The 71,566-nt window shown below is 50.1% G+C and overlaps 1 protein-coding gene across 2 annotated transcripts; it reads right to left on the bottom strand.

The window, feature by feature from the left end:
- Positions 1 to 27,793: 27,793 nt before the first annotated feature.
- SALL3 (spalt like transcription factor 3) lies at positions 27,794 to 44,819 on the bottom strand (the record flags this gene model as incomplete). 2 transcript variants are annotated; one of them, XM_082668063.1, is made up of 4 exons in its annotated part: positions 27,794 to 28,225; positions 29,332 to 29,672; positions 29,889 to 32,810; positions 44,738 to 44,819. In XM_082668063.1, 4 exons carry the CDS (start codon positions 44,817 to 44,819, stop codon positions 27,794 to 27,796), a joined length of 3,777 nt encoding a protein of 1,258 aa, XP_082524189.1. The 2 variants fall into 2 exon arrangements, with proteins under 2 accessions (XP_082524189.1, XP_082524188.1); XM_082668062.1 differs by having other exon boundaries at positions 29,332 to 32,810.
- Between the last annotated feature and the right edge of the window lie 26,747 nt (positions 44,820 to 71,566).

Below are 71,566 nucleotides of genomic sequence, written 5' to 3'. Positions count from 1 at the left end.
CATTCGAGAACCTCTCCTCTCTCCTCTTTATAGAAAGTTGCTAGAACATTCCATTACTTAGAGTTCACTAATGCTCCTCACTCTGAAAGGAGGGAAGCAGAGCTCCCTCCCTAAAAAAAAAGTCTCAAAATAAAAGATCCTTATTAAAGAATATTAATACTCATGAATTAAGAAAAGCAAAAGGAGAAATTGCCTGGAATAAATTCAGATCACCCTTTGATTCTGTCCACTGAGACGTGTAAATGACAGCGCCATGAAACAGAGGTGGCATGGACCGGAATAGAGGCTCTGACCCCCATCCAGGTGAGCTTTGCCCCATCGGCCGCCAGCCTCCTACAGATGCTCACCTGGTCTCAGTCAAAACCTGGATAATTGTGGAGTATGGATTGGCACCCAGATGATCTTTCAGCGTAATACAGAAACATAATATCGTGTGTTAACAGCACTTTCCTTCCCAAGAGAAAATAAATGATGGTGTGAAAAGATCTAGATGCACAAAATAAAACTACAGGCACTGGGAAGGTAGGTTTAATAGCTTTTGTTGCAAGAGACCACATTGTTTTGAAATGACTGCCCATATAATTAAAATGCAAGGCATGCACATTATAATGTGTGTTGGCAAGTACCAACTCAAATACCTGTGGCCAGAACAACTACCATCATTTAATATATTTATGGTTGATGGACATAGATGCAGTTTCCTTTTCAATATCTGAGCTCCAGTATTTCGTCCTTAAAGGGTAGAAGGATATTCGAAAAACCTATCAGACCACCGCACTCTGATTTTATTTTGTTTATTCCCTGGCCAGCCCTGCGGGAGCCACACAGGCATGCTTTCAGTCTCTCTGGGACAGTCACCTCATCATGGAAACCTATGAACAATGACCTTCACGGTGATCGCAGAACCTCAGGGGTCCCTGTGCCACGAAGATTCCACAGAAACTATCAGCACCGGTACAGCCAGGCAGTGGCCCACGTTCCCAAACCTAGAGTCAGCCAGCAAGATACAAAAGTCCAGGGCCAGCACGATACCTTGCTGTCTTTTTTTTTTTTTTTACATCCTTATTGGAGTATAATTGCTTTACAACGGTGTGCTGGTTTCTGCTGTATAACAAAGTGAATCAGCTGTATGTATACGTATAACCCCATATCCCCTCCCTCTAGCGTCACCCTCCCACCCTCCCTATCCCACCCCTCTAGGTGGTCACAAAGCACCGAGCTGATCTCCCTGTGCTATGCGGCTGCTGCTGTCTGTCTGCATAGATGGAATATATGTACATCGAGAAAGACTGGGAGGAGATACACGAAAATGTTAGCAAAACGCGTCAGCAGTAGTGGGGTTTGCGGTGGATTTCACATTTCAAATATATTTACTTATATTTGCCACATTTTCTACAATGAACCGGAATAACAGAGAAATTGGAAGGAAAAAGACTTTTAAAAGAGAAATTTCTTTGCAGAGAAATTTTTCTTCTAAATTTCATTGTTAAGAATAAAATGGGGGCTTCCATGGTGGCACAGTGGTTGAGAGTCCGCCTGCCGATGCAGGGGACGCCAGTTCGTGCCCCGGTCCAGGAAGATCCGACAGGCCGCAGAGCGGCTGGGCCTGTGAGCCATGGCCACTGAGCCTGCGAGTCCGGAGCCTGTGCTCCGCAACGGGAGAGTCCACAGCATTGCGAGGCCCACGTACCGCAAAAAAAAAAAAAAAAAAGAATAAAATGGAAAATGCAGGAACCCTTGGAGGAGATGTACTTACTGTAAAGAGACCACAGAGCGAGGAGGAACAGGTGGGGGAAGGGGCCGCAGGGCGGGCACAGGCCCTCACCCACCAAGTGTTTCGGGACAGAGCGGAGATACAGGTTCACAGAAAACGGTGTTTGCCTGAGACAAAAATGTGGGCCTTTGTCAAACCTGTGGCCAAGATGGAATTTGGACCATGTGGAAACACGGATTTGTCCTCTATCCACTCATTCTGCTTCACGTGGTTCCCTGCACAGAATTAAATGTGTGACAGTTAATAATCAAGTAACGATGAGACCAGGGTCTGGTAACCTTGCTCAGGTTGACCTGATGAAAATACGAGTGTTGGCCTCGTGCTAGGATGTCAGTGACCACCGTTCAGGAATATAAAAAGTGCGCGTGTCAGCATCCTGGCGACTCAGGCGTCTGCAGATTCACAGGGGAATCTGGGATCAGTAAAGTGAGGATTACTTCCATGTCCTTAAGTCCTTAGAGCCTTCCGTGTTAGTAGCAGAGGAACTCACCCTCTTACGCATCTCATTTTGTGGCTCCTTAAAATAAGTTTTTAATAACTAAGTAAGCGGAGGTGTGAAGTGAGGGGGGCGGTGATCAACGGTCACTGAAATGACAAGCGTTTGCCCCAGACCCTGGGGCCTGGCAAGGGCTGGCCACATCGACGTATCTGCACATGCTCCTCGCGTTTGTTCCCAGACCAGTACTGTCAGAAGAGGGGCACTCGGGGACACCCCGTCTCTCCCACAGCCCACCCGGGACCCCGCTCCCCGACGTGGAGGTCAGCGTCAGGACCAGAGAAACTCCTGGCCATGTAGCTCATCTTTCTCAATTATTCTAAGTCCCGGTTTTCTTCTTCAGGGGTCTTTACTAGCAGGTGATGGACCTGCGGGATCAGAAAGAAAGAACACGAGAGAGAGTCAAGAGGTATGATTTTGATAGAAAAGTTGGATTATATCAAAGTAAAAACTTCTGTGTTACAAAGGACACTATCAAGAAAGAACAGCCCTCTCCCCGTGGTGTTTTTTATTTTTTTTTGCGGTACGTGGGCCTCTCACCGTTGTGGCCTCTCCCGTTGCGGAGCACAGGCTCCGGACGCGCAGGCTCAGCGGCCATGGCTCACGGGCCCAGCCGCTCCGCGGCATGTGGGATCTTCCCGGACCGGGGCACGAACCCGTGTCCCCTGCATCGGCAGGCGGACTCTCCACCACTGCGCCACCAGGGAAGCCCTCCCCGTGGTGTTTTGAGGGCGTTTCCTTGTGTAGCTTTTCCAGTGATCGTTCTGGGTATCACTTCATACGCAGGTGACCATCGCAGCCCACGTAGCCTTTCGCCGGCTCAGTCGAAGAGTAGACCCCTTGCCGCTGTCCCTAACATCCGCCGGGGCAGCCGTGGGGACTCCAGCTCCCGTGGTCGCCGCTGGCACGTGGAAGTGTCCATAAGAGTCTGGCGCCTCGCGGGCGCTGCAGGTGGGTGGGCTCCAGGCCCTGACCCTGTAAGGGTTTCTGGCTGGGAAGGAGGGGGGCCTTGCCCCCCACCGCACATGCTCTGAGGCCACCCTGGGGTGCTGTGACAGCCTCGAGACAGTGGGCATCCGGGTCCCCACTCGCCCTTTGCTGACATGGTTGGGGGGCTGGAGTACGTTGTCCTGCCAGGTGCCCCTTCCTGGTACTCGTCTGGAGGGAGCAGCTCCTTTGGGCACTTTTAGTCTCTGCCCGTTGGTGCTTCTGGGTGGCGGACAATTTAGCCCTGAGTCTGGGGAAACCCAAGGCAGCCAGCAGCTCGCTGCCCCTCCAGGCTGAGGCCCCGGCCCCTCTGCCCTCTTCCCCCTTTCAGTCTCCCCTGTTTGCTTTACGTGTAACGTCCATGGTTTTTGTTGTCCTTAGCAAGAGGGAACAGGAAAAGCACGTCTACTCCTCCTCCCAGAAACACAAGTGCAATTATGTGGTCTAATGTCCTCTCACCTGTAGCTTGACATTTTTGTCTCTTTCATCTTCTGATTCATGCAAATTCTTGATTTTGACCAATTTTTTTAGTCATTTTTATGTTCTGTTTTGAAAAATCTCTCAGCCCATAACGGTATTTTATCTTATGTAATTTTCTAGAAGCTTTATTCTTTTACTTTTCACGTTTAGGTCTATAATTCACCCGGAGTTCTTTTGTTTGGTTTGGTTTGGTTTGGTGTGGGGTTGCAGGGGTCAGTTTCATAGGGGTGTACCCATGACCCCCCGGTCTTTACTAAAAAGGACATCCTTCCTGCTGTTCCGCACTGCCACTCTGTCATACAGTGATCGTCCATCTACAATTACCTGGACATGTCTGGACTTTCTGTTCTGCTGTCTGAGACCACACCGTGTGGTCAGCCAAGCTTTGTAACATGTCTTGAAATCCAGTAACAAGTCTCCAAACTTTGTTCTTCTTCAAGGTCATCTTGGCTGTTCTTGGCCCTTTACTCTTGCGTCTCAATTTTATTTTTTTATTTTTTTAAACTGATTGATTGATTGATTGATTTTTGGCTGCTTTGGGTCTTCGTTGCTGCGCGAGGGCTTTCTCTAGTTGCAGTGAGCAGGGGCTACTCTTTGTTGTGGTGCGCAGGCTTCTCATTGCGGTGGCTTCTCTTGTTGCAGAGCACGGGCTCTAGGCACATGGTCTTCAGTAGTTGTGGCACGCGGGCTTCAGTAGTTGTGACGCACGGGTTTAGTTGCTCCGCGGCATGTGGGATCTTCCGGGACCAGGGCTCGAACCCAGGTCCCCTGCATTGGCAGGCATATTCTTAAATATTGCGCCACCAGGGAAGTCCCTCTCTCGTCTCCATTTTAGAATCTGTTCACCAACTTCTATAAAATAGTGCTGGATTTTGATTGGGTTTGTCCTGAATCTACAGATCGATTTTGAGAGAAATGGGCATCTTTGCCGTCCACTAACATGGAACATCCCTCCATTTACTGAGATCTTTCACTTTGGAATTCAAGATTTTTTGGATTTGAGAAAAGTAACACATGCACTACCTACACCTCCAGTGGCATCTAGGGAGGTAAGAGTCCTACAGCCAGTCAGTCATACACGTCTGCAGTGAGACATGAACATGCACAACCAGAGAATATGCAGAGCCACATACACATGTGTACAACCACACACACACACACACACACACCCCTCCTGTAAATGACTTCACTTTAGTTCGGGTCAGGGTCACCATCCATTAAATAATAGAACCACTCCTGGTTTTCAGAGCATTTCAGATTTCCCGACCTGCATTGGGAGGGGCCTGCACTTTGCACCTACGGGGACATGTCTCCGTAACTGTCACTCCGTCACAGCAGACTCCCTTCCTCTGGCGGTCTGTGAGCGTGTCAGTGTGATTCACTTGTCCACACCCTTCCAGGCAGGCTGGGACACAGACCCAGGTTTCACGGCATTTCCCACTGAACGATGATCATTTTACACAAAAAAAGAAAGCAGCATAATTTGCAGATAACCCCCAATGGGAAACTCGGCGACTTAATTAAAAGCAGCTCTTGAGACCTTAAGTATTTTATTTTTCATAGAGACAACTCTGGAACCCAACAGCCCGTACCAAGGGAGAGGCAGGCAGCCGGCTAATCCTTAGCAGGACTTTTCTGGGAACACACGAAAGTTGGGCCGGATAATTTGGCTTTTCCACCAATAACCCCAGGAGCTGTTAAGGGAGAAATCCGTGGAAACACTGACCCTATAGACTGAGCTTCCTGTCCAGATCCCCCCTCACTGACGTCTCATTGTGCTTCCCTGGCTTCATCCCGGTACCTGTGCTTCCCACATCGTTCGTTTGTTTCTGTCCTTGGCCACAGAGAGAATATTCCTAAGCTAATGGTTCTTTATATCTTTTGTAATTTTAAGCTTGTTCAAGCTTCTTGTTAGTAAACTACTGAATGATATTTAGGTTTAGATTAAATCCAAACTCATATTCAAGGACCACATCCTAAAGATAATTTTTGGAGACATCAGGACATGAGATTTTTCTAGATTCTCTGAGTGTTTTGGCGTCCGTATCTACTTCCCGGCTTAATGGTGTGTCTTAGCCTGGAATCCCCGTCAGAGCCTGGGCCAGCAGCTTCCTTATGCAGAGCGTCTTGATGATTTAGATCCAAACTGTTACTACCCGCTGTTCTCGACTCCAGAATCCATCTTTAGGTGGCTCTGGGTCTCAGGTTTTCAAAGAACGGTCCACCTTTGCCAGATTGCCTGGAACCATACTTAAGATGATGGTTCCACACACAGACCCCCCAGGTACCAACTGGGGATCTTTGGGGGGACAGGTCAGAACAACTGAGTATAGCTGAATTGTCCTCGCAGGCGGGCAGTTCTAGAATCTCTTTACAGGAGGGCAGTTATGTAGCTGGAGGAGAAGGCAGGGGCCTGTCAACGGCGCTCTTGGCAAGCGCTCCTGTTACTCAGATCCTGTAGATCTGGGGTGGCCCAAGCCCCGGGCGCACTCCTGCTGCAAGCTCTGGCTCAAGAGATGACAAAGGCAGCCCTCCAGGCCTCCTTAGGGAGCCTTGGTGAGGGGAGGGCCCCAGACCCAGGACTCTGACGCCTTTTCCCAGGGCTGTGTCTGAGCCTGATGTGAATCAGGGCTGCCGGTGCCAGACAGGGGCGGGATGGCATGCTAAGCTTGAGTCCAGTTGTGAAGGTGGAGCCCAAGCTGGTGAGGGGACAGCAGACCTCCTACCGTGAGGAACCGCCATGCTCATCCCTGGTGGGGGGGGAGCCCATGTGTGTTACTCTGACTGCACAGTGACACCATCTGGGGACACTCCACGGGTTGGACACTTCTCTCTCTGAAGTTATTTTCCTCCCTCCGTTTACAAAGATCTTCATATGCTGCAGGGAGTTTGTGGAAAATGGAAATGCCATCCAGGGCGTCAGGTACGTCTGTGTTTAAGAACTTTCCGGTGGGCGCAGCAGGAAGTGGCATCGTGCTCCTGGGAAGTGACCACACCTCGCGCTGCTGGGGTGAGTGGACCACTGGTGCCTTGGTTTCCTGTAACGTCTCTCGACGACCCTTTCATTCAGAGTCAGACAAGGTGGCAGCACTCGTGTCGACCTTTGTTTTTGAATATAGAGCGGCTTTCTTTGGACGACGTGGGTAAATCAGTCTTTTGATGGTCAACAGGTACTTAAAGATCCCAAGGTTGTGGTATTTGCCGTTATAACAACGTCTTTGTCACAGTCAGGGAAGTGTCTGTTTATAGAGCGGGTTAAATTGTGAGAAAAGATAATGGCTGCCGTGCAGACACAGGGCACAGCTCTGCCCCAGGGCGCTTCCTTTGCAAGTGGTTCACGGTCTGTGTCTGGAACTAGTGCGATTTTATGTCATGCGCTCTGCTTACGGAGTTTTGCAAGGTGGTATCTTCTACTCTTATGAATAATGTATGTATCAATGTGTATATTTAAAACGTCACGATGCACACATACAGATGGTTTAAAATAGTCCTATAGAGTCACGTGGTTATGGGTGTTTGTTGTAATTTCCATCTGTAGTTTTATTAGATACGCTTGCAGGTCATAAGAAGTGAGTGGACTAATATATCATGTCCATGTTTTCTAAAAACAGGAATGAGTTTACGTAAGAAGAAAGATTTTTTGATGTAAATATATATTTAAAGCACCATTAAGAACAGCAGCCGGAGGATAATATGGCTTTTAGAAAATCAATCCCATTCAGCTGGTTCCGGAAGACTCTGAAAACATTCCCAGGAGACCGGATCAGAGGCCGCTCTTTTTGAAATTTTAATGTACTTGTCATCCAGTAGAGACGTTGCAGGTAGCGTCCTCCAACGCAAGGTCAGTTGTAGAAATTAACCACAGGTGACCTGGAAGCAGCTGATGGTTTTTAACCAGAGGTTTCGAGCAACCAGCTTGGATGGTTTTCTAGCTGAACGGGCTGGTTCATGGGCCCCGTGTGGACACACATGTGGGTGCTATCCCCTATGACAGAATTCTGTGAAAGCCACTCAGGCTCTGGAAACGGGATGCAGAGCACGTCCCAGCTCTGTTTATATCTTGCTGCTGTCTGGCGTCCCGAGGCCCACCTACTGCCTCCTGTTTCCTGTTCATGCAGGAAAGGGTTTGTGACCTGAGGTTATGCAACGCCTCCGCCAACAAGTATCCATAGACTTCCGCGTATGCATCGTTCCCGTATTTCTGATCCATAGTCTTCCGCGTGTGTATCGTGGCCGCATTTCTGAGAGAGATTCAACACCTTTTGTCACGACCCATAACGTCGGACATGACTCAGTTCCGTCCATTCTTTTAATTGGTTTATTTTTAGTTTTATTTATTTATTTTTTTGTTTTGCGGTACGCGGGCCTCTCACTGTTGTGGCCTCTCCCGTTGCGGAGCACAGGCTCCAGACGCGCAGGCTCAGCGGCCATGGCTCACGGGCCCAGCCGCTCCGTGGTATGTGGGATCTTCCCGGACCGGGGCATGAACCCGTGTCCCCTCCATCGGCAGGCGGACTCTCAACCACTGCGCCACCAGGGAAGCCCCTTAATTGGTTTATTTTTAGATAAAGGTTTATTTTAGAACAGTTTTAGATTTATAGAAAAATTGCAAAGATAGTACAAGCAATCCCCATACATCCCACATCCAGTTTCCTTTATTAGTAACACTCTGTATTGGTTTGACACACGTGTTGCAATTAATGAGCCAATACTGATACCATTGATATGAACTGAAGTGCATGCTTTATATTTTAGTTTTCCTCTGAGGTCCTTTTCCTGCTCGGGACCCCACATTACACTTAGTCATCAGGCAGGTTAGAGCCTTTTCCTTTGTTCCAGGATTCAGAGTACCAGCATCTTAAGATCATGTCTATGTCTCAAGCATCTACTGACGGGGGCTCGATTAGAGAAGGCAGACTAGACCATGAGGCAGCAAAAGAGGCAAATGCCAGGATTCACAGTGCATTACTGTTTGTGTTTATTTCATCATCCCTCAGACGGTGAGCTCAGGGAGTCAGAGACTTCTCAGGGTCCCCAGGATGCCCAGCAAGGGACCGTCTGGCTTCATTCTTTCATTATGCTCATTAGAGACAGGTGTCTCCCACTCAGTTTCTTTATAACAGAGAATCCTCCTCTGTTCCCGTCGTACAAAAGGATGATGTGCAAATCTGTGTACTGGGGCCCAAGTTCAAATCCTGCTTCTCCCTGGCCTCCCCATGCCCGGCCTCCTTGCTGAGGACGCAGGTGTGACTGGTGTGGGCACACGCTAGGGAGCTCTGAGGGCTGGGGCTGCACTGCCTTTCCCGTGCGCCCAGCATGCTGGGGTTCACAGAGCCTCGTTCAGAAGTTGGCTTAAAATCAGAAAGTTTAATCATAGAAACTTGTGTTTAACAGCAAAACCATATAATTATTATTACAATTATTAGTTATTTAATAATTAATAACCACTTAGTTACCTATATACAATGGAATATTACTCAGCCATAAAAAGGAATGAAATTGGGTCATCTGTAGAGACGTGGATGGATCTAGAGACTGTCATACAGAGTGAAGTAAGTCAGAAAGAGAAAAACAAATACCGTATGTTAACGCATACATGTGGAACCTAGAAAAATGGTACGGATGAACCGGTTTGCAGGGCAGAAATAGAGACACAGATGCAGAGAACAAACGTACAGACACCAAGGGGGGAAAGTGGTGGTGGGGGTGATGGTGGGATGAATTGGGAGATTGGGATTGACATGTAGACACTGATGTGTATAAAGCTGATGACTAATAAGGGCCTGCTGTATAAAAATAAAATAAAATAAAATTCAAAAAATAATTGATAACCACTCAGTGATTTCATTTGGTGGGACTGTGCTAGGTGGGTGATTAGGAGTAAGCACGGGTTGAAGGCACCCTTGAAGCAAGCGTGGCACCTTTGCCTTTGCCTTCAGGGCAGCTCCTGAGGCTGGGCTGAGGCTCCCTCTGGGCAGCGGGAGGCGGGGCTGGAGCAGCCGGACCGGACGCCTCCCTGGGCCCAAGCTCTGGCAGTGCTGAGGGGCCGCAAGCCTGTGGGCACTCTGGATGCAGCAACAAGTCCAGCTGGTTTCTCCTATGATTTATTCAGTCAGCATAACTCCCAAAGAAATGCATCTTTGGGCAGAAATGTTTCTTAATAATAGGAATGAGCGCAACAGGGAGAAACATTTTCTACACAGTCACACTGTTGGAAATGCTTCCCTGCTTCAACCAGCTATCGAATTTCATTTCTGTTTCTTACAACCAAGTGGATTCAGCATAAAAAGTCATCCATTTGAAAGGAATTTTCCCTCAATGTCATTCTGGGAAGGTGAATTAGGCAATGACAATTGTGAGAAATACTCTTAATGTCGTCATTGTATCAGTTTTAGCCAATCTCGCCACAAGATTGAGGTGACTGCATTGCTTTTGTTTTGTTTTATTTTCTACGTTATGTTTCATGACAGAAAATCAAAAGGAGAAAGTGGGTCTGAAGACCGTATTTGGTTCACCTACTAGGGAAGAGGCGTCATACATCTGGGCGTTTCTTCAGATTTTTAGGCATAAGGCCAACACCTCTCTCTCTAATAAGAGTCAGAATCTGGATACCTATAAACCATCTGACAGTGTTGGAAATGCTGTGCAAACACCCATTTTTAGCAGGGGCTCGCGTCTCTCCCTGAGATGAAGCCATCCACGGACCAGGCTGAGTTAGTGCTGGGAGACAGTTCTCGGTGGATTTCTCCTGTTTCCACCCATCCTGTGGGTGGAGTGCTGGGTGCCCTGTGCTCTAGACCAGCTTTTCAAGAATGTCTGCAGCCTGGGCGTGAAGGGCGTCCACCCCGGGGAAGGGGCAGGCCGGCTCCCTGCCCGTCCTAAGAGACTCGGGTGCCCTAGCTCAGGGTACCTCTCCTGTGTGTGCAGGTGTCGCCTGTGGGGACGGGGCTTGGAGACCTGGGGCCAAAGGCTGGGCCTCTGGCCATTGGTGCAAATGATGAGCTGTTCTCCATCTCTGACCGGGGAGCACGTGTCTCCTACTGGCGCCCTGAACCCCGGAGCCTGTCCCGGGCAGCGTGCGAGCTTGTGGGCATGTGGACGCCTCGATGCGTCAGAGCTCGTGACAGGACCTACCAAGTTCTAGGCACAAACGTCATGCATTTAAACTACAAAACACCCCGATGCTGTTTACAATGTGTACAACCTCAGTGGTCTTCCCCCTTCATCCAGATGGGAAACCCGGTTCAGCAAGGTCGGCGACGGCCCAAAGGCCACAGCAGGTGGCCTCCCTCACCCTCTCCGTCCTGTGACGAGCTCCCAGGAGACACAGAGGGAATGTGAAATGAAGGGGGGACACGAAGGACGCAGCTCAGGGTGGACGGAGGTGAGGGCGTCCAGCTCAGGCTGAGGGGACATTACTGAGTGGCCACAGGACAGTGGGGATGAGAAGGGGTTGTGTGCGGGCTGGGTGGGTCCCCGGGCAGTTCCCTCTGGCCTGGCTCCGCCTGGGAACTCACACAACACGCGTTCCTGTGACCTCCTGACCAGGGCAGGTGGCTCTGCTGCTTCCAGGGGTCCTTGTCACCAGACAGACCCTGCTGACTCAGGGGCCCCGCGCTCTGGTTTCTGGGGAGTCGCGTGCTCTGGGGACGCCCCGGTGCTGAGGGTCGCCCCCCTTCCAGCCTGGAAGCCCAGCCCTTCCAAGCCCACTTGGGTTGGGCAGATTTCTCTGCTGTTGGTGACCACAAGATAAGCATGGAAATCAAAGCAGAGAACCAAGGTCGAGGTGAATGCTTTGATGTTAACGTGGCTGCTGCCAGGACAGATGTTGGGATGAGCGGTGCCAGGACACACCCCCCTCCCCCATGCGGGTGACCCGCAGAGGTGGCCTCAGACCACAGGTCACACCGTGAGGCCCGGGCAGCTCCCAGACTCCGGCCCAGAGAGCTGGGAGCACGGTCGCAGGGCTTCCATGGATGTGAGACTCGTGCAGTGGGAAGTGGAGCCACCCGAGCCACGGACACACCAGTGACTGGGCCATGGTGCCCTGCAACAGGGTGCCCTTGACACACACGTCTACACAGCAGGCAGGGACAGGGACAGGCCAGCCACCAGAGCCTGCAGGAGACAAAGGATCCCCCTGGGAGCCTGGCCCTGCAACGCCTCACTGCTGTGTGAGAGAATGAGTTTCTGTCATTTTTAGCCAGTTTTGTGGTCCTTTGTTTTCCAGCCCTAGGATCCCATCTGGGGTGGTGGGACTGCAGCCTGGCCTACAGACCGGGGCCTGCGAACGAAGCACAAATGAGGTGATGAGAGGAGAAGAGGAACTGGCAGCCCTGGGGCAGATCTGACCCATTGCAAGTGTCTGGAGTATTTGGCTGGTGAACTTGGGGGATGGGCGTCCACATTAGGACATGGCGGTTGTCGCCAGAGCCGTGGTGTGGAGTGCAGGGTTTCCTAAACTCGGTTCTGTGGTCCACACCGGCGAATCACACAGACTACACTCCTCTCCAGGAGAGGCACGAGGCTCCTTAGCTCATTCAAGGCTCTGACAAGTCCTGCAGCGCAGAAACGCAGCTGAACTTCCCCAAGTGTTCCCCTAAATAATTCCCAGGCCCACGCCCTTGCCTGTGCTTCCTTCTCTTCTTGATCAACACATTCTTTCTAGATGTGAATTACCCGGGGGAGCAATCAGAGCAAGAACTTAAGCTGGAGGGTGTTTCACCTGGAGACTGTGACTATGGGTCAAAACAAACTAAAAACTAAATGGTCCAACACTGAAATTCAAAGTTGGCCAAGGATTGCTTTGGGAAATACCACTCTGTTGATTTTGCCCTCGAATTTAAGGAATATCTAATACAAAGTCATCTAGGCTCTGACCGTGGACCGCAGCAACCCAGCTACGGTTTAGACTGAAATCCGGGTGTAAGGAGGAGTCGGTACCAAGACAAAGCTCTTTTCAAAGCAGGCTTGGCACTGAAAGTGGTACCAGCAACCACTCGGAAGGCACAGATCTTTCACCCTGAAACCAACAGATGAGGAGATGTAGTCGTTTCTCGAATGACCAAAGATCTGATGGTTCGGAACAATTCGAAAAGTAGAAACTGGGGAACTATGATGTACCCTCTGACACAGCATGCTTGGTTCGGAGGGGGATCCAAACCACATCAGTGACATTCCCTTTCTAAAGAGACCTCTGAGCAAAAGACCCCTGAAATGGTACCTGTCACTCACATCCACCCCAGGAGGGAGCTCTCTGGATAACGCAGGGTTTGGCAAACGCTGTCCTGGTGCTTCTTTGAATCTTTACTTCCAATGTAAAGACCCTTCTGTGTGGCTACCTAGGAAATGCACTCCTTTTTGTCTGAACTCTTTTTCCTCGGTGCAGTTTCATATTCCTGCAGCGGGTCCCACAGGCTGGGAAGATTCATCTTTGCTGTTGGGACCACATCAGTTTACTTCAGAATTTAAAACAAACTTTACCTGTGTGAAGAGGATTTTGCTTCTGTTATTTCTGTAGTCCAGAACATGTCTAAATGCTTCAATGATGCAAACATAATATATTTTTCTCAACAAAACTCACAATATGTTTTTCTCCACAACTGATTGTGCCCATTTTGCTGAAGATATTGGATTGCTTTTTAGGCTACTTTTCCACCATTGGGTTAGATTTACGGCACCAAAGGAAAGAGAGCTTTGGGTGGAAAATTCCACTTGTATAGCAGTGAGCACACACATTCTTTCTAATTCACAAAAAGTTAATGCTTCTCTTAGATTGTCAGGAAAATAGAAAGTATGTATTTTCCAAGACAATTGTTTGGTTCGGGGCCAAGCTTTGTATAGTTAAGGTCATTAATCAATTTTATATCTCCTTCTGAGTTTTTTTCATAATTCTTTGGTCACCAGATTATGCTACCTTCCTTCTTTCATGTCTAGAAAAGCGTAATTTCAGAAGTCAGAGGAGTCATTTATCAGGATGGAATCCTTGCCTATTAGTACCAAATACAGTCTTCCCAGGATCTGCTTTGGGTAAAGCTATAAAGTTAAGATTCTGATGGTTTTTATCTACTGAAAGTTTAAACATTTTTGCAGGACAGAACTACTATAAGTAAAAATCCTCTCTTTTATTTTAGCTTTCTTAAAATCTGTGATTTATTTCCGAATCTTGTACCAGCTCTGGTTGGACAGTTATATCTTGCCTTTCCATTTCTTTGGTATAGCTAGACCCACTCTTCTTAATTTCCTGTATGAATTACAAATAATCTTCCAAAAACTTCAAGAAAAGACCCTAGTTTTCATTCTTAAGTGTATCTTGCCTTAAAAATTGTTGCATTTCATCATTTTGTTACCAGGTAGCTAATGACCTTTCCCATGTATATTCATAATCCAAAACCAATGTCATTAAAATCCTCCACCATTATGCCAGTAACGCGTGCATTCAGTGACTGCTTCCCAAAATTGAAAACCTCATTACATTTATTTCAATATATTTAAATTCAGATAGGAATTACTCATTTTAATATCTAATAAAGTTCCTGTCTCAGGAAATGCAAAAGATTTAAGTAATATAAAAAAATTCTAGTATAAAGGGATACGTATCACCATCTAGAAATGTTGAAATAATAATATACAAGGATGTAGCATATGGAAAACTAGTAACAATGAAAAAAGCTACTTTGTGAATATTAGAGCAAAAGACTGCACTCAAGAGTTGGCAATAGCTCTAGCTAATGCTTATGTGGTACTCACCATATGCCAAGCACTGGTCTAAGCTCTTTACAAAGACGTGTATGAACTCGCATAACTTTATAATGAGCCTATGAAACAGGTGCTATTTTTATGCCCATTTTACAGTTGAGGAAACAGGCATAAAGGTATGTAACTTGCCTGCAATTACATAGAGAGTAAATGATGGAGCCTGAATGTGAAACTTGACGGGCTTCAGATTTTATAGCCTTAGACTTTAATCCTTATTAAGTGAACAATGATGAAAGAAAGAAAGGAAGGAAGGGAGGGAGGAAAGGAACAGAGAAAAAGGAAAAGATGTATCCATACGGCAATGATTTTTGAATGTTTTGATCGTGACCACTTCCCGTGGCGAGCCTGTCTACACACATATATGGGTATAAATTGGGACTCGCCATTTCAACTTGCTGTGCCACGCAGTCTAACGCTTTCTATTATTTTCTTTCATTAAAAAAAAATGCTGGTTTAGAGCCACTAAATTGATTTCATGACCCACAAATGGGTGAAGACTCACACTTGGAAGACTACAGCACTCAGGCCGAAGCTCTTAAACCGCTTTTAACACAATGGTAACGGAATGCACACGCAGTTTCAGTTTGCAAAGGAGGGACGTCTGTATAAAGCGCTTCTCCTGAAGATGACAGGTAAAAATGTCAGAATCCACTATTCTAGCATTCGAGTCAGTATGAAATGACAGAATGCATTAAACTTAAATTCTGAAAGATTCATGAGAACAAAATGCCTATGTTATATTTTTTACCTGGGCAACAAATAAACAAACAAACCAGCACAACTTAGAATTTATAATTATTTCTCAAATTATGGTCACTACAATAACTGTGAGCAACTTAGTTTTTGATGTATCTGTATTACATCTGAGACACTTCTGGGCAACAGAGATAACATATTTCACAGATAACTTTTTCTTTTTTCAAAAGACAAAATAATCTCAGATGATCTGCTTAGGAAGAAAATGATGTTTAAGGACGTTTAGCATTTTCCTCACATTCAACTACATGTTACATAATAGAAGCACATAAATGCAAAGTAAAACACAATCTCTCAACCGATGAATGGGGGTAATTTCCCAGGGCATCAAATTAACAACATTGAGGCAAACTGTATTTAAGCCAATTGACAGCGGTATCAGATGAAACAGTTGATAACTGTAATAAAAATAAAGGTTACTTGTGCAGTTCAAAGTGTATGAAAGGCTCACCCCTTACAGCAAGACTTTGGGATTCAAATATATAAATGTGACTCTTTTTAGGTCCATAACCGTTTTCAGGGATGAATGTAATTCAAATTTGACACTAAGACTTAAGCCCAAGAATCAAATTCAAGGTTTTAACCACTGGGTTATAAACATTTTTAACCAACAATTTCAGAATTATGGTGCATTTACCTCAAAATTTAATTTTAGGCTTATGTGAAAATGTCCCAGGACCCCACAGTATATTTTTAAAAATTCAGTGGGAAGGTGCCTAGAATTCACTTCTTTTTGACAGCTGAGCCCAGTGATGGTTACAAAGTACTTGCATTTGGACTCAATAAAGCAAGTGCTCTGAACACATCAACTGCAATAAAAATAATACATAGGTTATAATGGAAGCAAGAGACAATGTAACCTTAATAAATGGACACACACCATCTACTTTGGCTGTTTATTTATTCCAGGACTAAAACAGCTACAAAATTTCTGAGTTTCTAATTTAGAAAATCTAAATAGGGAGAGAACAGTTTGGACAAGCTTGGCTAACAGTTTTCAAAAACTCATTAGTCCTGTAAAATTTCCATTTATCCTCTCACATTTGCAAGATTTCCAGCACATTTACCAATAATACCCTTTTCTTTTCAAGTTATCCTCACCTCCATCCGCAGTTCCCATATCATTAAGCTGAACACAGAGACATGACGGCAGAAAAGCCATTCAGCATTGCCTGTCAATAATCACTGCTGAGACACAGGGAAGGGGAGATGCAGAAAATATTAAAGTTCTTTGGCAGATTTGCTTTCCTCCTGGTTCACCCAAACTTCGTCAAAGTTCTGAGGATTTTCTGCACGTATAACGCTGACTTCAGTGCACCAACACGTATGTATTGGGCTAGGACTACGTGCAGGACTTTGAGCTCGGCCATGAAGGTGACAGCCAGAATCGGGAATGTGCCTCTCGTGAATGTGAGATTACGTCTGCGGTTACCATCACCCACAGAACCACCCGCTACACACAGGGCGAGTGCCTTCATGTCTGCTCACAGTGTGGCTCTGGCACTCAGCAGGTGCCAGGGTGGGTGACTGGCTGCGGGCCATGAGGAGGCCTCTGACGTGGACGCCACACATGCCGACACAGATGAGCGTGCGAGCGTGAATGCGATACCTGGAGCAGCAGCAGCCATCTTGTGGTCATGAGGGAGCAGCACGAGGACAAACCAACGCATTAGTGCCTCTGGGAGCACCAATGGGCGAGCAAATCATCCCCTGCAACTGCCCAGTTCTGGCCTTTGGGTTCTATGAGAAGAGTAAACCTCTACTGAAGCTGTTAGATGGGGTGTCTGTTATTTGTGGCCAAATGCAAACTTAACTGATAGAAAGTTCTCAGGAAAAAGAAGACCACATGGACTCTGGGTGCCCAGGTGGTGCTGAACTTCCGCCTTTAAGCAGCATTCAAAACTTCTTTTTCCTCTGTCGTTGCTGAGCGCGGTCTCAGGACCAGCAGCAGCCGCCTCCCCTGGGATGCTGGCAGAAATGCAGCATCCCAGGCCCCACCCCAGACACATCAAGTCAGGATCTGCATTTTAACAAGATTCCCCAGGTGGGCTGGGTGTTATCCTTTTGCAAAGCCTGGGGCCGTTTTGAATCCTGGGCTTTACCCTCGGTGGTTCCGATTCACTCGGTCAGGAGAGAGGCTGGCTGGGTTTGGAAACCTCCATGGTGACTCTGATGAGCGGCTAGGGCTGAGAGCCCTGCTCTGGTGCCTACATCAGCGGTTTCACGAGGTGTGGTCCCTGGACCTGCAGCACCTACATCACCTGGGAACCCATTAGAAACGCAACATCTCCACGCTCATACCAGACCTGGTGAATCAGAGCCTCCGGGGTGGGCGCGGGGATCTGCGGAGTAACCAGCTCCCAGGTGATTCCGACGCGCACCCCAGCTCCAGGGCCACTGCTGAGCTTGACAGAACACTCACTGAAAAGAGGGGGAGGTGTGAAAGGTTGAGGGTGAAATAACACGGCGCGGGGGGCGGGCATCAGCGTGGTCTGAGCAGGGGGTGTCTCTTGCCTAAATGCCGCTTCTGGAGGGCAGGAAGTGAATTTCATTCATCTTCTACTCCTTCCAACAGTACGGGAAACAGCCATCGTCCATCCGTCCATCAACTGTCCCTCCGTCCAGCATCCATCTGCCATCATCTATCCATCTACCATCCATCCATCCATCCACCTACCTACCTATTACCTACCTCTCATCTCCTGAATGCAGTCAGGACTGTTACAGGCTTGAACAGATGTTGGTTGTATTTACCACCCTTATGTGTCCCAGGCACAGACTTTTCTTGCTCGAGTCCCGCCCTCTACGCTGTGCGTACGTGTATTATAATTTGCCCTTATTTTGTAGGTTAATCCTGTTCAGTGACCAGAGCTAACTAGTGTGGCTCATTAGTGAGCAGACGCCAGATCAGGAAGAGGGAAGAGGAAGCACTGTCGGTTCCCACTTCGTAAAGGACACCCCGGGGAAGCCCCCTGCCCTGTGGGATGGGGATGGGCAGAGCAGACCGTGGACCTTCGGGAATCTCAGTGTGCAGGCGGCACAGCCGCCCCGCCGAGGTCTCACCGTGTCCAAGGCTCATTCCACGATCTCAGCCTGGACACGGCCAGGCCTGCGGGGCCCCCGGGACCCCCCAGCCCGCAGAGGCCTCACCGAGCCCACGCCGTCCCCGCACGCTCACCGGTGGGCTTTGTGGCAGGATCTCCGTAGGCCAGGAGACGGGAAACTGCCCAAGAGATGGGCTGAGGTCACCCCTGCGGAGACAGAGGCCCCTGCCCGAGACGGCGGGGCTCCCAGGCGGCCAGGGAGCACCCTCCTACCCGCGGGACGCCACTGGGCAGCAGCCCTGGGAGGCGGCGGCGCCGGCCCGGCACCTGCGGGAGGACACCCTGCGGGCGAGGTGGAGCCTGCGGCTCCTGGGCCGCCGCTGGGGCCGCCCGACCTTGGGCCCCGAGTCGCTTCCGGGCAGCTGGTGAGTGTGCGGCTTCCTGCGCGTTCAGGGCCGCCCTGCCCACCACCCTCGGCTGTCCCGAGTTCTAACGCGCCGTGCGCACCCGGGGACGGGCGCTGAGGGCGCCCCGAATGCCCACACAAGGCAAGTCTGTGCGACCCCGCAGCTGGGGACGCTCGGGCTGCCTGGGCTCTTCCCTCAGGGACGGGCCCGGCCCGTCCACAGGGGCCGACGCCCGACGACGACACAGCGCTTTGGGGGCAGAACCCGGGGCGCGGGGGATTCTTGGAGGAGCCGTGAGGCTGGTCTCCCCCGGCCAGGACCGTGGCACGGGAGTGCGGGGCAGAGCGGAGCCGCCGGAAGCCAGGAGGGCACCCGCGCTCCAGCTCCATCCCTGCAGGGTCAGGTACCCGGGGGCATCCTTGCGTCCAAGGGCCAGAGGACTTGTGTTGCATCCCATTTTATTGTTAATTTTGGAAAGTGTTGTACTTTATATGTTTAGAAAGGTTGCAGTGTTTCAAGATTGGTTTCACTTTTCTAAAGGAAACAGACTCTACCTTAAAGATCCCGGGCTACAGTAAGCGCACGGACGGAAAGTAACCCCCAGCAGCTCCTAGAGAAGCAGCAGGTGGGGACGTGATGTCACTGCTGGGGAAAAAGAAGGTTCCTACACGTCTGTGTAACAGGGCCTCGTCTGGAAGCAAGAGGAGGCTGTATTCACACCCAACGCCCTGCTAACGTAATTCCCACGCACCCAGAGAAAAGCTCCTATCTCTTTAATTACAAAAGCAGGGTAAATACAAATCATACCGAATATGCGATTTCTTTAATTTTTATTTTTTTGCGGTACGCGGGCCTCTCACTGTTGCGGCCTCTCCCGTTGTGGAGCACAGGCTCCGGACGCGCAGGCTCAGCGGCCATGGCTCACGGGCCCAGCCGCTCCGCGGCATGTGGGATCTTCCCGGACCGGGGCACGAACCCGTGTCCCCTGCATCGGCAGGCGGACTCAACCACTGCGCCACCAGGGAAGCCCCGAATACGCAATTTTAAAGTGCATGTGAGACACAATATTTTCCAACATAACAACCAAGCTGCCCTTGCAAACATACGCCGACTGTTTTCTCTGCCCACGAAGTTTAGAGAAACTCGCGTTCCCTCACCTCAGGGAGTGTGCAGCAATAAAATAATTAAGCTCAGCTTTATTTTCTGCTCAAAAAGCTCAACTTGTTATTCTGGACAAACAGGTATTTGCTAAGCTGAATTAAGTGCATGTCCTTAGAAAGTTGATTCTTAAAGGGCTGCTTTTTCAGGCACATACAGATTATCAATAAAGTAGAAATTTCTACAAAATAGTGAAGATCAAAACAACTTAAATTAGTTCTTATCACTGACTGAGATGAACATCGGGGTTTAAGAATATTTTAAAAAGTGAGCTTTATCAAGGGCCAGGCAATGCCATTTTTCTTCAAGATCCTGTACTTACGTTCTCTTTGTAGTTCATTCACTAAGGCTTGATTTGGGGTATAGCGGTACTTTTTTTCCTGCGATTACAAGTACTATTTTAATGCACGTATAATTTTAAATAGCCTACACTTATTCCCTGCATGCACCCAAAGCGAATCAAGTCGGATACCATCAACCACACAAGAAAGGCAAAATGAACTACTGGGTCACGGTTCACTGTCGTCTTCAGGATCGTATCAGTCCTGGGGGAGCAAGAGGCTGGGTCTCCAGGCAGCAGACGCATGGGCCCTGCGGCGCACGGGCCTCTGTCTATCTCTCACCCCCTCCCTGCAGAGACGTGCAGACGCATTTCTCAGCTGGCTCCACGGGGCTCACCAGGTAAGTCCTCAGCACCACAGAGGATGCTTTGTTTGAGCCAAAGTGAAGCCCGCAGACAAGGGAGGGTGTCAGGACGCTAACTCATCTCCGAGTTTCCCTTTTCAGGACTTGGGAGGAAACTTTGAATTTGTCTTCAGTTAATAACCAAGTCCAGCCACGATTTTCATGTCTTCGAAGACAGAGTCTATATTTCTAAAACTGAGTAACTCAGCCCAGTGGAAGAGAAAGATGACCGGGCTCAGAGCTTAGCCTCAGGGACCAGCCTTGAAAATAACCGAGTTATGATTTTTATTTTCATTTTTATTTAGTTTTTGGCCGCACCGCGTGGCTTGTGGGATCTCAGTTCCCCGACCAGGGATTGAACCCGGGCCACGGCAGTGAAAGTGCTGAATCCTAACCATTGGACCACCAGGGAACTCCCCCGAATTATGATTTTTAATTTATAACTTGCTCTCCTACTGTTTCCCAGCAAAACAGTTGACAAAAGTGGCACAATCAAGGTTAAAACATAAATTGAAAAAACAGGAACAAGAAGCCAGGAGATAAACTCTGGATAAGGGACGGCAATGCAAAGGGAGAAACGTGAAGGAAGGGTCTTTCAGCGGACGAGGAGGGGGTTCATTGTAACAAATGCGTTGGGAGACTCACTACCTTAAACAATACGCCAGGATTTGTTCAAGTCCTATAAAATGTCCTGAGGTTATGAAAAATGTGCAGTTGTCCTCAGGAAAAGCTAATCATTTACCAATATTTATCGATCAACTTCATTTTCCTAAATTGCCTATAGCTCTTAATTGAAAATCTATGAGGTCAATGCAGCTATAAAACTCTCGGAGATGTTGGTGAGTGTTATATTCTTTATGTCTCTGTTAGTGTTTTTTTCCACTGCTGGTACAGTTTCAAGACTGGCTTCTTTTATAAGTTGGTGGTCTTTTCTCCATATGTAGTAAATAAAGAGCTATAGTCATTTTGGGGTGCAATTATCCACTGGCTGGGTGACTTATTCAGCCCAAGTGTCTGCAGACGATGGCACGTAAGAGAATTGTTCACCTTTAGAAGAGAATGCCTTCACAGCACCTACCTCTTTTCAATTACCTACAATTTTTTAAAGTCCCAAATAGGAAACATCTGGGTTCCAGAACTCTTTTCTCGGTGACCCCAAAGCCCTACCCGTACCGCCTCTGCATTTAGGGGCAGCACCTAAAGCTCTGTTACTAAACATCAGAAACAGAGCAGAACAAACAGCCCCAAACAAGAAACCAAATAAAGGATGGAAATGCCGAAAGACAAAACCTAAAGGAGGTGTTCATGCTTCTTGCTCTCAAGCACAGTCATTACCCCAAGAACTGCTCCTAGACCAGTCGATTTCCTAGGGGGGAAAAACCCAAACAACTCTAGGCTTATTAGTCAAGGAAAACGAATTCAAAAATCTAACTTATCTCTCAATTATTTGAATGCACGGGGAAGTTTCTATATGCTTTTCCTACTGCGTATCCCTAAAACTTTCACCATCCGAAGGGTGGAAAATAGTTTTTCTAAGCCTGCCTGTTTTTCCTCGGCGGTGGTGTTTGTGGGCAGGTGTGACATATTTCTTCCTCTGGGTAAGTTTAGGTCATAACGAGAGCTTTTCCTAAGCTGTCCTTGACACCGTAAATAGAAAAAGTAAAATGAAACAGAAATGCTTTATAACATGTATATAATCAAGAGATACGCCAGTTATAAAAGAAACGTGACAACTTTGGTCATTTAAATATTTGTGTCTCTACTTGTAAAAAGTTATGAAAATTCAGGTGTCCTGGAGGTTAAGCCAGAAAGAAAATTAAATGGAATCAGAGAGCACTGAAAGTACCAGATGGAACGTGAAGGAACTCACACTTCTGCAACTCTCCTAATTTATAGATAATACTGTGATTTAAAAATACGCACAACAGACCAGCTTAGAAAGTGTTTGGGGGAATTTGCAAAATTCCCGTGTTCACGAATAAGCACATTTGGGACTACGGTGGTCAGACGTTTATTTCCACGTTTGAATCAGATACAGTGAGTGATTCACATGGATACGCACAGATCCCTTTACTTCAGGGCGGGCTTACGAATCATGTTTTCCATTTAGTGGCGTAGAGAACCTTTGATAGAACAGAACACGAATGTACTCTTACATCGATGACACCCCTTTCCTCTCTTTCCTGCCTCGCCAACTTTCTGGTCATCTCCCACTGGCTTGGGTGCGGCGCTCAGTGCAACCCTGAAGTCAGCCATAAGGGGGTGAGGTCGAGGCCCCCAAGTACAATCTCTAAGGCTTCCAAAGAAGTCAGACCACAGACCGCCGATGCGGTTATAAATCAGGGCAGCACACCCGATGTTAATAGTTAGGTTCTCAATCTTTCGCTAAAAGAACGAGAGATAACACCTGCTTTTAACTGCATCCTCTTTTGAATATATTGATGTATAGATAGACGTATATTAATTACCTCAATGAGGCGCTGCATGTGAGGTGTACAGTGCACAGGACAAAAACCAAACCATTAAAAAAAGTCTCTTTTCTGATAGAAAGTGCAGTCAGCATAATGTTCACAGAGATTGACTTTATTTTACCTTAAATATAGTTGCATTTTAAAAAGCTTCAATAAATTTAATGATAAAAAAAATCAAAGATACCAACACATTTTTCATGGTCCAAATATGATTCCACATATCTTCTTTAGCAAAGTCATTTGTAATAGATTTTTCAATATTTATATTCTTAGGTAATCATTTGTATTTTCTCTCTGTACAAATACCGTCAATTAGTCTGTCTAGTGAATTTTGGGGGGGGGGAAGAAAGATGTACATTAGTAGTAGTTCTTTCAAAAAAAAAAAAAAACACCGGCTCTTAGAAGAGGAAATTTTAAGGATCAAATTCTCCCCCGTTGTTACAGATCAGGAAGCAGAGTGAGGAGGGAAGGCTGCAGCTTTCACAGGGCACAGCCAGGCAAGGGGGCAGCCTGGCCCTGTCCCCACCTGTCCCCTGCCCGAGCCTCACTGCGGAGCAGCCAACCTGGGCCACTCGGGGCGATGCCCACACGCTCACGCCTGGTGACTTGGCACAAAACTGTGGACAGGAGAACGGCAGGACAATGTTTCTATGGCGATTTCATTTTAAAGTTTTCCCTTCGTAAAAAATGCTGAAACCATACGCAGTATTTCCCGCTTAAGTGCAAAAGAAAAGGGGGACTTAATTTTTCTCCTAGTTTTGTATTGAATATCTTGTAGATGAGTTCTTCCTGTAGCTAAAATCGGCCAAGAGACCTGCTGCTGACAGGAACGTTTCGCAGCCTCTGTTTTTCAAAGAAGCACTGCGTCCCTAAAAAACTTCTTGAAGGAATGAACGAGTGCCTCAGTGCCGGTAATTAGCAAATGAGCACAGGATTTTAAACACAAAGACTGAACTCCGAGGCCCACAGGTTGGCAGGCATGCTCGCAAGGTGACAGGCAGGACACAGAATTACACGTATGTGACATTATTATCCACTGCAAGCATGCACCAGAGGAAAGAAATGAGGGGTTTGGACTTGCGCGGTTTAGACAGACGGCCAAAATAAATACAGTGAGTTGAAGGCGGTTGGGCTGGAAACGTCCGTGCAGCCCGGTAATAAAGAAACACCCCTGATGTTTGCTGCAGCTCCTTAAAGCCGAAGCAGGAGCTGGGCGCTGTCTGCCAAGCACAGAGGAAAGGCAGGCAGGGAACCCAGGCTGCCTTCAAGCTTCCACGGGGACAAAATTAAACAGTGAGCGTTTAAAAACAATTGCTTCTTAGCCCTTAAGCGATACTTTTTAATTAGTCTGAAATGTTAACGGTTCCTGTAATGAACTCAGAATAGATACATATTTAAACAAATAATTTTTAGGGATTGTTGGCATTTATGATTCTTTGATATATGGTCTGAGCAGCCAGAATTGATGTCAGAAAGAAGTAAATACCCAGGCTCGTGAAGCCCGAACACCTCTGCTTTTATGTTGGAAACGTTTTTGAAATAAGAAGTAAATCTCTTTTGTTTTCCCTTGCATCTTAACTTAATTACTTTAAATGATTGTAGAAATCTTCGCTATTTCCTTACCATATGTAAAAAAAAGTCACTTTACTATCTGAGGTTTGTATCTCATGATTTCTCTCTAGCTCGGCAATCAACAGGATTTAATTCCTAAGGCTTATGATTATACGATACCTGCCGGGAGGCTGGGCAGTTAGTTTAGTGGTTAGTACCTTATCGCGCCTTCAAAATCACCCAGCATTTCCCAGGTGACGTTTACTGTGGCTTCCAGGTATCAGTAGCTATTTTTTAAAAAGAAGAAATGGATTGTATATCTTGTAATCCAGGAGCTATTAAATGATTTAAAGTTTTAAGTCTTCTCAAATGTTATCGGCGAGGTAAAGCTTCTTTTCAAGTGAAGGGCGTCCTCCATCCGGAACTCGCAGGCGCAGGGTGCCGACAGCGGCCACACTGTGCTCCCTGCACCTCCCTCCCAAATTGTCACTAGAGGCACAGCGATTTAGTTTTCAAGGGACCTGAAGAGCCGTTATTTTCCCTCAATGCCGACAAGGGGATGGTAATTCAGAGTGTAGTCGTTTTTGGACACTGCCAGTAGTCTCGAATAATTAAGCATTTTCTACTACATCTTCTTCCATCAAAGACGTAAATTAAAAAAAAAAATCCACAGTTAGGAGGCTGCACTTTTATTTTAGAAAAAGGTGAAACATGAAAATTTCGAGACCAATCAAGACACGCTTAGATATGGCTTAATAGATCTAAGCTCTCAGAACCCAGTGACTTTCCTTGGAGAAACACCACGAATATACGTCCACCATCAATGACCGTAACCTCAAATTCCACTTTCTCCATTAGAATAATCAAGGAACGCCATTCAGAAATCATATTACATCCTGCATTTTATTCAATTCCGTATGACAAAAATAGGAACCTAGACTAAGACATCCATTTCAATCAGTAGATGTGTCAAGCCACAGATTTCATCATAAAAAATATTGGATCTGGGTAACAATTCTCCACTGGTTCAGGGAGGCCCCTGGCCCTACACGGTGTTGCAATAGAAAAATAGTGTCTCTTCACCATGCGGAGAGGGACAGCCTCGCCCTGAGCACAGGGTGGGGACAGTCTCACTGTCCCGTCATGGGCCATCTTATTTACAGCACTTTACATTCCTCTTTTCTTACGTTATATACACACCCTTTTGCGAGGAGAGAACACTACATGGTACCAAATACTAACCAAAAAGGAAAAAAAAAAAAAAATCACAGCAAAAAGGACACATAAATAATAAGAACATTCACTGCTGAAACACAGCGACACCAAGCACCTGTTTTCTCTTCCCGACGCTGGGACCCCCCGACCCATCCCGTGAGAGGAGAGGGTACCCCGGGCACACGCCATCCCACCCGCGTGGGAAACAGAGCTGGAGAGTTCAGGGTTCGTTTCCGACAGAGATCACGGCTAGGTCTGCTTATCTGTGAGTCTTTGAAACTCTGTTCAGTGACACGATGTGACTTGTTGCTGTGGCTGTGTTGGAAAGATGGTCCTATGTCTCGGTTTCAACTGAGAAGGCTCGACTGCTTCCTCGGGGACTCAGCCCCTCGCACTGTCACCCGGCCACCCACGACGACCTAGGACAGCACTGCCAGAGGAAGTTCCCGGTCTCAGACTCCAGCATGCTTGCAACGCACAAAATGAGGTAGAGCACACAACACTCCCGTGTGGGCCTGGCTCAGCCCCGCCGCCTGGCACCTGCCCAGGGCCCTTTCCTGACACGGGGCAATGGCAGAATCACCAGCACGAGACTGTGCTTTGATCAGATGACAGTGTGCTTTGTTTTCATCTGAGAAGATAATAAATAAATCAGGAACTCAGAAAAACGTCCCAGTTATGACTGATTATACTGCCTGACACCCGACACCTCTCTGCAGTTTATTGAGCACAAAAGCAGGCCGCGCAGGCAGTCAAACTCTCGTTCGGGGGGCGTGCGAGAAAGAGAGCAGAGGCTACAGTAGCGTCATACCTATGCAGTGCTCTCTTGCTTACTTCCTGGCTTGTACTGGTGTCACGGTCCTAAGATGAATTCATCAAAGTTTTCTTAGGGTGGTCAAGTTTTTAAACGGGCTTCGTAGAAAAGTTAAATCATTTAATTTAAGAAACAGCAGGCCCTAGTTTATTGAGGAACTGACAAGTCTTGGAGGCTTTTCCGGTTAAGGAGCACAGATTTCTCATACCGTCTGACCTAAGACTGTAACAGCTTTTTTTTTTTTTTTTTCTCTTCATTTTCCTTCAATCAAAGTACTATTTATAAAATACTTTACATCTTTTAAAATTTTCCAATTATAGACAAACCTCCCTAATACAAAATACTAAAAGTGCAAGAGTATAAATTAAGAGTTTTCAACCACATTATACAAACATTACCTTTTTATTGTACAGGTTTGATAATGCGAGATATGTACTCACAACTGCTATAACGTTGTGAATAATTCACGGTGGTGTCTGTCTGTAACTTGTTCCCAACTGCTGGGCTACACACCACACTAGAGAACACTATATCCACATAGCAGCTACAAACATTTAAATTAAAAAAAAAAAAAAAAAAAAAGGCTTGTTACTGACAGGTGCTTGCACACGAAAAGCATGCTCTTTCCTAACAGAACTTCACAATTTTGCCTGCATGGAAATAACCCACTTATTTATAGTAAAACAAATCTTGCTTTAAAAAACAAAAATCACACAGCCAGATGTATTCTGCAGTACAGAAGCTTCCGTTAAAGTTGGGCTGTATTGTCTGTTACCCGCATCATCTTAACATCATAAATACCACAGACGAAGGTACTGCCATGCTACACGGCGCCGGGAGCACTAGACCACGTCTTCGAGATAAGAGTTCTAAGGACAGAGTTCAAGTTTCTAACTAATTCGAACAAAACCACTGAACGAGTTTCCTGGAATAGGGCGGGGAGCCCCCTCTGGGCACTGCTGGGCTTTGGAGGGACGGAATGGATGTGCTCTGAGCCCCTCCTGTTCCCAAGGTGGCTCTCCGAGGACGTCTCTTTTCGACTTAAATCTATGTCAAAGGTTGCCGAGTTCTCGAGGACGGTCAAGCTCACGGCGAAAGGCGCACCGGGCAGCGGGTGAGGCCACCTCGGGCAGCCACCCGGTGACGTCTTTCCTGCTCTGGGTGAATGGGGAAGGGGACCCACAGGGCAGGGACGTGGCTAGTTAATCCCGATCTCCTTGTTATCCTCAATGAACCGCGTGAACGGCCGGCCGGCTCCCGCGTCCGACTTGGCTTTGTCCAGCCCTGCGATGGGCGGGCTGCTGCCAGGCCGCGCCTTGTCCAGCCCGGCAGCCAGGGAGCCCAGGGAGGGGAGCGCGCTTCCCCCGAGACTTACTGGGAGCTGGGGGAGGCCTCCGTTCTGGATGACGGAGATCTCATTGTTCTTCATGGCCAGCCCGTTGGTGATGGCTGCGGCGTACTGGTTCCAAAAGCTGGGGTCCACGTTCATGGCCCGTGCAGCCAGATCCTTCTGGAACATCTCGGAGAACTTCAGGGCGTCACCACCCAGCAGGGCCATGGGGTTCTCCACCGACAGGCGGCGGCCGCGCCTGGCAGGGGCGTTGTTCCACATGTGGGTGCCCATGTGCACCTGCGGGGGACACGAGACACACCTGGGCGTGAGTGCACCCAGCCCTGGGGTCACAGAGACGCCCGGGGACCTGGGGACTCCCTCTAGCTCCTTTCCTTGCCCTCTTCCCCAGCCTAAGCATTCCTTTGGGACAACAAACTTGTTAGGTGAGCTTTCCTGAGCATCTTATATTTGAACCTGCAACGTTTCCTTCTGTCAAGTACACAGAGCTGCACAGCTGGATGGAATCATTTCCCCCCTAAGGCGTCAGACCCACGGGCCACCCGGAGGGTCCCGAAGCTCCTGCCCCGCCCCCCAGAACCCCTGGCTTCACTGTGCCCGTGCCTGGTTTTCTCCCGTCTGGGCACCTGTGGTCAGCAGAGCCCTCAGGCGGCTTTCACGCTACCAGCAAGCGGAGGCCACAGGTCCCCGAGGGCTCACTGAGACCCACGCAGGCGCCTGACGTGGGCTGCAAAGCGGCACACTCCCCTGAGGGTGTGGGCACGGCCCTGGACGGGTCCTCGGTGCCCGGCCACACACTCCACACCTCCGGGGAAAACGGGCGGCGTGGCCGTACCTCAGACGCAAACGTGACGTCGTGACGTCGCTGTACCGTCCTCCCCTCCCCCGGCCCTCAGGCTGGGAAGCTTCTCCCAGGTGCCCGCTGGGCCCTTGTGGCAGCCAAGTGGCCAGAACCACAGATCTGACCCCTGGCCTCGGGGCGGGACTTGCATCACTGGCGTCACCCGCGAGCATCTACAGGCCCGGTTCTCTTGGTGTCAGCGTCCCACTGGCCTCCGGGCAGCGCCGGCCCTGGGCCTGCCCTGTCAGCCAGCGAGCGTCACCCCGACGCCCTGCAGCCACGCAGGCAGCACCAGCCCTCAAGGGGAGGCCGGGCCCGCGTGGAAAGCAAGCTCCTCGCTGCCACCGGACACGCGTGGGAGCACCGCAGGCAACGCGCACACGCAGGCACACACACGGTGCAGACTCACCCATGACACACAAGCGCGCTCACACCACACGCCACGCAGGCACACGCCGCGCTGTCTCTCGGGGGCTCGGCAGCAGCCGTGCCCCTGGCCAGGACCACGGGAGGTGGACGCAGGGGCTTCCCGGGCGGCCCTCACCTTGAGGTTGCCCTTGGTGGTGAACGCTCTCCCGCAGATGGTGCAGCCGAAGGGCTTCTCCCCGGTGTGGGTGCGCTCGTGGATCTGCAGGGCGCTGGCCGAGGAGAAGGTCTTCCCGCACGACTGGCAGTTGTGCTGCTTGGGCGTCCGGCGCGGCGGGGGGGCCAGCATGGGCGCGAGGCCGGGGCTCATCACCGTCGGGGGCCCCGCAGGCACCTGGATGGGAGCCGGCAGCGGCGGGCCCTCGGCCAAGGGGCCGGCCTTGCTGTGCCCGTTCACTTCCGTTTTGATCGTGGCGGGTGCGGAGCCGGGACCCAGGCTCGGGGTGCCCTGGCCGGGACCTAGAGCAAAGCTGGGGTCAAGCAACTGGGGAAGCGGCTCGCGCAACCTGTGGGTCAGCAAGTGCTGCTTTAAGTTACCCAGGGTGGAGCAGCCGCGCCCGCAGGCCGCGCAGACGAACGGCCGCTCCTTGGTGTGCCTGCGGAGGTGGATCTGCAGCGCGCTCCTGCAAGCAAAAGGCTTCGCACAGACACGACACGCGGTGCTCGCACACTTACCCCGATCTCGGCTCAGGAACAGCAGGCTACAGGGCGCCTCCTCCTTGATGGCCGGCCGGCCGGGGTGGGGGGCCGTCAGGTCCAGCGCCCCTCCGTTCTCGGGCCCGGGGGGCGGGCTGTCCTGCCTCTCCGTCTTCAGCGGCGGCTCCGGCGGCTCCTCCTGGGTGCCGAGGCCCGGGGACTTAGAAGGCAGGCTCTCGCTGTTACTGTTCCCGGGCGACAGGGCCTGCAAGGAGGATGACTCGGACAGGGCCGGGCTGCCCGCGCTCCGGCTCTCCAGGTCGCCCACAGCTGACGAGGAGTCGTTGCTCAGACGGTCGCTCTCCCCGGACCCGTTCTCCAGGGACTTGAGGGCGGTCATCTGGGGGCAGCTCATGACCGAGTCCATCATCTTCATCTGGTTCTCCAGGGCGGCGATGCTGGAGATGACGGACGGCGGGGAGGGCGGGCAGGAGCTTGAGAAGGCCAGCAGCGGCTTGGATGGGTCGCCAGCCGTGTCCTTCAGCTCGGCGTCCTCCTCCAGGGAGTTCTCGTCCATGTCATCGTCGTAGCCGCTCAGGGCGTCCGTGGCCTTCTCGTCGTAGGGCAGCTCGGCGTCCATGGCGTCCTGGAAGCCCTCGGGCAGTGGCGTGTTGGGGATCTGCCCCCCCATGTGCATGCGAACGTGCTGCTGCAGGACCACGGCGTTGGTGAACTTCTTCTGGCAGATGGGGCAGGAGTGCTGCACGCGCAGCGGCGGCTTGGCGCGGTGGACCCCGAGGTGCGTCTTCAGGTTGCCCTTGGTGGTGAAGGCGCGCCCGCAGATCTTGCACTTGAAGGGCCGCTCGCCCGTGTGCGTCCGGTAGTGCATCTTCAGGGCGCTCTGGCAGCTCAGCACGCGGTGGCAGATGGCGCACTGGTTGGGGTCCGTCACCTTCTTGTCGATGTTCTCCACCAGCTGCTGCAGCTTGGAGGTTTCGGACGTTTGCATAGAGTCAAGCAGCCCTCCGAAGGGAAACTTGGCCTTGAACTGCTCGGCGCCGGCCGGGAGGACCGGGCTGCAGAGGCCGGGGGACAGGCTGCTGTCCGCGAGGGCGGACGCGGCAGACACCTGCCCAGTGGCGGGGACGTCCCCCGCCCTGGCGTTTGTGCAAGGCAGGCTCATGGGCTCGGTCTTGGGCAGGGAAGACCCGCCGGGTGCCGGCTGCGGGGACTCGGCGGTCACCACCTCGGAGCTGGTCAGGCCTGGGGACAGAGAGGGGCACTCGCTGGACGCCGGCGAGGGCCGCTGCGGGGAGCGGCTGGCGGGGGTGAGGCTGGGGGAGTCGGCATAGCTGCCGAGGCTGACGCCGGGGAGGGTGGGCGGGAGCTGCATCCCGACCGACGTGGGCACCGTGGGCAGCACGGGCTTGCTGTCCAGCCAGGTGGTGGCCGGCTTCTCCGGGGGCAGTGACATCCCGTAGGGGATCCCGGAGCAGGTGGGCACGCTGTCCAGGTACTCGGGGACGGGGTAGGGGTTCATCTGGATGTGGGGGTACTTCTCCTTGTGCCTCTGGAAGTGGACCTTCAGGTTGCCCTTGGTGGAGAAGCGGTTGCCGCAGATGTTGCACTTGAAGGGCCGCTCGCCCGTGTGGGAGCGCAGGTGGATCTGCAGGGCGCTGTCGCTCCCAAACACCTTGGCACAGAACCTGCACTTGTGCTTGAAGAAGGGGTCCTCGGCGTTGGCCTTGGGCTCGAACACCGACACATTGGGGGGCTTGCCCTTGCGGTGCTTCATGAGGGCCGACAGGGGGTCCAGCGCGCTGGCCGTGGCTGCGATGCTGACCAGCGGGTTGGGGAAGATGACACTGCCGGCGGAGGTCTGAGGTAGAAGTGGGCTTGGCAGGCTGGGCGCCGAGCTGAGGAGGGGCCCGGGCCCCAGGGCGGGGGGCGTGGAAGCGTTCTGCGGCCGGCAGGGGGCGCCGGAGGCGCTGACCGCCGGGGCCGGGGCAGTGGAGGCCGGGGCCGCGCCGGAGGACGCCGGGGCGCCGGGCTCGGGGCCGGAGGGGCCCCCGCCCGGGACGTGCGGAGTGCTGGCTCCGGACGCCGGCTGGGCCAGGTGTTGGGGGCCCTCGTAGGCGGCCGGCTGGGTGGCAGGGCCGGGTGCCGTGGGGACGGGGGCGGCCCCGGCTGAGAGCTGCAGGGCCGAGTGCGCGGCCAGCCCCGGGAGCTGGCCGGAGGTGGGCAGCGGGGCGCTCTGGGCCCCCGTGGCCGCTCTGGGGTTCAGCGGTGGCCGCGGCGGCTGGTGGTTCATCATGGCCACCTGGCTGCGGATCTGCTCGATGAGCTGCAGCTGGTGGATCTGCTGTTGCTGCAGGGCCATGAGCTGCTCCAGGATCACGGGGATGGCCACGGCCGCCACCCCGCCGCTGGATCCCACGGCTCCTGCAGCCCTCGTGTTCTGGGAGAACTGTGCCACGGCCACCTTGGTGCTCAGGAGGGTCTCCAGCGTCACGTTGGTGTTTGGCATGCTGTAGGCGGCCACGGGGGCCGGTTCGGGGACCTGAGGTAGAGGTGGCTTCCCTGCGTGCGTGGGGCCCGGGCTCTGGAAGCTCTTGTCCACGGAGGGGCCCACTTCCATGGGCTCGTCCTCCTTCTCGGGGGCCCTCACCTCCCCGCCCTCCCCGCCCTCTGTGGGGGCCGTCTCCTCGGCAGCCTCACTCTCCGTGTGCTCGCTGGGAGAGCTGGCCGGAGAAGGTTCTGGAAACTCTTCAGAGGGCGGGGCCGGCTCATCTTCGCTGACGATCAGCACCAGGGGGTTCTTGGTGCAGGCCTTCTTGTGCTCCAGGAGGTCCGTCCACTTGAAGAACTCGGCGCAGCACTTATCACAGACGTGCGTCTCCTCGCTTCCACTCCGGCTCTCGTTCCCGCTGTCCCCGTCCTCGGCGCCCTCCCCGGGGGCCGCTGGAAAAGCAAGACATTACATCAGCCAGGGCCTTGCGAGACAGCCTGCCCTCCATCTCAAAATTCTGCACATAAGTAAAATCAATATTTTTTATTTTGTACAAATTACCCCACTTCAACATTTCTGACGTCCCGGCACGCGTATCCTATGACTCTTTCTAGCTAGCTAATCATTTTCTTAGCACCATCCATCGAATTATGAGGCTCTATCAATTGTGGATACCGCTTCTTAATGAAATTCCATAGACGCCATTGATTTCCAATATTTTCATACAATCTGCAACCACCCTGTCTGCTGGGTACAAAGCCAGCTTTCGATGGGCTCATTAGGACTCCCCCGACCACTGGGCTTCCTCATTTCCAGCAAAATTAGAGATGCCTTTGCCAGTTCACTTAACATTGCTAAACTAATCTGTAACCTTTCAAACTCACGTCAGCACCTGACAGGAGAGCCGGCCGCTGCCACTCTCCCGGGCTTGGACCACGAAGATTTATTATCTTTATGCCGCGCCGAGACATTAGAGATTTGATGTAATTCTGCAGAAGCTTTCAGATCAATGGGCATTTATTTCATGGAGGAAATTTCAGCTAAATACTTGCATTTGTAAATATAACAGAGAATATAGAAGCACTTCTTACGTCTCTGCTCAGAAACAGTCTCTGCACCTTGTAGTTTCATCAACAGATCAATCCTGTATCTTTTCGGCCATCGGACTTTCCTCCAGAGAGGGTACATTTCTACATTTCAGGATTTGCCAAATGAATACCATCAATATAGTCTGGGCCTAAAATTAATCACGTTTAATACAATTAATTGGCTCTGTCAGATGCAATATTTCTTGGCTAAATGAACCGAAATTACATGTTATTGTTACTGGCCAATCGTGTTCTGCAGACTGCTAACAAACTAGAAATTATATATTTAAAGTTCATTTATGCTGACATGTTTAACATGAGAATGTTGTAGTCACACTTTTTGTACCTATTTTCATCCATTCTCATAGAAAGACATAGCAAATTATATACTTGTGCCATAGTGGAAAGCCTCTAATTGGTTACACATGTTTAATTACTGTTGTAGGCAGCGACTTCCTGACTCCTATACCCTCTTCTGCCGAATAACAGCCCTGTTTAATCAACAATTCTCATTCACACCTGATCAAATAAATAGCTATACGGGAACAAGAAATCAACATCTGATGACATTCCCAGCTCCTACTTTTTTGGGACGTTGGGGTGACAGGCAGCGTTCAACGATTCCTCAGGCTCCACATGCCGGCCTGGGTAGCACTGCCTTGCGACTGCTTTTTGTCAACTTGTGGATGGAGTGACAGCAACAAATCAGCTTGAACGGAGACAAATGACAGCTGCAAATCGGCCCTTTGTTGTCGTGCATAGTTGAGTGTGAGAGCCACACATCCTCAAGTTTGCGTCCCCGGAAATCGTTTACTATTGAAACATCGACAAATGGATTTGCTAAGAAGGCTCCAGGTTTTCTCTTTTAGAGTTTTAGGAGAAGGATTCGGCACTGATCTCAGTAGAGAAATCTGATTTGTAAAAAAACATCCTGTAAGAATATGTAGTCCCTCTACTGGAAAAGAAGGTCAAACTATTCTTTGAGGCTAGCAGGCTGCTCTCCATGAGGTTGCTATTTCCAGGTAATTTATACTTGTCTTTAAAAAATGATTAGCAGTGTTCAATTAGCATTTTCTTAACTGGCTCAACCATTTGAAGGGGAAAAGAAGTTAGAGCTTGCAGCCCGTAAGGACCTGCTAGACTTTTAAACTGAATTCGGTGCTGAAGCTCAGACTGCGAGAAGTCTCATTACCGTATGAGGGAGGAATGTAATAGGTGTCTGTAATGAGGTTGAGTGTAGCTGGAAGCAAAGACACAGCTGATTGATACTGCAGATAGGAGCGTTAACAAAATAAATACTCGGAGTACTTAACTTTGTTCGATGTATGCAAAAACTCATCTGAAACCTGCAAAGGTTATGGAACAGGGCAGGAAAAACCCCTCAACTCTTCAGGTAAATAATTTCTTAATGACTGATTAGAAAACAGGGGCTATCTCAAATTTTAGTTATGTAGTTTAAACATTATCACACAGTGCAAAGAATCTCTGCTTTTAAATTTCTTTACAATAGTGGAATGTTCTCCTGTGGACCCACATATTAAAAACGTAAGTGGCCGTTAAAAACAAGTTCATCTGCACCAAGCACTCAAGTTGGAAGCCGTGTTACGGTACATCATGAACTAGTGTAATTATTAATCATAACTGAACACTACCGCTTTAAAGCTATGATACAGAAGGCCTGCCGTACTCTTCACAGAGCTTTTTAATTTTAATACTTTTTAAAAAGAAAAACACCAAGAAATTAAATATTGCTAATTTCTTGAAATGTTTTTTACATTTATTCCTTGGAGAAGAAAAATGTATAACTTACATGGTATACAAAAGCATTCACATGGTACATACATTTAAAATTTGACACAAACACAGTGTATACTGTGTCCAAAGAATTCTTTTTCCTAAAAATTATTATTGAAGTACAGTTGATTTACAATGTTGTGTTAGTTTCAGGTATATAGCAAAATGATTCAGTTAATTTATATATATATATTTGTTTTATATATATATTCTTTTTCAGATCCTTTTCCATTATAGATTATTACAAGATATTGCATATAGTTCCCTGTGCTATAAAAGAATACTTTTTTTTTCACATGGAATACGTGCTTAGGGACAATTCACTGAGAAAATGCTTAAAAATTAGGCTGATTTCTGGTAAAGTGCGTTGACTGTTGGAAGAATTAACTAATTATAAATAAATTATATCTTTACAGAGGAACATTTCCCAGATTTTCTTTGTAACAACTGTGGCGTGTGAAATAGAGAAACAGGACTTTTATTTTACACTGTACTTTTCTCACAGGTCTTAAGCAGCCCAAAGAAATCTCTATTTACTTTAAAGATAAATTTTTACATTTCTATTGGTTTTTTCCATGTGTTAAGTATTTTGGGTTCACCTCCAAACTCATGGAAGTTGGGAAGGTAATTTTCTTCTTCTCCCATTGGCAGGTTAGCAAAATTACAATTATTTCTCCATTGTAGAAACTGTGCATAGAATAATATTTAAGTACTATTTACCAAATAATAAGCCATTTTGTTTAACGCAAATTGATAGTTACCTAAACACAGTGAAGATATTCTTGTCAAAGTAATATAAGCCTCCACTGTATTCCTCTAAAATTGAAGAAGGAAAGCAAAACCCAAGGGAGGAAATTGGGTGAAAATGGCATTTGGGACCTGTTAGTTCGTTATGTCAGTGAACCTAACAAAACAAATAATTGTTGGATTTTATAACCCAAGTTTCATAATAAATTTGCCTTTTAACGAAAACATATTTTAAAAACTACAATAAGCGAGGGAAAAACATTCTTCAATACAATTCAGATTTTTTATTGGGGGCAAATAATTTAGAATCACCACCTGTAATTTTTCTTACTGGGGTCTGTATGAAGTACCATAACGTGATCACTTCAACTGTTATTTCCACTTGTTTCACGATCAAAATCTCAGTAGGATTAGCATTCCATAAAAGTTACAGAGAAGCACAAATTTCACAAGACAGTCTTGAGTACAATGAATGCAAATGAAAAGCCTCTAATACGTCATGTGTGCAATTGAAATTTTGGGTGCATATTTTAAGAATGTTTTCAAACAACAACAAGCACTTCAACTGAATTGGTTGGTAGGGGAGAACCAAAACGAGCCTGTTTCACTAGGGACACAGCTCTTCAGAAGCAGCAAGACTGCAGTTGAGTCCAGAGTGAAAGCAGCGGCCTTCCGCCACATTCAGGAGAGCGAGATGCAAAGTAAGTTGTTGTAACTTGCTTCGATGGCAGTTCCGTTACAGTGATTACGTGCATCGTGTTACAGTGTAGATGTGCTCATCTGGAAGCAGTTATCTTTAAAAAAATGCTGTCTATATAACTAGAAAACCCATATAGGAGAGATCTGACAGCAGCTCCAAATTTTATCATGCAACTTCCAAAGCCCTTAATCCTGCCATTGTTTTAAGCCAGTATTAGGTCGGATTTGAATGTATCCAACAACCTTTCAATTAAATTTACATGTGTAACTGGCTTTTCATTCTAAAAATAGAAGTTATTATATCCATTTGTTGACATGGCTCAAAAAAGTTTGTTTCAAGGTGAAACCACGTCAAAGCCACTGCAACAACAGTACAAGGTTTGAGAAATTTACTTCCAATGCAATGGGAAAATTCTTTCTTCCTTTAAGGGGGAACTGAAAAACAAGCACTGTTAACATTATCATTAATGTCGAAATAATTTACTTTTTGCATACTGGCTCCTCAGTAACTAAGAGACTTCAAACTGTAAATAGGCAGGGGCCTTACAGTGCACCAGGGTTCTCTTAGAACTAGTGAAGAAAAATGCCAACCAATGAATGCGCCCAGTAACAGAACTTAGCCAAGAGTCTTCCCTTCTTGGTTAACGGGAATATTTGGTTGAGGTTACTTTCTGAAAGTACCACCCAGTTTTGCTGTATCCGCGGGCTACCAATGCGAGGAAGAAGACGTATTGGAAAGAGCTCTCTACTTTGCTAACACCAAGGATGTACCAGCCATGGCTGTGAGCCGGGTGTCTGCACGTAACGCCGAGTCTGTCCTCCTGAACGCAGTCAGGAGGAGCGAAAAGCACGGAGGCTAGAAGAGGAAGCTGTTTCAGGTGGAGAGGAAACGTGCAATTCGTTTCTACAGCTAGCCCCACGCTTGCTATTTATGCCTGAGATTTTCAGCGCTTCTAAGCCTCACCGTTCAAACGTTCTTGAGTAAGCGTGCCGCCTCTGGGGGCTGCAGGAGGGGGAAAGGGTGCCACCGCCTTTCAGAGAGGCCTCCAACCAAAAAACAGCTCCAACAGCAGTCTTAAAATGACATGATTTTTTTCCTTCTCACTGATAAAAAATGCAGAAAACGTTTAGCAAAAATGTCCCTATTCTTAGGACAACTCTGGGTGTGAAAGGATCCCCTTCCCATTGCTCTCTCAGCTCCGATTCCTGGTCTGCTATACAATACACAAGGATCATGTTATACAAGGATCATGTCTTCGCTGCCTGCAACAGCATATGCGGCCTTCCAAATAAAAACGACGTGGCAGAAGATGGACAGAATGTTTACACTCACGATGATCTTTTAAAGCCACGAGTTAAAAGCGTGCCTGTAACATAGATAAGAATATTTGAGACCAGATGCTTTCTTTAAAAAATTCAAACTGCAGTTCTCAGCAAGGCTTTCTTATTCTCTCCTTCCAGGAGGCTGGGCCTTGCAAATCAGTAACCGAATTACAAAGGGCAGTAAACAGGTGTTTGATAATTCTGCTGATCAGGCCCAAACCCTCACCTTCATTCTGCCACCCTTTTGCTATGCATTTTAAATCCCTTACAATTAACGAAAAGAGAAGCAAACGTTCCTTACCGGGAAAAGGGATGTTAACTTCTCCACTTTAATCAGTAACTTGAAAATGCCACGTGGGTCTCTAGGAAAGGAATCCTTACTTTCTCCTGTGCCTTTTCCATCCCCTGAAAATCTAGGAAGCATTTTTCAAGTTTTCCCAAATTGTTAGGAGACACTATTTTCTTGCAAATTAATTCTTTTTAACTCCTTATGATAGCTTTGAATCCCATAAAGAAAGATGAATTATCACATACTGAGCCCAAGCTGTGAAGCAGGAGGAGACAAATAGAGACCCCTACCGTGTTTAACAATGTAGAAGAAATTCCAGACGCAACAGAAAAATTTTGTCCTTTTCCTAGACCTCCAAGCGTGTGAGCTCGGAGCGGAACAGCGGAGGGCGCTCGTGCCTCGCCCAAGCCGCACTGACCCGCAGGCCGCTTCCGCCGACTCAGCGGCCCACGCCTCAAATTTGTTAAGTAAGGACCACCTGTGGCACAGGCGCCAAACGTCTTCTGTTTAAAACATTTGCGGTTTTTCATCTGTGGGGTGATGCACCAGGGAGGGGAAACACTGTTTCCTTTATGGACACACGCAGATGGAAAGCGGCCACAACGTTCACTTGTGTTAACTATCTGCTGCATCAAATAATAAGATGTTTGTTACACTTTAAGGTTGCACAATAGTTCTTTCACTCACATGTTACGCTGTAATCTTGCTTACGATGAATACACGGGTATCACTCTGCCTCACCGAGAACGCCCAAACCTGGAATACGGCGGCAAATGCAAACAATTTCCATCAAAGCTCGGGGAGGGGGAAAAACAAGGTCTGTGCAGGGTCACCTTCGGTTCAGAGGCGGAGGTTTAACCTCACACATGAAATTAAACGTGCTGCTCCACGACACCCCTCTGCGGAAGCGCCTACGGGCCTCGACACGTTACTTTTCAAATCCACCGCGCATAAAAACACATAAATAAGCAAAGCCACTTAGACGTATAAACACCTGGGTCTAAACAGCCCCAGAGCAGCAGGAACTACACGGTGTCCGGGAACAAGGCGCCGATCAACTGTAACCCTCGGACTGCTTGCACTCGGGGTTAGGTCATTAAATCATTTCCATGATTTGTCATCACCTCACCGCACTGTTCCATTTCTACGGGCGAAGTTTACACACATGCGAAAAATCATCCAGGAAAAGCCCTGCCCTGGGGGGTTGAAGCTAGCGGCTCTGCAGTGCAGAGCCCTAACTCAATTACCAAACGGTGCTGTGAAGAGGGCACTCTGGAAAAGAGGACCGAGAACGCCGGCGAATGAAGACCAAGCGCCACGGCACCTGCAGGGTTAATTAAACAGTTCAAGATGTAACAGCCACACAAAAGAAAACGGTTCTCTCTCCCTCTTTGAGCACTATACACACTTGTGCTGCACTAGATGGGCATTTGATAAACCGAGCAGCACAGAGCAAACTCGTGGGTCCCCAGTCCGCACTCGGAGCCAGTGTTAACACTTAACAGAACACTGGTGAGTCCTGTTGCCAAGGTCAACAGCACAGATGCACTCATTGTATTATGAGCTTGACATCTAGTGGCCACCCCCGGCAGGGCAAAGCAGGCAAAGGTTAAGTCAGCAGGTCTGTCGCAGCAGCACCCTGAACCACCCACCTTCGCGGAGATGGGTGGGAAGCTGCCAGCCCTCTGCACGCCCTCCTTCCCACAGACCCCAGGCCACCAAGGCTGGACGCTGTGTGGGCCCCAAGGCTTCCCGGGAATTAGGAAGGGAGGGGTCCCCGATGGTTAGCATAACGAATCTGGGATGACCGGAAAAGACAGGCCCACGGAGGGCACCGCGGAGTTGGACGCCACCCTGGCAGCCTCAGGTCTCTTTGGTGGGCAATGGCTCAGCCCAGAGAACTCTTGCCTTCAACAAACAGATCAAATCCTAACCTCTAACATAAATAGAGCCCATTACATTATTTTATTATTTCAATTAATATCTCACTTTCTGCGATATGACTCGCCTTATTTGCTTGGGAATCACACAGTTAACTGCACTTTAGGTCATAAAGGTGTTCAACTTAACAAGAGAAAAAAATCTAAGGACCGGGCTCTTTTTTTCAAATGTAAAAGTTTATGTAAGGTAATAGTAAAACATTCAATTTCTACACAGACTTTACTTATGCCTGATTTTATATGAAGTGTGTGGCAACTTCACATATGCTGTAACTACAAACCTGTCCCACCAGTGGTAGAATTAGCCCTCATCTTCACAAGACTAAGATATGCTGTTCGTATCCTAGCAACTGGTCAAGAAATCATGAAGGAAAATGAAAACTAACAAAACCTCTTCCTATTATAAGTATTATTTAAAAATTATCCTCCTTGAAACTATATGCAGCATTGAAGGATGGGGCATGACCTCATTGACAGTTAAGAAGGTTTTTATTTCATGTAAATAAAATACTTACATTTAAGAATGCTAAATTCTAACTGGTGGTCAGTACACAGATCGGAAACCTTGGTTGTACCTTTACTGAATTCCCCCCAAAAGAAAACGTTCTTGGAGCTATCTCGGGGTGAATGGCAAAGCCTCTTAGAGATTGTACTTGAAAATGAAATCTGACCCACTTTGGCCTCCTTTTGCCATCATCTTGTACACAAAACATAATCAGCTTGGTAAGTAATTCCTGCTGTTGGTCCATACCTTCTTCATTTTCTGGCTCTAAACAGATCAAAAAATATTGCATTATGAGTAGACTGTGGAAGTTTAAATGTGCCTAAAAAAACCAACCCCTTAACTGTAACATAATCAGCTCTTTCTCTGTAAGGTGAGAATTAATTGGCATGCTTTTTATTGGCCACCAAATTATGCATTTTTAAATAGCTTAGGATTTTAAATGTCATTTAAAAAATAAACGTTCGCAAATTCTTCTTTTCCTTTCCCTCCCTGCTTAACTTACTCCTTACCTTTCATGTTTCAGAGAAAACAGTCTGCCTAGGGATGTCAGAAAGTGGCTTCTGTATTGTTTCCTTTTGGAATGCTGAATTGTAAGTGTGTGAGTGAGTGCCCAGAGCTCTGAAGGCAAGCCATGCACAGACAGATAAAAGAGAAAAGATCTCTTCACCCAGGGCTGGGGGCCTTCTTCCCCTTAATTCAAACACGGTCTATGAACACCACTGGTAAAGTCTTAAATCACAGGATCATTTAAAAGGATTTTTAAGATAGCCATGTAACTGTGAGTTGGCAGAAAATAAAAACAAACAAAATACAGGATGGCAAACTGCTCTAAATTATAATATCCTTTTGTTTCTCCTTAAATACATACTTTCCTTCTAAGGGCAGTAAAATGTATCTTTCCTAAGCTGTATTTTATCCAGTGAAGGACAGCAACAAACACCTTTTAAAGCTCTTAGTAGGAGTGTAAGTGCTGTTCCGTCATTAGAAGTTTTAATTAATTTTTCTTAGAACAAAAATATTCGGCTGGCTCAAAAGATTTCATTATTGTGGCATACATTAATTAACTTAATCCTAAAGCTGCATCCCACTTATTTCTAAATTTTCGGAAACAGGAATGAAACAATTTGCAATTTTAAAAGATAGTACCTAGTGGGAATGTAAGTTTAGTCCCAGTCATCCTTAAAACACATTTTTACAACAGGATAACTTTAGAACTTAAACGTAAATCTTTATCACTTTTTCTCATTCTACATACGTCCTCATATTTCATTCCTGCAATAAGGTTTGGAGAGCACTGAAGCTTTTTGGACAGCTATCTTTTCACTGCTTTGCCTAAAAACCAAAGCCTGAAAGATAATAGTCAGATTTCTTTTTTTTAAAGAAATAAAGTCTTCTACTGTAAATTAATGTGACTGCCTCCCCCCACATTATACTAAAATTTTTGCATAGAATATTTGTGTTTCATATCATTATCAAGAACCTTCCATTTTATTGCGGGCATCTACTGCTTTAATTAACATGTAACATCCAGAGGAATACAAAGGAATTATTTACTTCGTTTCTAAAACACTGTAACCTAACTTAGGTCGCTTATAACTTCATGCATAGTCTGTTGATTTCCACTGCATTTAACAGAATATAATTTGGAGAATATCTGATTCACGTTGGAGTAATTTAGTTTTCACAACCATTTAGCTTTAAAAAAAATATTTTACTTAGTTCTCCTCCTGATGACGGTCAGTACAACAGAGCAATCTATACGTGAACGTGCCTTAAGTGAAGAGAGAACAGACTATCTTTTATGCTCCATGAACAATCAGCTTCAGAATAATTAAATCAGAAAGAACTATTTTTTAAACAGTTCGCCCGAACAATCGAGGGAACACACTACTTGACTAAGGCTCAGCCCCAGACAGGCTATTTCTGGCCTGTTGCAAAATACGATCAGGAACTGTGGCAATATCTTGATTACAACCCTGAATGATTGTGAAAAACACAGGCTGACAGAAACTTTAATCCCACGGTGGGTAAAAAAAACCTGAATGTGTTTCACCCCTAAATAAATTCAGTGACAACAAGGGGAATTCAAAAGAGAACTTGTGAATAATTTACTCCATCTTAGGTTTTCAAATAAGGGCTCTGGACCCCTCCACACGCTTACACTAGGAGGTTCACCACGCTCTCATTTCTGAAGTGAAATTAAAAATGAATAGCAGTGCCTCAGCTTGTTAATTGTTAAATACAAGGGGTTTTACTCTATTAATTAAAATATGCTTTAATAAAAGGAGACATTGCACATTTTGATAACGACCCTACAAAGCTGAGAAGTATTTACATTGTTGCATTTTGGGGCGGCTGTGAAAGCCGATTTTAAGCTATTCAGGAGCCACAATAATAAAGCTTTAAAATTCCTCACTGGGATGCAATGTAGTTCTTTTGAAGGAAAGACTGTCTTTCTCATTCGGCAGAAATAAATCCATTCATTTGATCATGTAGTCATTGAGGGCAATAGAAAACAAACCAAGTGTGAGAAATTCTATGTGATGAAGTAAACAAAACAAAAAAAAAATCCATTTCCATGACAAAAAGATTCTTTGTCCTTAATCTACCCACCATATGCAAGCGTTTCTTTTTAGCATATCTCCCGTTCTAATCTTGGGTGACCAGGCGACACAGATAAGACTCCCTTACCTCCGCTGCGACAAAAAGACCCTCACGAGTTCTCAAATTTTGTTTAATTCCTGAATTCCCAGCCGCGTAAGAAGTCTTTACTCCCGTTCTCCATTCCGATGCGGACGTATACCGGCTTTTGCAAACTTTACGACACCGCACGCTAAACTCTTCAACTTTTTATTTTCTGCAGGCTAATTCTCAAAGCGAAAAGACGCGTATCTGCTCTAAACCACTTAGAATAGGTTAATCTAAAAAGTTGGCCGGCCTATTTTGTAGGGAACAAACTACTCGATGCCCGGGCTCCGGGGCAGTGGAGGGTCTCCCTGCGTCCCGCGATCGCGCCGCGGCCGCCCCTCCCGCCCCCTGGGGATCCGCGGGCAGCGGGAGGCCGGAGCGGCCGGGGCCCTAACTTCCCGGGCTGGGGCGCGGCCACGGCCAGCCGGCTCCTCGCCGAGCGCTAACTTTCGTGGCTCCTACCTTCCCTACTGGATGGGCAGGAAGTTCCTACCCGCCAGCTGGCTGCAGAGTTGCCCGCGGCGCCTCCAAAAGAACAGGAAGAGGCCCCAGAAAACCGAGAGGCACCAGAAACGTGCCGGGGTCCTACCGCGTGCAAGGACCACCCCCCCGCGCCGCTGCGCAGCTCACCCCGGGGTTAATTCCCAAGGCGGCCATTAGGAAAGGCCAGGCGACACCGACTTCCTACTGTCCTCGGAATGGGATCACTGGTTTGTCGGCTCGCCCGGAACCGCGGGCTCCGCGGCCCTCGGGCACACAGGGCGGCCGCTGGCCAGCCGGGGTCAGGGCGGCGAACCCGCTCCGAGCGCGCACCGGCCAGGGCGCCGGGCGCCTAACAAAGCTGTCCCGGCAGCGGCCTCCCCGGCCCGCGTCCGGTGGTGGGTGAGCCCCGGACGCGTCCCCGCCGCCGCGACCGCCCTGGGGACGCCGCGATCGCCGAGGCCGGCCCCAGCGTCCGGGCGCGGGGAGCCCGAGGGGCGGCGCGGAGGCGGCGGCGCGGCCCCTCCCGCCAGCGCCCGGCTCGGCCCGCCGGCCTCCGCCGGGCAGCGCGGACTCCGAGCGGTCCCAGAGCCGTGGCGCCTCCGTGCGCAGCTCAACTCCGGGCGGCCGAGCCAAGTTTACTTCTCCCGCACTCCCGCGCCGCGCGCTCCGGTGGAGGACCGGGTCCCCGGGCAGGCCCGCCCGGGCCGAGCGCCGCGCGGCAGACACTGGCTCGCAGGAGCCGGGGAACTTCCCCGGTGCGCGGCGCCCGCCGCCCGCGCTCCCCCCAGGCCCCCGGGCGCCGCCGCGGTCCGCGGGCCCTCACCGTGCTCGGGAGCCCCGTCCGGCGGCGGCAGCTCCTCGTCCGACTTGAGGTGCTGGGGCTTGGCCTGCTTGCGCCGAGACATGCTGCTAGCGGCGCGCGGGCCCCGCGCGGGGAAGCGGCATCAGCGGGGCGGCCAGCGGGGACGGCGCGGGGCGGCCGGGCGGGCGCGGGGCGCGGGGCGCGGGCGGCGGCGGCGGCGGCGGTTGCGCGGGCCGCGCATGGGGCTGAGCAATTAGGCTGGTGAATAATGCATGGCCATTAGCGGAGGGCCGCGCCGATTGGCCGGCCTCCAGCGGACTCGGGCGGCCTATGCAAATGAGGCCGCGCTCGCAATTAGCGGCCGCGCGGCGAGGAGGGGCCGGCGCCTGCGGGACCCGGGCGCGCGGCCGGCGCCGCCTCACATCGCGGGCTCCGCTCTCCTCGGCGCCCGGTGCGGCCCGGCGGGCCGGGAGCGGCGCGGGCCGCGGCGGCCGCCTGGCCCCGGGCACAGGCAGCAAACTTTGGCGGCGTCCGCGCGGCGCCTCTCCGCCGGCGCGCCGGGCTCGCCCCTTTATAGAGTGTCTGCGCCGCCGCCCGCGCCCCGCGCCGCGCCCCCCCCGCCACCGCCCGCCGCCCCTCCCGGAGCGGGCGGCCGCGGGCAGGGCTCCGGCCGGCGCCTTTGTCTCGCCGGGCTGCTCGGGCGCCGAGCCTCCTGCGCTCCGGGCGCGGAGGGCCGGCCGGTCGCCTCCACTCGTCCGCGGCGGCTCTCGGCGCGCCGGCCCCGCTCAGGCTCTGGTGTCCCCTCTCTCCGGACCTTCTCTCCGGGCTCGTGTCCCCTTCGCGGGCTCCCCCGGCGGCCGGCCCGGCCCGGAGGCTCGCGGCCGGAGCGGAGCGGAGTGCGCACGCCGGGGTGGCGGGACTTCGGCAAGACCAACTTTCCGGTTCGGAAGCTGCGCGGGCCAAGCGGCTCCTCCCCTCCCCTCCCCTCGTCCTCCCTCCCCTCCGCTCCCACCCCCGTCTCCCCGCCCCCCCACCCCCGGGCCCCTTGACTCCTGAGCGCCCGCCCCGCCCGCCGCCGCCACCGGGGCCGCCTCAGCCCTTCGCCCGCCCGCCGGGCCTCCCCGCCGCCAGCGGCTCCTTAAATCCAGGGGAAGGGAGGGGATGACAGGGCTCCGGTGTCCCCCCCACCAGTTCCCTTGCCCGATGGGTGCAGTCCTGGGGCGCCTGTGGCGTGGGCAGGGGGCGCAGGGTGCCCCGAGACCGCGTTACTGAAAGTTCCAAGTCCACAAAAGTCCTGCGCGCGGCCCCCCGTGTTCTAGGACTGTCGGGGGCGACGTGGGGGGAGGGCAGGTGAGGGGGAGCGCACATTCGGACCGGCCCAGCATCCCCGGGCAGCCGGCGCCGCGCGCTTCCCGCACGCGCACCCAACCTTCGCGGGTTGTCAGGCACGCGCCCTCGCCCCCGCGCGCGCAACCCACCGCAGACGTGCACACGCGCCGTCGCCCACTCCCGCGCGCTCATTCCCGCGCGTGTCCTCCATCGCGAGCGGCTGCTGGGATGTGCTCCAGGCCCCGTCGCCGCAGAGCCTGCGCCTGTGCCCTCGCCCCAGCGTGTCTTTTTTCATTTCCTAAATTTATAATATTTGTCCTCACAAGTGGCCCTGTCTGGTACGAAGCTTTGGCACAGATGGCCTCCCGGCGCTTCCCCCAGGGTCGCGTGCTGGCGGGGAACAGCCGGCGAGCACACAGCCCCGGGCGCCCAGAGGGCTGCGATCTCCCTGCGTGGCTGGGCGCGGGGCTCTGACTAGTGGGGATCCCCCGCCCCGGCTGGACCCCGGCACCGCGCCGCTCGCCCGGCTCTCCAAGGGCTGCTTTTCCGTTCTAGAATCTTCCCGCTACCCAGCCGCGGTTCTCCCGCGCGCCTCTAATTGTGTAAGTTTCACGAAGCAACAGCTTTGGGCTCCAGGAAAAGCGCAGGAAAATCATACAGAGGAAGGAAGTGCACAGGTTGGAATCATCTCCAAAGAGACCCCGCCGCCACTTTTGCCACCCTCCTCCCAACCAATCCCTGAAGGTCGGTTTTGCTTTGCTGTTTGGTGGCAGGCGTATTCATTTAGGAAATTTTGTTTTTGAAAAGAAAAAAATGACATCTGAAAGATGTTCGAAATCTAGAGTTACCCCCCCACACACACACACACCACGGTAGGGCTTTTATAGTTAAGCTGTGGGGAGAAAGGTCTGTATCGCTAGTGCGCTGTCAACTTTGGCAAATGCTGCAAGCATTTTGGGGACGCTCTCGCATCCGGCGCAGAGGCGCTCGGCAGTGAAAAGTTCGCAGCCAGGGTTTTGGGGCGAGCGGGCCAGGAACTCTCCTGGCAAAAGAGTGGCAAAGAGAGGAGGAGGGAAGAGGAAGGGACGTGTGTTGGTGGGGGAGGGCGGTGGTAGAGAGTGGAAGTTTCTTGCAGAATTTACAGGACGGACCAGAGTTTGGGGAAGTTGCAGCGCCGCAGCAGAGAGGTAGATGTCTGCTTCCCGGCAGAGAAAGAACACAAAACGATCGTCGGTGGGTCGGGTTAAAGGTGCACTGCCTGCTTAATTCTCTCTTTTTTCCCTCTTTTTACAAAAATCGACACTTTGGGGAAAAGAAGCAAACGTAGGTTCCCGCGGCGTCCGAAGTCCCTCAGAGGAAGCCCGAGCCCGGCTCCCCGGCAGCCTCCTGGCCCGGTGTCACCGACTCCTCCTCTTTGGGCCGCTTTGCACGCACCGGCCCCACCTTTTTTGTTCCTAAAGCCATTCGTCCGCCCCTCCCAGCCCCCCACTCTCTCTCCGACACACTGGCACGATTTCCTTAGGGCTTTCCCGGACTCCTGAACGACACTGCTTAATTCCGTCGACTTGCTCTGCATTTTCTACGGTGTGCGGCCGTGGGGAGGATCTTAAGTTCCTCCAGCGAAGGCGAAAGTGAGACCCCGGCCCTTTATCTGTAAGAAGCGAGCTGTCAGATTGCAGAGGTGTCGCGCCCGCCCGCGCTGCGCGTTGTAAGTGCGGAGACACAGCAGGCTGGGCTCGGCGCTGCGGTGAACGCAGTGGTTCCCCCAAAGTGAGCGGCCGCGGAGCAGGACACGGAGCTCGCGGTCTGACCGGCCCGGCGTGGGGTGCGGTCCCCGCCCAGGGCGCGCGCGGTGGGGTCGCCTGGCCGAAGGTGCGGGCTCCACCTCGGCCCCCGCGCTCTCCACGCTGGGATTTCGTTGAGAAGATGGAGCAAAGACTTGGACGAAAGAGCCGGGGAGGCTGTGAAAGGGGCACCTACACAAATTCCCCGCCACTGCCAGAATGGTGCGGATCAGTAAATTGTGTGGCGCACCTTTTAAAAAATTGATTCGGGTGTTCAAGATCAATAAAATTAAAAAAAAAAGTAGAGGCCGAAAATAAAAGGCGAGTTACCTTCTGAGTTAACCTGTTCTCCCTTCCTCGCCTCCCTCCACCGAGGTCTGAAACTTTTCTTTAATTGTTTTTATTTAGTGCAGCAAGTTTTAGTGAAAGCACAGGCGTCTAAAGTTTGAGTTCCAGCAATAGGTTTATCGCCAGGCGACAACGTGTCAAGCAGAATATCTTCACAGATGAGGTACAGGATGTGTCCTCCAGTCACGCCCAGACTGGAGGACCCCCGGAGCTGTGCATCAGAGACGCAGACACCGAGTCGCGCTGGCGACACACAAGTCCCTACCGTCACATGACCACTGCCTATTAAAATACTGTGATACCTAAACACTCTTGCAAAAACAAAAGTTGCTTTTCTTCCCTATAATTAAATCTAATTTGTTAATTGTCTTTCCTCTTGCAATGTTGTTTTCATCTTAGGAGGTGACACGTTATTATTTTGTCTACTTAATAATATTATTTACAAATTAATACTGTACATTTTACATTTGTGGAACGTATAATTAGGTGTTTGATTAATTTGTATCATTTATTCAGATAAAACAGAAAGCCTATGTGCAAGATTGATTTGACAAGGGGATGTTGGAGACTTGCTTCTATTTTAATGTCCCAGTTTACTGAAGCTACTGGCTTTCCATCCACAAAAGACAGTTTTGCATAAGGTGCATTTGTTACTTCATTTACAATGTGCTTACTTCCCCAGCTACTTTATACAAAAAGAGTATTCAAATGTTAGGGCTTTATTTTCTCTTTTCATTCTTTTTTCCCCTCCCAAATCAAAGTTCCTTTCTTCTTCTCCCTGGCCTTCTCTCCCCTGTCTCTGGTTCCTCCCCCACCCCAACTTTTGTTTTAGGTCCTTACCATTAAATCCAGCGTGATTTTGTGTCTTTAATGCTGTGACAAGTGACTGCTAATTGGTTCTCACTTGAGCAAAGATATTACCATACTAATATTATTATTGGTAAGAAGAGGTAATTGATAACACCACCTGCCACTCTGGGGCAATCATGATGATAAATGTTTCCATCAACAGGAAATCTGTGCTTGGTGTACCACAGCCCAACGCAAACAGCATGTCAAGTGCCAATTATAAAGATGTTGCTTTTCTATTACATTTGGGCGGGGGGCTGGGCTAGAAAACGTGTAGCCAAAAATCATACGTATGTTTTTTTTTTTCTGACCGTCTTGCTCACCCATTTGAAAATCACTTTCCCTGTAAAAATAAAATGCTCTCCCTAAGTAACCCAACATATAGCTAACTGCCGTGTCCACATTGCACACAACTCCTGCTGTCGCCCCCTCTGCTTTCAAAGCTGTTGAGATAAATATGTCTAAATATTTTTATAGATAGGTGCCACGTGTGTAATATATAAATCCATCTAGGTCTGTGTGCTCCGAAGCTGTCTTGTATGTTCTTTCCAGGTCGGCTTGCAACCTCACATGTGGGCATCACAGGCAAACATTCCATGTCTTTTTCTGTCACACGCAGGGAAACATCAGCACGCAGCCATTCGTCTTCACACTTAGGGACGCAAAAAGCCATGTGAAAGTACTTCTCCTGTGACCACTGAGCCGCGTATGTGGGCTGCATGTGGGCCCGGCTGGGGCACTCCAGCATGTATGATTCCATAATGGCCAGCTAAAACTTTGACTCCCTTGCCCATAGGGAGGCTCAAACGATTATTATTAGCTTGCACTATTAGATGCAGGCCTCAAAAGGCGAAATCAGGTATTGATAATTGCAAGAAGTATACAGCAGCTACTGTATCGATCGGCTTGTCCCTATTCCCCTGGTATGGGAGAGATAAGAAGACTCACTCTTTAGTGCAATATAATTTCTTTTGACCTATCTGCTTGCTACAGACTTATGATGAATAGCCGGACTGGTTAAAGTCCTTTATCACGAAAGTTACCCCTTGATATAATATTGATTCTTTATAACTAGCTCCAAACACAAAAATCAAACTGTCCACTTGACCATCATCATCATCAATATCATCACAAAGCCTCCGGAATAGAGATCAGCACGAGCCTGAAAACGCTTTCTATAATCTTCCCGGCTAATCTTTATTTGCTGATGATGAAAAGAAGGGGGGAGGGCGGGGGGCCAGAGGGAGAGTGAGCGGAATGTCATTTGGACGAACACTATATTTATATGTGTACATACATTAGGCCGAGAGCAGGCGGTCTCTGCTCGTGAGCACGCGCGCGGGCATCGTGACCACCCTCCGCAGGGCTCGGCCTGCCCACCCGCCCTGGGGGAATCGGGGAGCCGGGAGGCCCAGGGGATTGGGGGTGGAGGGAGACAAAAAGGGCTCCGTGCGAGCTGCCTGACGGCAGGCACAGGATGAGACCCTCCGCCTCCTGCTCGCTCGAGATCAATGTCGCGCGTCCTTGGCTCTCGGGCCCGCTGCGCTCCCGGGAGCGCGGGCGGCGAGGGGCGCACGCCGGGTGGGCTCGCCGGCTTGGAGGGGCCGCGCCGCCCCGAGGAGCACATCAAAAGCCGTCCGTCCGGGCAATTCGTGTGCATTTCCCCTATTAACAGCATTTCCTGCGCCCGCCCCGCCCCCCGCGCCAGCAGGCTGCCCGGACGCGGGGACGAGCGGCTCGCGAGCGTGCCCGGCGGTGTGCGAGTGCGCGCGTGTCTGCGCGTGGGCGCCCGCGGGGGTCCCCGGGCCAGGGGGCGCCCTTGCACGCCAAGGCCCGGTCTAGGCCGAGTTTCGGGCGCGTGTTGGGAGGAGAGGGCCGTGGGGTGCGGCGGGGGACACAGGGAGGACGCGGGCGGAAGCCTCCTGGCACCTTCTCGGGCCCAGCGGCCGCGCCTACAGGCACTCAGTCTCCAGGGCGGCCGTCTTCGGGGCCTTCGCTTCAGTGGGATCCGAGGGACCCCTGCCCTCGACCCCTCCGCAAATCCTTCCCACCCGCGTTTCGGCAACCCTCAGACGTCGCGGACCAAGTCGGGGCGGGGATGTGAAAAGCGAGACCAGCCCACCGCATCCTCCCCGGCTCCTAATCCGCGCGGCGGCGGGGCCAGGGCACGGAGGGTCCCCCGTCGTCCGGACGCCACTCAGTTTGGAGGACGCGGCCCGCTGTCCCAGTCCGCCGTCGGGCCCACCCGAGGGGCGTCCGGGGCTCCGCGTGGGGTCCCTGCGGTCGCCTGGCACGCCGGGCTGGGGTCTCGCAAGGCGAAGCTGGAGTGCTTGGGCGTCAGGCGCCGCCCCACCCCGGCCCCCGCCCTGGGCCCGGGTGAGACCCCGCGAATTCGGCGCGGGCCGGTGGGGGAGGGGCGCGGGTTCCCGCGCGCGAACACGCGTGAGGCGCCTCGCTGGAAAGCACAGCCGCTCTCCATAACGTGTTCAAAGACGTTTTAGGAAGGCGGGCACAACTTTGATGTGACCGTTCCCATCGGCCTTGGCTTCCTCATTATCACAAGTGTCGTTTGCTTTGGCTCCAATCTCTGCAAAAGCGCAGAGCTGAAATTCTGCAGAAGCCGGCCTTGCGGAGGGCTCCTCGAGGTCCCCGAAGCGCTGTGCTGGCGACAAAGACCACTCAGCCCCAGTGCAGGTCCGCTCCCGTTCCGGGTGGACGTCTGCGCTGTGATCGGACGCCCCGGGCCTTTCACTGAACGGACCCATTCAGGCTGTCCCTGAAGGTCAGGCATGGGGGAGAGGAACAATTAGTCTGTCCACATCCTCCTGGAAACCATCAACAGCAAGAGAAAACCGACCTGGTAGCAGAACAAACAGTCTCCCACTCAAACCGTGCAGTCGGATTGATGAGCTAAATAAATGAGTAAGTTTGTCCGGACACGTGGCCCCCCCTCGCTAATGACTGTGCTTGGCCTGTGTGGATGCAGCCAAGGCACAGGGTGCGTCTCTCGGCCTTCCCGACCCGTGCTGGGAAAGGAGCGACCTTCTGCTCTTACACGTGCCGGGGAGCCCTCAGATCTGCACATCTCTGCTTCTCCCTCTGCACTGCTGGCCACTGCTGGCCAGTGTTGCCTAATGATGTATTCTGCATCTTGAGCTGTATATGTCTGATTCATCCAGACTTTTCTGTTTGAAGTCAGACATGAGAGGAGTGATGCAGAGGCCCCGCCATCACAGGGTGTGCTCCCTGCCCTTCCACGGAGGGAGACACTGTACCCCAAACACACTGATTTTCTTGGCATCAGAAAGTTAAGGAAAAAGGAATCTTTTATAAAAATTGTACTCAGTGTGCGGAAAGTGGATTTTCCGAAAGTCTGGGGATGTTTGCATGCTGTGCGTGTGTGCTCTTTAAGAAAACCTACTGAATTAGTATTCATAAAATAGGAAGTTGGAGCTTCTCTGGTGGCTCAGTGGCTGAGAGTCCGCCTGCCGATGCAGGGGACGCGGGTTCGTGCCCCGGTCCGGGAGGATCCCACATGCCGCGGAGCGGCTGGGCCCGTGAGCCATGGCCACTGAGCCTGCGCGTCCGGAGCCTGTGCTCCGCAACGGGAGAGGCCACAACAGTGAGAGGCCCGCGTACTGCAAAAGAAAAAAGAAAGTTGAAGGGGCCATTACTCACTCAACAAAGGGTTCTTCACTTTTCTGGGTGTGTAACTGCAGATTTGTCTAAAGTAACCAGTGGGGCAGTATATGGTGAAGTAGCCAGTATGCACAGTAACACATCAATTTCATAAAACTAGGCTCACCTACATCCCCGGCAGAAATGGAGTGGCTCTTCGGGACCGAGGACGTTTTCCTTTGATTCCTCCAGGGAGATGCTGCAGCCTGCAGTCTGTCCACTGCAGAAACCCACGAGGACTGGGCAGCTCTGCTCCCCACGCCCTCGGTCCCGGGCCGGCGGCAGGTCTGTCTTGGACCGTGATGACCTTGGGCCTGGTCAGAGCTGTTGAGGTAAAAGCATCCTCAGAGGCTGAAAGAGAAAATGACCGGCTGGAAAAGGGGGTCTAGGCATGCGAGGAAAGCCAACAACAGTAAAGGCATTAATGACAGTTATGCCAAAGAGGGAACGCTTGTTTACATGTTGGAGCCACTATGACCGCAAAAGGAGAGTGGGAGAGAAACCCCAGAAACCAGGATGGGAGGGGCCGTGGCCCCGCCAGAGGAGGGTGGGGTAGGAGGGAGGCCGAGAGACCAGCGTGGATGAGGAAGAAGAGAGAGGGGGAGGAGGTGACGGAGCAGTGGCCCCGGGCCCCAGAGCCATGGCCTCGCCCAGAGAGCCTGAAGGGAGGGCACACATCAGCACCCTGTGCCCTGTACCGTGATGGGAGGACCACCCTTGTCTCCACCACCGACACGTCCACACCACAGAGATGCTCTAGTGAGACCTGGTCTACGTCACCTGAGCTCAGCACCGACACCCCCGGCCCCAGCTTCTGTCTTTAGCCGAGTCCCACATCCTCTGTTAGAAAGAAGGTCCACAGAATTTGTGAAAGTGGCTCTGAAAGTGCTTGGTAAACAGAATGACTATGGGGGCCGTTTATTTGTTTTGGTGAATTTGAGCAAAAGAAATCATACTTGCTCTCATGTCCAGAGCACAGCTCTCACCTCGTTTTCTCCAGTTGTCTCTCTTCTATGAACCCTGAAGATTACAGTCCTTCCCATGCAATTTAACTCTGGTCAGACTTCTTCTTTTTTCTTTTTTGATGGGGGCCATTTTTAAGGTCTTTGTTGAATTTGTTACAATATTGCTTCTGTTTTATGTTTTGGTTTTTTGGCCACGAGGCGTGTGGGATCTTAGCTCCCCAGCCATGGATCAAACCCACACCCCCTGAAGTGGAAGGCTAAGTCTCACCCATGAGACCACCAGGGGAGTCCCCCAGACTTCATTTTAAATTATTCTCAAATTCATTTCACAGCCGGCTTTTGTGCGCCCAGACCAGAAGGCTCTCCATCTTCTCTAGGAGACCTCAGGGCCCTGAGTGCTCCGTTGAGCCCCCATGGCGGGGGTTGCTTGGTGCCAGGGCAGCTGGGAGTGATCTAAGGGGAACAGACACACACACACGCCTTTGGTGAAATTTTACCCTGTCTCCTGTTGGGTTTCCCGGGCTAACTCAAAGGTGGTTCAGTCTGTCCTCTGTTCCCTCTAAACTTCTCTGTTCCTGGGGCATTTGTACTGACCACCTGTGCAGCCAGGCATCCTATAGGAGCGCTCACCTTTATTCTTGAATTTCCTCAATTTCTCCAACTGCTCTGCTTATTAACCCATTTTACAGATGCGTTGATGTAATAGATCCAGGGTGTTAATGACATGCCCAAGGTCACTTGTTAATTAGTAAAGGAGCCTGTGGTCACTTTGTCTATCATTGCAGACAGTCCTTAGAGAGCACTGACCATCCTAATTATGGTGCAGAGTTTCTGCTACTGCTAATGCATCCTCTCACTGGGCTGACGTTCAGAATTTCCCACATGGCACCAGAGTTTTCTTTTGCCTCCCTTGCAACAATGTCAGCCTTCCTAAGCACGCCGTCTCCCGCCTCAGGGACTCGGAGAGTATTGCCCTCATCCTTCTGGTCACGGCTGCTGTTTGGTTGGGTTTCTGGGGCAAAGTATGTCTTCTTCTGCAGATGAATTTGCTCCAGTGACCTGAGTTCCAGCCGTCCTGCCGTGACCCTCTGCTGCATAAGCCGCTTTTACTGTTGGTTCCCACTCACCTTCCCCTCTTTGAACATCTAATGCCCCTGAGATCAGCTCTGCTTGCTTTTTCTTGACTGATTTTTGGAATTAGACTTCTTTGATTGAGGAAGCATTCCACTTTATGGTTCCTCTTTTCTTCACGTATTTTGTGCAATCATGGACACAGTGAGTAACAAAAGAATATTACATTTTTTCATGAGTTATCCCAGACAGTTGTTAAGGAAGATATTAAGGATACCCTGCTCACCCCGCGACACCTGAACATCACTGCCGTCTCACCTGGCCGGGTCCTGCTAGCTTCCTTCCCATCTGCTCAGATGCCGCAGTGGGCGGTGGCTGGCTGGCCGGCGCTCGGTTCCCGCGTGGCCTGTCTGCACTGGGCACACGTCTCCGCAGATAAGGTCGCTTACTCTTCGCCCGCCAGGTTCTGTGCCGGAGGCCTCACATCGTCGCATTTGACCCTCATACCCTACAGGTGCTCATTGCCGTCCTCATGTCGTGGATGAGGGCCCCGAAGCCACAGGTGTTGGTGTGACTGTCCAGGCCACACGGCTACAGCTCCGGGGCCTCTTCCGGCCACACTCAGGCCTCTCCAGACACGGGGCTCCTTTTCTTGTCCTGGACCCTTTCTGGGGTTGTGTTTTGAGAAAAGCGGCTCCACTTAAACAAATAAGAACTTTCCCTTGGTCATTAGAAGCGTTTATTTCTTTGCACTGAATCAGAGAAGATGAACGTCTCAAAGTAAGGGGTGGTGCAGGAGGCAGGAGCGTGGAGGTGGTGGATGTGGGGGACCCTTGGAAGCCGGTTCAAAGCTCGGGCCCGGGCCCAGGGTCAGGTGCTAAGTACCAGGGGGAGGACCCAGACACGGTCAACCCTCAGCTACCAGGCCCATCAGAGGCCCCCCGACGGCCTGGGTGGTGGGGATGGGCTGGGCTGGGCACACGCCACAGGGTCCAACGTTTCCTCATGATCGATGCCTGCTTCGAAGTTATTTTCCTCCCTCCGTTTACAAAGATCTTCATATGCTGCAGGGAGTTTGTGGAAAACGGAAATGCCATCCAGGGCGTCAGGTACGTCTGTGTTTAAGAACTTTCCGGTGGGCGCAGCAGGAAGTGGCATCGTGCTCCTGGGAAGTGACCACACCTCGCGGTGCTGGGGTGAGTGGACCACTGGTGCCTTGGTTTCCTGTAACGTCTCTCGACGACCCTTTCATTCAGAGTCAGACAAGGTGGCAGCACTCGTGTCGACCTTTGGTTTTGAATATAGAGCGGCTTTCTTTGGACGACGTGGGTAAATCAGTCTTTTGATGGTGAACAGGTACTTAAAGATCCCAAGGTTGTGGTATTTGCCGTTATAACAACGTCTTTATCACAATCAGGGAAGTGTCTGTTTATAGAGCGGGTTAAATTGTGAGAAAAGATAATGGCTGCCGTGCAGACACAGGGCACAGCTCTGCCCCAGGGCGCTTCCTTTGCAAGTGGTTCACGGCCTGTGTCTGGAACTAGTGCGATTTTATGTCATGCGCTCTGCTTACGGGGTTTTGCAAAGTGGTATCTTCTACTCTTATGAATAATGTATGTATCAATATGTATATTTAAAACATCACGATGCACACATACAGATGGTTTAAAATAGTCCTATAGAGTCACGTGATTATTAAGGATGAATTTTGTTCTGATGTGTCACAAAGTTTTGAAGCTATTGAAAACTATAATGCTTCAGGAAAATGGGCACCATTTGAAAAATTAGTTTCAAGGAAGTGACTTAAAATGATCACAGAAAACTTAGAACAGCACAACTTTTATTAAAGGGGATTCTCTTGGTCACAAAGACTAGATCACACTTGTGTCTGAAACTCGTTTTAATGTTGAGGTAAATGGGGCTCAATCCAGCATTTCCTGGTTCAAAGAACACAAGGTACGACTCACAGGAGACATTATTAAGGGGGTCATTGTATTTCAGAAGGCAGCTGTTTGATGGAGAGATGGGGCTTCAGTGACAGATGACAAGTTTATTGCCTAGTGGGCAGAGAGGTGTGTATGAGTGTGAGTATGTGAGTGTGCATGTGAGCATGTGTGTGTGTGTGTGCGTGTGTGTGTGTTAAATCTATCTGGTCTATTGTGTCATTTAAAGCTTGTGTTTCCTTATTAATTTTCTGTCTGGATGATCTGTCCATCAGTGTAAGTGAGGTGTTAATGTCCCCACTGTTATTGTGTTACTGTCGATTTCCTCTTTTAAAGCTCTTAGCATTTGCCTTATGTATTGAGGTGCTCCTATGTTGTGTGCATAAATATTTACAATTGCTATATCTTTTTCTTGGATTGATCCCTTGATCATTATGTAGTGTCATTCCTTGTCTCTTGTAACAGTCTTTCTTCTAAAGTCTATTTTATCTGATATGAGTATTGCTACTCCAGCTTTCTTTTGATTTCCATTTGCGTGGAATATCTTTTTCCATCTCCTCGCTTTCAGTCTGTATGTGTCCCTAGGTCTGAAGTGGGTCTCTTATAGACAGCATATATATGGGTCTTGTTTTTTTTTTTTTTTTGCGCTACGTGGGCCTCTCACTGTTGTGGCCTCTCCCACTGTGGAGCACAGGCTCTGGACGCGCAGGCCCAGTGGCCATGTCTTACAGGCCCAGCTGCTCTGCAGCATGTGGGATCCTCCCGGACCGGGGCACGAACCCGTGTCCCCTGCATTGGCAGGCAGACTCTCAACCACTGTGCCACCAGGGAAGCCCATGGGTCTTGTTTTTGTATACATTCAGCAAGCGTGTGTCTTTTGGTTGGAGAATTTAATCCATTCACAGTTAAGGTAATTATTGATATGTATGTTCCTATTACCATTTTCTTAATTGTTTTGGGTTTGTTTTTGTAGGTCCTTTTCTTCTCTTGTGTCTCCCACTTAGAGAAGTTCCTTTAGCATTTGTTGTAGAGGTGATTTGGTTGTGCTGAATTCTCTTAGCTTTTGTTTTTCTGTAAAGCTTTTGATTTCTCTGTTGAATCTGAATGAGATCCTTGCCGGGTAGAGTAATTTTGTTTGTAGGTTCTTCCCTTTCATCACTTTAAGTATGTCATGCCACTCCCTTCTGGCTTGTAGAGTTTCTGCTGAGAAATCAGCTGTTAACCTTATGGGATTTCCCTTGTATGTTATTTGTCGTTTTTCCCTTGTTGCTTTTAATAATTTTTCTTTGTCTTTAATTTTTGTCAACTTGATCTATGTGTCTTGGCGTGTTTCTCCTTGGGTTTATCCTGCCTGGGACTCTCTGTGCTTCCTGGAATTGGGTGGCTATTTCCTTTCCCATGTTGTTAGGGAAGTTTTCGACTATAATCTCTTCAAATATTTTCTCGGGTCCTTTCTCTCTCTCTTCTCCTTCTGGGACCCCTATAATGCGAATGTTGTTGCATTTAATGCTGTCCTAGAGGTCTCTTAGGCTGTCTTCATTTCTTTTCATTCTTGTTTCTTTATTCTGTTCTGTGGCAGTGAACTCTACCATTCTGTCTTCCAGGTCACTTATCCGTTCTTCTGCCTCAGTTATTCTGCTATTGATTCCTTCTAGTGTATTTTTCATTTCAGTTATTGTACTGTTCATCTCTGTTTGTTTGTTCTTTAATTCTTCTAGGTATTTGTTCTTTAATTCTTCTAGGTTTTTGTTAAACATTTCTTTATCTTCCCGATTTTTGCCTCCATTCTTTTTCTGAAGTCCTGAATCGTCTTCACTACCATTATTCTGAATTCTTTTTCTGGAAGGTTGCCTATCTCCACTTCATTTAGTTGTTTTTCTAGGGTTTTATCTTGTTCCTCTATCTGGTACATGGTCCTCTGCCTTTTCATTTTGTCTATCATTCTGTGAATGTGGTTTTCTTTCCACAGGCTGCAGGATTGTAGTTCTTGCTTCTGCTGTCTGCCCTCTGGTTGATGAAGGTATCTAAGAGGCTTGTGCAAGTTTCCTGATGGGAGGGACTGGTGGTGGGTAGAGCTGGGTGTTGCTCTGGTGGGCAGAGCTCAGTAAAACTTTAATCCACTTGTCTGCTGACGGGTAGGGGTGAGTTCCCTTGCTGTTGGCTGTTTGGCCTGAGGTGACCCAGCACCAGAACCCACAGGCTTTTTGGTGGGGCTAATGGCGGACTCCGGGAGGGCTCATGCCAAGGAGTACTTCCCAGAACTTCTGCTGCCAGTGTCCTTGTCCCTTGGTGAGCCACAGCTGCCCCCTGCCTCTGCAGGAGACCCTCCAACACTAGCAGGTGGGTCTGGTTCAGTCTCCTATGGGGTCACTGCTCCTTCCCCTGGGTCATTATGCACACACTACTTTGTGTGTGGCCTCCAAGAGTGGAGTCTCTGTTTCCCCCAGTCCTGTTGAAGTTCTGCAATCAAATCCCACTAGCTTTCAAAGTCTGACTCTCTTGGAATTCCTTCTCCCATTGCTGGACCCCCAGGTTGGGAAGCCTGACATGGGGCTCAGAACCTTCACTCCAGTGGGTGGACTTCTGTGGTATAATTGTTCTCCAGTTTGTGAGTCACCCACCCAGAGGTTATGGGATTTGATTTTATTGTGATTGCTCCCCTCCTACTGTCTCATTTTGGCTTCTCCTTTGTCTTTGGATGTGGGGTATCTTTTTTGGTGAGTTCCAGTGTCTTCCTGTCAATGATTGTTCAGCAGTTAGTTGTGATTCTGGTGCTCTTGTGAGAGGGAGTGAGCATATGTCCTTCTACTCCGCCCTCTTGAACCAACTCTCTGATATATATATTTTTAAATGAGACCAATTTGCCATGTGATTATGAAAAGCAAATTTCATATACTAATATTTTCTGCAAAGTATAGACTTGTAATTCACTTTTTGGTTGATTTCTTTAGTCTTTAAATTTTTGAAAGGCAAGTGATTAGTCTTTTACACAAGGGAAGATACTGGACAAGGCAGATGAATGAATTGCTAATTCATTTATACCTCAGTTTACCTTAATCCCAACCCTTCCTTCCATAAGTAACACTATATATTTTTAAGAAATTAGACCATGGCTGCATGTGTAAAGTTAAGTGGAAATACAACTGTTTTTTTTGATTGAGGCACACATCCCATATTTATTTGAAAGTAAAAAAAAAAAAGCAAAATTTATTTATAAAGTGAATTTTCCACTTTATTAACTTAATTTTTCTTTCATTTTGCTTATGCTGACTGCTTTTTTCTTTTCCTTTTTTATCAATCAGATTTCGGCTGAAAATGTCAATATTGAAAGCATATTATAAAATACATTTAATGTAAATTACATAATAGATAAAGATGTTTTTTGGATGGTCTTTGCCTTTTTCGTTTAAGAACTGAGCTATCAGAAAAAAGTGGCATATTTGGGTAATTGCTCTAAAAAGAATTAGAACGTGTACTGCTCGCTAGGGTGGATCTCGTTTTACATCGTTACCTGTTAATTGTGCGAACTGTGTGTATGTGGGGTGACCCAAACACACATTTGGAAACTCTAGTTTCTTGCTGAGAACTGTCATTATAATTCATATTGGAATTGGCTGGAATTGTTTTCCCTCTAGTCACTTGGTGCTTGAATTTTACAAAGACTTTATAAACACAAACATATTAACTACTCATATTCCATGTTAGACACACAGTTTAGTCTTATCAAAGCAGAGATAATTTAGCTGCTATTATTTTGTCACAATGCACCAATTTCAAAGAGAATTAAAATAATATCACATTGTGATTTCCAAAAAACTTGACGAAAACTTACGTGTTTGTGCTAACAATTAGCCAGTGCAGTTTTGAAATCTCTGTTGCTGCTTCTGCACTCGGATCACTGCCAGCTTTTCTCCAACTTCTTCTCTCATCTCAGTTCTCCACGTGTTACTTTTAGGAAGTCGATGTTGTCAGCTGTCTGTATGTCATTTTGACGCGATCAGTGAATGGTCTTTGTGGTGCGGGCCGTCGGACGGCCTCACGTGGGACGGGGCTGGAGGCGCGATGATGTCCCAGGGTTCCCCTTGCTGAACGACGCCGGACCCACTCCAGGCCATGGCGCCTGCGTCTCTCCTGTCCCTGGATGGCAAAGCCGAGGGCCGGGTGGGAAGCGCGTGCCGTGTATTTCACACCACAAACCCCGTCCTGCAGCTGCAGGACCTCAGGCTGGAATTCTTCCACACGCCTCCCAGCCGGCTTCCTTCGGGAAAGAAACCCTTAAAACATCCCGAAAGAGAGGCATCGTTTGTGCGTGGAGGACTTTGCTTTCTGTTAAGTACATGCGGAAGAGTTTGGTTGCCCTGAGTAATATTTAAACGTAATTAGGTGTTTCAGTGATTGCCACAGAGCACCGTCCTTCCACCTGAGAAGTGGCCCGCGGTCTCCCATTCCCTGTGGGAGGTGAGCACAGCCCATGGAGTCACTGCCGCTGGGGACCCACGCGACTCAGGAACAGAATATCCCCTAATTCTTGAAAAATGGCAGCTACGTGGTTTTGACCACAAATTATTGGTATATATGTGGATCATTGGAGAAAACTGTTTTATTCTATGCCTTTCTTTAGAGACCAACAGCACATTTGCTGTCGGCTGTCGTGAGGTTAGTGCAAGGGTAAATGTATTACTTTTGTGTTATCTGAAAAGGATTAACGTATGAGTGGCCAAATTTGACACAAGATGTTACTCAGTGAGAAAAATTGTGGTCCACCTTTAAAGGGGTTTCCTGCCATCAGACTTGCTGAGTGAACACCAGAAACTTGAGACCGGGCCCCAGGGCTGTCCGGGTCTCTTCCTGCCCGGGAGGCACTCAGGTCCTGTGGCTCTGGTTCCCTTCCCCTCGGTCTGGGCCAGCCGAGTCTCCGGAGAAGGTGAGCAGTGGCCGGGTGGCTTCACGTCCTCCCAGGAGTAACTTAACTCCGCACCTTCCTCCGCGGCTGTCTGCCGTCTGCTCTAGGGCTGCGCGAGCCTGAGTGTGGGCTAGGTGCTGCATGTCCCCTCGGTCCTCCACGCAGTAGGTCACCCCGGAGCTGGATTGGGGGCCGGGCTTTAGCTAGCGACGGGTGGGATCCCCTCGATTTGCTCGGGGAGCAGAGGATCAGCGGTGACTGTGCCCGACCACCTGAAGGGAGCACTGACCTGTCTCAGGTCGCCCTGGTCCCAACCGCGTGGCTGCCGTGCCCGTGAGGGTGGACTGCGGCGTCTGGGGTCTGGGGTCCCCTTTTGTGGCACAGGCCCAGGCGGGCACCGTGGGAAGCCCCTGTGGTGGCTCGTTTTTGCGGCCGAGGCCCTTCATGGGCACACACATCCCTCCCGCGACCCTGTTCCAAGGGCGCCTACGTGCGGGCTGCACTTTGTAAGTTGGACTGCATGTCTAGTCCTGGTGGGGCCTGTGGTTTTGGCGTGGACCTGGGAAGTTCTCAGCAACTGGGAATGAGCTCCGGCTGCCGGCCCGCCCTGTGCCTCCCTACGCCCCAGCCAAGCGGGTGCCGGCCAGGCGAGGCTCAGGGCCGTCCTCTTGGTCTAGCGTCTGGGCTCCGCCACACGGCGCCCATCACGGTCGGAGTCCTCACTGGGCAGACACCGCTCCCCAAGCCCGGCTGCCCTGGTCCCTTGTCGCGCTCTGTCCGGCGCACTACCAGCCTCTGGATTCGGAGGAAAGGGGGTGTTGCCCCCAGCGACGGTGGCCCTCGGAGGGCTGTGCTGCCCCTTCCGTGCCAGGGGCCCCGGGCCCAGGCCTCCACATCCAGGGCTCACCACACACCTGCATTTATTGCTGCTGCTCTTCGGTGCGGACACCAGGTGTGAGCCGGGAACACCTCCCCAGACACAGGCGGCTGACGGGTCAGATGTCCAAATGTCACCATCTTTGCAGTGAGGATGAAATCGCGGCTGCACAAGTGTGCGGTCAGGCGGCTGCAGCCCTGCGCCCACAGAGGCCGGGCAGCTCGTGTTTCACGGTGACCATCTCAGTAGCTGGTGCTTCCTGCTCCTGAGGAGACCAAAGGGCCTCTGATGGGCGCCCAGCCCCCAGGACCCTGCAGCGCGGCGCCAGGATATGGGGCACGGCGGGGTCGGGGTCTAAATCTAACGAACTGAGTTGCAGCCAAGGAAGTGAGCTGCTTCTCACGCGCACGTCACATCCTGGGCCGCGCGCCCACTCAGGGCCGCTTTCCCGGTCAGCAAGGTGCCTTCAGTGTCCAGAGAGCTGGGCGCTGGTTTTCTCCTCTTGTCATAGTGCGGCTAGAATGGAGGGAATAATTACAAAATGCAGTTAGAGCGTGTTCTCAGGTCATCACAGAATTGGCTCACTGAACACATCATAAACGTCTGCTTGGCTTTGAATTAAACAGCTTTTCCGCGAGGTCTGCCGTCGCTGGTTTGGGTGAGTGGGCAGCGCCGGGACTGGTCAGGTGCCCGTGGGGCTGAGAACCTCACGCGCCCACAGCCGAAAGGGAGGCCTAGGGCGTCGGCACCGCGGGGAAGCCACGCCCTCGTCCTGCTTAGCTTGTAGTTACAGCGACGGACGATGTCATAATTCTGGCGCAAGCGAAGCATCTCTTTCTAGGAGCCGGTAGTAAAATTTCTTCTTATGCTTCAAGAAAAATCTCCGTCCTTTGTACAGTCTGACCACGGAGAATCCATGGAGTCAGAAACAGCTACAGCTCTACGATGTTGCACAGTTAGTACCCATTTTAGGAGGAAATCCCCAAAAGGCAATTACGTTTTAAAAAAAACATATTTTCATTTCAAACGTTTCCTTTTCCCTATAAGCTTAAAAAGATGATGTATGTCCTATTATCTCCCTGGGTATACATTCCGGGCTGTGGAGAGACTGACTGATTATAACTGCTAATTATTGCTGCAGTTTAGACATCACTTTTTTGGTCCTATTTTATCTTAGAATGGTAAAGATTTTTTTAAAGTAGAAAACCCACCATGTATGTGTTAGTAATTACTACCCGGTTACAAGAACTTCGACACGCCTTCCTTGCTAGCTGAGCTGCTCCGTGCTTTGAATAGCCAGGATTCCATGGCCGTGTGCTCTGCAGTGGGAAGTTAGGGATGGCATGCTTCTGACGAAGGTGCACAGACCCCGGAAGAGTGTCGGAGGAAGATTTAGATCGATGGGGAGGCCTGGCTCTCCTCACCCGTCCTGTGCCTTCTGCTGCAAGCCCGGAGTGCTGTGACGATTTATCTGGAAACCACAGTTTAGAACAATGAGAACGAGGATCCAGCAGGACTTTGACAGGCTGCGCAGGAAGATACGAGAAAGGGCAGAGATGTGCGTTTCTGCAGATGCGGCCACAACCAGGACCAGCTGGGCAGCGAGAGCTCCGCGGCTGCCCCTCAGTCCTTCCCCCGGGAGGCTGTTTGGGGTTTATGGGTCAGCACATTATAGCTTAGAGCTTTTTCTCACGTTAGCAGTTTTCAGAAATTTCCTATGTTTGTCAGTTTGTTCCTTAGTCACAAGGAAGCCATCTTCTTCTAGAAGAACATGATCTTGGTGGACAGACACCTGCTGATAGGGGTGCTCACGTTCTGTGCTCCTCTCGCCCTGTTTTCCTTCCTTGGGGTGGTTTCTCTCTGCAGGCACGAGTCCCCCTGATGGAGCCAGGGCTGGGAGCTGACGCCAGCAGAGCCGGCCTTCCCGCGGGATGGAGCGGAGCCCTGGCGGCCCCTTTCTGTTCACTGGCCTTTTGGCGCTGTTACTCGTGCCTGCTAGCAGTGGGCACTGGGCTGTGATGCCAGGCGGGGCGCCGAGGCTGGCAGCGGAGATGTCTGTTGGCTCCTGTCTGGCCAGCGTCACAATAGTCCTGCCAGAGCAGAGCTTCCTTTTTTCAGGCTTAGAATCGGCTGGCCCTTCGGAGGGGAGTAGCATCAGGGTTCAAGTGAATAAGCCCATTTCCGTGGAAGGTCAAGGCTGCTTTTCCGTGACTTCTAATTGTTAGATATCCCAAAGAATACTGTGTTCGGTGACATAGAACTCTGGGAACAGACAGTCTGCAGTGGCAGGGGCTGCTCTGTTAGGGGACTGCCCATGTGTAGCAGGTGCTACGGTTACCGGGAGGATGTCCTCTATCAGCCACGCTCTACAAATATGGAGACGGTGGCATGAGATGGCAACGTTAGGAAACGCTGAGAAAGTTAGGGCTGCTACTTGGCCGCCCACAGTAGCTTTATGATTTTGTATGCAGGTAGTTTACTCTTAGCCATCACCTCCACGGGACGTGTGGGTGTCACACGACTCAGATGTGATGGAAAATCCGTAATGGAATTTGGACGCCCTGCGAAAATGTATGACGTTTATATTTATTCCAGGTAGTACCTGAATTCTGCATTTGGCCGAGGGTAATTAACAGGAGAGCTCAGGAGATTTCTTAGGATGATGGCTTGGAGGCGTGGGGCTGAAGTCCCCCTGCAACGCTGTGGACTGTGGGTTGACGTGCTGTAGCTATTGATATAAATGGAGAGGACCGGCCGGATAAATCACACTCCTCAACCTCAGAGGAACCAAAGGGAGGGATGAACGCCACGGCGATGAGCCTGTTCTCGTTAGAATTCTGCATCTCGCTGACTTTGGGATGCCCCTGGCCACAAAGAAGGCTGTGCCTTGGAATTGCGGGTACTCCCTTGGTGTCCCCCTTGGTGAGGGGCAAGAAAGGGGCTCGTGTCCCCCTTGCTGAGGGGCAAGAAAGAAACACTGGGAAAGAAGGTGCTGTCTACACACCAGACTCTTTTCTCTGAGTTAGAAACTCTCCCAGTTTCTTCAAAAAGTCAGAGTGATTATGAAGTTTTGTCTCATACAGCAGCTGGTATTTAAAATACCGCCAGTGTGGGTATCAGCACTCACAGAGCGTGGCGCCAATCTACTCGAGATACTCATCACTGGGTTCTGCGCCACCTGGGACGCCAGCAGAAGGTGGGTCCAATCCACCCGGCTTCACAGGCCTGCGTCTTTCTTCTCTGAGGCTCTTCCACTCTGACCACCGGTTGGTCTGTACCTGCGTGGTTTCCACTAGGATCTGACTCACTGGATTTGGACTCCCACACCAAATTCAGAACTGATCACTTATTGGGGAGCTTTTAAGGTCCACAGATAATGAGGACCATCCTGGAGGGCATATAAGGCAGCCTCTTTACGTTGTGGACAAGGACAGCAATATGGAGAGATTAAGTGGCCTGTCTGGAGGCATATGTAGTAACCAGTGCTCTCACTTACATGATGATGATGACAACGGTGATGAAAATGGTGATGGTGTTGGAGATGGAGATGGGGATGGGGATGGTGGTGGGAATGGAGATAGAGGTGGAGATGGGAATGATGAGGGTGATGGTGGTGATGGTGATGGGGTTGTCATGGTGATGGAGATGGGGATGACGAGGGTGATGGTGCTGATGGAGATGGGGATGTCATGGTGATGGGGATGGGCATGATGATGGGCATGGCCTTTGAAAATCTTTGCTCTGAGCTGACTCTTCAGTGGTGGGTGAGGTCCTTGTGGGAATGAGGAAGGCCTTCTGTTTCTGGGGGCATCAGAGTTAGGTCTCACCCCTGGATCAGCTTCCTGTGGCCACCACAATGCCCACACACCTAAGGCTTAGCAGAAATCCACTCGCTCGCCCTGTGGAGGCCAGAAGCTCGCCATCCAGATGTCAGCGGGCCGGGCTCTCCCGGAGGCTCTTGGAGAACCTGCTTTGGGCCCCGCCCCCGTTTCTGCAGGGCCAGCGGTCCTGGCTCATGGATGCATTACTCCAATCCTTGCCTCCATCTTCATGCGGGCTTTTCCCTGAGTGTCCGTCTCCTCTTCGTATAAGGATCCCAGTCGGAGTGGGTTAGGGACCTACCCTCCTGACCTCATCTGCAGAGACCCTCTTTCCCAATAAGATCACGTTCATGGGTGCCGGGGGTTAGGACTTTAATATATAGTTCAGGGGGACACAACTCACCCCCAATGCCCACCCCCTCCCCCAGGAAAAGAAAGAACATTACGCACATAATTACGTTTGTGAACAAGTGACTCAGTTTCTGATGAACAGAGGCCAGATGCAATGGGGGGAGCTGGGCTGCAGTTTAGAACCTCCGTTCTCATGTGGGGAGAGCACGAGTCAGGTCCTGAAGAAAGGTCACTAGGAAGATGGCTGCGTGTCAGCAGGTCACCTGTGGTCATCAGCGTGTCTGTAGCACCCATCACAAGAGTGACTGCTGTCAGGCTGGGGGTCACATCCAAGCTCCAGGCTCCATGCTTCTTGCAGGACCACCCTCGGCCCTGCTGAGGCTGGTGACACCAGTCACCTGTGGCCAGTTAGCCAGTGTGCGGTGAGAGTGAAGGTGCCTGGGCCTTGGACCTGCTGGCCCGGGGCTGAGGAAGGACCTTCCTGTCAGTACATCGGGCTTTGGGGAGGGAGCTCCGCCATCACGCTCCAGGCTCAGGCACAAAGCAGAGCACAGATCGGGAACGGGGTGGCGGGAGGGACTCAGGATGGAAGGAGCAGTGGACAGACACCAGCGAGGATGACCAGGTGCTGAGAGCATGGTGCGGGCGCCTGGACGCGCGGGCGGCAGGGCTGAGAGCCGCCTGGGTCTGGGGCCCTGACGGGGCTGCTGCTGCTCCTGCGTGAGATCTGGAGGGTGCTTCCTGTTCCTCCGCATCGCGTTCTGCACTGAACCGGTGTCAGCGGGACGAGGGGGTGTGATCAGGGCCAAGTGGCCCTGGTAGGCGTCACACTGCAGTAAATTCACATTTTTACAGAGTTGATTTTCCCAGAGTGATTTTATGGCAAGGGGGCTGGGTAAATACAATCTTTCAATGGGCCACACTAGGTAACATTATGAACGTGGTGAATACATCATAAGAGCCGCCTCTACCTCATTCAGCGGGGCCTGTGCCGTCCAAGGCCGGGCCGTCATTCTGAAGAATCAGATGGGATTTCTGTGCAGCCCTCCCGGCTGCAGGCGGTGCAGCTTCCCTGGGATCAGCACTGCTCCCCCCTAGGGCCCCCCGGTGCATATGCAGCACACGTTGGGATATTGGGTGCCCAGGTCCCATGACCCACAGGAGGAGAGCCAAGACCGGGTGTTTCCTCCTGTGACGCTGGACGGGCTGGTTGGACGCGTCCATCTGCATCAGACCGTCGTCTTCCTCCTAGTTCCCGTCCTGCCCTCCTGAGTGCTGGGCCTTTGACCTGTCGTCGAGCAAGGTCAGCTCGTGTCCCCCAGTGTGACCCCCTCCTCTGGCGTCTGCATTTGGCTGCAGTGAGCTCTAGCCGGGGGACAGGCCAGAGCCTCTGTCCAGGATTCTCAGTAGCCCTCCTTCCAGAACAGGTGGGAAATCTAGGGCAAAACCAGGGCAGGTTTTTCCAGCGCACGGCTTTAGAGACTTCGATAATAGGCTTCTCACAACTATAAGGAGGAAGGCAAACGCAACTGTTTTCTCCACGTGAGGGACTGGCAACTGCGTTTCTTGTGAAGATGCTGTGCTTGGCTGGAGCGATGCAGCAGTGAGATTAAGCTGCTTTTCGGGTTGTTGTTCAGTACAAAGCAAAGCCCGGTAAAAGGAAGGATGAAGGGTGTCCTCCCTCCCACCCTCCACACTGTGCAAGTCTCTCGTCACGGGGCCCGTGTGCAGCTTGTGAGAATGATGGAGGAACCGTGTAGTATTCTTTTCTGTTTCATAATTCAATTCCACACGCCAAGAGTTTTTATAGGTACGACGGAGTTTAGTGTTTTTCCTATAAAATAATTTCCACAAATTTCGCTTCAGGCTCTCTACCCTGCCTGATATAGGAGACTGGATTCAGAATTCATTTTTGTGGATGCCCATAAAACACACACACTTCTCATGACGAGCGAAAGCTCCTGGCTGGTGAGGTCCCGGTGCTGTGTCCAGGACCGCTGCCCTTCCCGGGCCTCCCTGCTGGGCTGGCGGACCCCTCACCTCTGCTCTTCTCTACTCAGTTCAGGAGCTCTTTCCTGATGCACACGCCCAGCTTCTGTGGCTGTTAGATGCCGCCCGTCCACATCCCCACAGCAGGTGTGTGCGACTCGGGTTACCCACAGGGTGACCTTCCCAAGACCGTGGGTGGCTTCAGGGCGGGCGTTTGGTTCATCTCTGTGTCCTCCGACCTGGGCTTAGAGGGGTCCTGAGAGCCAGCCATGCTGAGCGTGCAGTGAGCATGCTCGTGTCCCCCGAAATAAACTTTATTGTGAGCAACAGTTCCCGTCCCTTCCCCCTCCCTCCCTCCCTCTCCCCCCTTTCCTTCCCTCCTTCTCATGAAACCACTCTGAGGACAGACCCATAACAAGAGAAAGACACAAACTATAGGCACAACATTAGTGTATTTATATTTTTCCCCCAATGTTGTCTCTTCCCAATGTTACCTTTGATTCTATGTTTTAAATACACTTGCTAAATTTTTGAGAAATTAGAGAAAAAGGCCTCATATTTTAAATTTATTTCAATTTAACGATGATGGGATGGTCTAATTTCTTTTCCACAAAAAGCGTTCCTTTTTTCTTCCCAAACCTCCCCATGGCTCCTTGTCCAGCTCCCTTTGCGAACCTGGAACAAGCCTGCTGTTTGAATTTTTTGAGCGCGTGTGCAGGGCATCCTGATTTTCCTGAGAAGAGCAAGACAGCGATGAGGTGCAGGTAGGTTTGTTGGCGACAGTGGTTCCCTTAGAGCCAAGGGAGAGGGAGAGACCGTAAGTAAGTTGAGTGTCGAGGGAGGTTTCATGGCTGAAATTCCATGTAATTTAAGGATCGTTGACTACAGCCGAAAAATCACTACTATGAAGTGCAAGGCAATACCTTTGTTTTCTTTTATTTTTATTCCAAGGTCAGAAAAAAGTGATGAGCGGGAAGAACAATGAGTGGTTCTGGCGTTCACTTAATACTAAAGTAATTTTATTCTCCCAAGATGAACACACAAGATAAATGAGAAGAAAATAAGATGCTAGGAATATTTAGACTCAATAATTCAAATGACAGAGTGAATATGTTTCTATGAATACTTTGATCTGGAAGTTGAAGTACAGATGGCTGAGTCTGTGTCACTCCCCTTACGTTTTGGGAAATTCTGTAAATACTGGCATCTAAGCAGTTGGAAAGGCTTCTTTCCTTAATAGCGCGTGTTGTTTGCGTATAAATTGCGTTTATAGCTGCAGGTGCAGCCCAGCACTGAGCTGTTTTGTGTAGTTGTGTGTCTCTGTTTTTCCTCATGGCTGGATTCTGTTGCTGCGCCGTGGCTTTTGCACCGAGAGAGAAGGTTCATCGGCTGATGGTGACACATCGGGCTGGCTGGCTGTTGTTCTGGGCTTTGCTTTAATTCTCATCGTCAAAGGAAAAAGACATCTTCTGCGACGGTGTTATTAATGCGATAAAAAGAAATACTTGTTAATAACTAGATAATTTTACGAACGTGGGTTCATCCATCTGTTAATCTTAGTTGTGATTAAGGAGGGAATCCTATTACCCATTATTCCTAATGACAAGACCAAGGAGGCTTAACGCCTCAGCCGTGCAGCCGCAGAGAAGAGACGATGAAGGTGTCGGCGATCTCGGCCGCAATTGAGGAATTGGCCTGACCGCCACACGACAAAAGTGATACAAAAGAATTACACCCTCACTAAAGCCTATTTCTCCGTATAATCACACAAAATGATTTTTCTTAAATATGATAATAAATCACAGCAAAAAATCGATGTGGCAGAGCCCGACTGCTGTGGCCTGATAACACATCAATCAATATTTAGTATTTAGATTTTAATTAATACATAGCCGTGCAGAGACTTTTTAAGGGAGAAATATTATCTCAGATGAAACATCCGGCACGGTTAGCATGCAAAAGTTGTTGCTCGTATCTGTCATTGATCAGTCTGCTGGGGTTGCGATTAAAAAGCCTTGGAAATATCAGACAAGAGGGCAAAACAGACTGAACCGAAGAGAACGTGGTCGGCGTCTCCGCCCGGGAAGCAGCCAGCGCAGGACGCCATGGGCCAGGGCAGAGTCCCCGCAGCTGCAGGTTCGAGCAGATGGAATTCAGGGTCTTGCGAAAATACAGGCCAGAATCAGAGCATTCCAAATGAACGTGCCTAATTGCTGCCGTCACTCCCCCTAATCCGATGAATTTTAGTTTTGGGTGAAAGTTTTCTCTTGATGATCAAGTATTTTAAAATAATTTTGACGTTTATTGAACACGCCACATCAGTTACAGTCACAGTTTTAATTCCCTCCGTTTCGCTTGCCGCGTGGACGATGTGGGCTGTTAAAGCTCAGGGTCCACGCAGGGGAGCCGGTGAGCGGGACGGGCTACTTCCAGATGCTGTTTACAAACTGCGTCCTCGGTCGCCACCCCCGGCCACCCCTGTCCATCACCTAACTTCCTACTTCCTACAGCCGTTATTTGAACCATGAGTTTACAAAACCAATCCCTGCGGAAATGACTCTTCTCTAGCAGTTTATGCAAACACACGAAGACAAGCAGGGAAGACGCAGCATTTGTTTTTGAGGTTCCTTAGGTAGAGAATATAAGAGACGGTAACTTGCCCTTTGGGGAGGATCCAGTGGAGCTTTTCACAGTTCTCTTCTTTTTGGCTTTTTTCCCCCCATTTAACTTTTTTTTTAAAAATTGAAGTCTAGTTGATTTACAATGTTGTGTTAGTTTCAAGTGTACAGCAAGGTGATTCAGTTACACATACATATGTATGTATATATTTTTCTCAGATTCTTTTCCATATAGGTTATTACAAGATATTGATTGGAGCCCCCTGTGCTGTATAGTAGGCCCTTGTTCTTTACCTATTTTATATGCAGTAGTTTGTATCTGTT

The sequence above is a fragment of the Grampus griseus genome, assembly GCF_964374135.1.
Source record: "Grampus griseus genome assembly, chromosome: 12".
In the NCBI taxonomy this organism is placed as follows: Eukaryota; Metazoa; Chordata; class Mammalia; order Artiodactyla; family Delphinidae; genus Grampus; species Grampus griseus.
This window is presented reverse-complemented; position numbering and strand designations above follow the sequence as displayed.